Genomic DNA, 59,565 nt, shown 5'->3' with positions numbered 1-59,565 from the left:
TTAGGCTGCTGAAAATTACAAACCTATCTAGTTCATAACAGTTCTATATTCTATACACAAAAAAGAGAGACTATTTAAACATTTCAACTAGAGCTTGGGCATAGATTTAGCCTGTTTTTCCAATATAAGAGACTCAAAAAGCAATACTGTGTGGGCTTTTTCTTAATGACTTGACAGGATGTGAAATTAAGCAACAGTTTGGGAAATTCCATCATTTTGTCTTGTTCTCTTTGCCTTTACTTCAGATAATTTATCTCCAACTTCCCCTTACTGGATAAGTTTCCACACCTGTCAGTCAAGAGGTTTCTGTGAGGCTGTGAAATAAGTAATGATGTACAAAACAACCCACAGATTCAAAGAATGCTGTTCAGCAAAGCCACAATTTTCATATCACAAGAGGGTGACATGTATATAGATCACAGAATGGTTTTAGAAAGAGTGAGACAGATTCATTCAGACTGCAGTATAGATATCTGCATGAAGCATTTCTTCTCTGGCAGAACTATCCTTATTACAGTCTGTTGCTGATATTCAACTGCCCTTCAAAAAAATAGTTTTGCTTTGACCATGATTCATGTGCAGGGTATCAACATTTGCTATCTGAAGTGCTCTGGGGCCTAGCTCCACGTGAATAATAATTTAAATAATTTAATTTATATTATGTGAATTTGTTATATTTATAATTTAAAAAACTAAATCATTCAATAATCAGTTCAGAAAAGAGTCTATCTTAGGACTGTTAGTGTGTGGTACCATGGAATGAGACAACCATAAATTTACCCCCTTCATTGTGACGGCGGTCTGAACTTTGGAAGCCACTGCATCAACACGAGAAGCCATGCGCAGCCAGTTCAAACCCTCATTTTTCTTACGAATGGCGTTCTCTGCATATACCCTAGCACATTCCACATTCTTCTGCTGCAGTGCCTGGAGAGAGATAAAGCCTCTTAGTCACCAGTTAGATCACACACCTCACATGGTTCACACCCAGATCTGTCATGCATTTGTAAGACCCGAAAGCAGCACGAAAATAAAACTCCTGGCGATAACACAGACTGATATACAAAAAGAGTCTGCTGGCGCAATGTGAGCAGGGAACCAGTGAATGGCAGTAAACATATACCTGCTCACACGGTATATGTTTACTGCCACCTACTGGTTGGAAAGCAGCACTGCATCCCTCAACCTCACGTTATACGTACTTACATGACAACTCTCCGAACAAACAACACTAACAATAAATTTCCTGCCACTACCATGGAAAATTTGCAGATTTCCCCATTGGTAATATCAATAACATTGAAGCTGATCTCCCGAGGAAAGCCTTTAAACAAATCATAGACTAACTTCTGCAATATTTGCTCACGCCTTATTGTCTGGCTTCACTGGGACAACAAGAAGGCAAAGCAGACATCCACTGACTCACTCACCTTCTTCACTTTGGCCTGTTCAGCTTTGGAGTCCTTCTCTGCTTTCTTAGCCAGCTTTTCTAGCTGCTTTGATGTGAACTGAGGAACCCACCGATGTAGAATCAAGGAGAGAGTGAGAGAAGAGAGAAACATAGAGCAAACAGAACTCTGATGGACTAAAATCGGCTAAAATGATTGTGGCACATTGGTAAGAAGTGAAACAACAAAGATCAGGGTGAATACAGGGAAGATGTATTGGATCAGGACAATCAAAGTTCAACGAGTAAACATACTACATCACCACTTACCCTCAACTGGAAAAGTGTTTCTGAGGAAGTAATGGAGAGACACAGATTAAGAAGAGAAAAATATTATATTTAATTAATAAACCATATTGCCCACAATGAATGATCCAACAGTCATATACATGATTTATTAGAGTTTGTTCAACACTGACTAAAACAAGTCTTTTTACGTTAAGAAACCTGACGACAGCCAGATCACTGACAGGTCTCCAGTCAGATAAGCTCAATGTTCACTTCCTTATTATATTGGACAGGGACAAGACGACCAAACAACTTCGACGTTTAACTCCTAAACCAAAACACTCGCTTGATGAGACTGGAATCACTATTTTAGTGTCCAGTCATCCTAGGCTGCTGCTTCGCAAATGAACACAAAAAAAATAGTAGTTACAAACAAAGGAAGCTACACAGCCCAATTTATAATAACGACGAGAGGTGAACAACTACGATGTATTAAACTACCAAAAATATCAAATACTACTCGTACCATCCATTTTAGTAGACAAGGCAGCGAGTTTATCTGATATTTTGTCTGAAAATTCCTTTCCGTGGACAGCAGCTTCTTATTTGTATTTCCTGGTGGAGTTCTTTCCTATTCCGGTATCGGGGGCAAAACGGAAGTTACGTGTATGGGACGTTTCCGTTACCGGAGAAGCCCAAAGAAAGAGACAACATGACCCTTGTCACATGATGCGGGTTGTAGTCATGCGCTGCTGGAACCTGTTGTTCACACTGCTTGGCGGGTTTCATTGATCCAGTTTAAAAAGTTTGAAAATATTCGTTCGCATCATGTCAAATACGCTTATATTCTACTGTATCATCGACATCTAGCGTGGAATGAAACGTTTCGCTCCCTAAAATAGGACAGGGAACAATATGTTGTTATAATACACAATGGCAGACCTACTACTAGCAGAAATATTCCTCAAGTGGCATAAACAGAGATACACACACACACACACACACACACACACACACACACACACACACACACACACACATTTTCAGAACCGCTTGTCCCATACGGGGTTACGGGGAACCGGAGCCTACCCGGCAACACAGGGCGTAAGGCCGGAGGGGGAGGGGACACACCCAGGACGGGACGCCAGTCCGTCGCAAGGCACCCCAAGCGGGACTCGAACCCCAGACCCACTGGAGAGCAGGACCCGGTCCAACCCACTGCGCCACCGCGCCCCCTTCCTAAACAGAGATAGATAGATAGATAGATAGATTTTGATCCCGTACAAAATCAGACTCTTAACCTTATGGATTTGTTACTACTTTAATATTTAATATGGGTCTCCGAGGCGATACTACGAATGATTCTACTCTCAGTATCTGAATTTTCATGAACTATTATTTTATTGAACTAGACTCAAAGTGTCAACAAAATGATCCATGCATGCCTGTTAATCTGACGATACACTCTTAAGAGGCGCCACAGACCTGGTTCTAGCAACAATGTTCTATAATCTATAAAAATTGCATTTCGATTCTCCAAATAATCACATGATGTAGTAATTCTCAAGAGAAAAAGTTCCGTCTTTTGTACAGGACTTCCACTACATTTCTAACACTTATCTTGTGATTCCTGTACTCTCAAAGGACTATTATTATTTGACACGGCAAATAGGTTCTTCTTACTATTATTAATCATTCCAAACGATGCAAAGACAGTTTTGAATTGCTTTTACGCTTGTAATTACAACTGACACAGAGAGTGTATGTATTCCACTGATGTATGGATGAGTGACCCAGTGTAAGTAGTGTATCTAGCAGTGTAAATCACGTTGGTCATAAGGTGTGTGGGCTGGTAACACTACATAGAGTTCATTGAAAGTCGCTTTGGAGAAAAGCGTGCGCTAAATAAATAAATGTAAATGTAAACATGTAATGTAATTATCAAAAATCCGGTCGGCTGTCTCTGCTCTTTATTCTGCACTGGTTCGTAACACACACACAGAGAAAAAAACAGAAACTAAGTAAGTAAGTACATGTACGAGCCAAGCGCCGACAAAGAGGTTTAGAGGACAGTAATCCGGCGTCAGCGCGCCGAGCCGCAGCCCGCGTGGAAGGAAGGAAGGAAGGGATTCGAGCCGCCGAGCAGCTCCGGCTCACATGGGCTTTGCGGTGAGCAAACAGGCACAAAACGCTCAAAATGCAGGTAGGTGATCGGCGTCACGCGTGTACACTGTAGGCGCCGCTGGGCTCGTCCGCGTGTGTCTTCCATCCTCCCCTCCACCGGCACCGCTCACGTTGTGGGTACGGCCGCCGGCGGTGTGCGTCAACCCGCAGGAAAAGAAATCAACATGTTGTCGTCGGTCGGGCGGGTGTCAAATCATTGATCGCTCACTGTAGCGAGGGGATCTTCCCTAATTTACCCAATGCGAGAATCATGTGAAATCCGTTCATGAGACAGTGAGTGACGCATTAGATCCGGAAAAACGAATATTGTAAGGAATGTGCCGTGTTTCTCGACGATAGTAACAGGAGGAACCGTGAAGCGCGTTGTTTTTTTTTCCCGCCCGAATCGCGTCGCTGCGTGTCTCCCATTAACTCTTGGGAAATGAGAATAATCCAATTTAAAGATGCTCTGTCATTAACCTCCGAGACTGCGGCCACGTAAAAAAAGATCTCTCTTAGACTATTACAGCTGTGTTTTATCTCTCTGGAACTGTCACCCTTTCGCATTTTTATACATACATTTATAAATGCGTAAATTATAGATGTAATTATAAATTACATTTATAAATTCATGACAGTGGTTTCAGGCAGAGAGAGGGAGAGAAGGCGTCACCTTTTTTGCTCATACATGTTTGTGGTCATTCATATGTGGTATGCACAAAAGGGAAAGATACAGTAAATATTTAAAATACTGTTTAAATGTGTGAAATGTTGCGACTAAGTTCTTGGGCTTTTTGTGAGCTAATATTTTATTGTGTCATATCTGTGCCATCCATAATAAGAGGTTCAGATGGAATCAAGGGCGTCAGATTCCCCTGGCGAGGAGCCCTCTTCTTCCCAAGTGACTCCGGGTACCCCGGTGCTCCCCATCATCATCATCACGGCCCCCTCCCGCGAAGACCTCCTGGCCCCCGCCCCTGCCAGGACCATCGAAGCTGCAGCTAAGGAGCGCAGGCCGGGGGTCCCAATCTGCATTTCCCGCGAGCCTTTAAAAAGATGATAACTCAGGATTATTCAGGTACACGAACCTCCTTCAGCGTAATGAAACCTTTTAATCATCCTGTAGAAATTGCAGTCACGATTCATTCCGCGTTCTCAGGCAGTCACTGTCACTCCCCCAATTTTCAAATTCTTTTGTCGGCTTTTATCATTCGTTTTGTTCACTTTCTCTTGGCATAACTCAGCTTTCCACAGAATCCAGGTTCGAATTCAACCTCCAGCTGTAATACCTTTGAGCAAGGTACTTACTTGCTCCAGTAATATTACCCAGCTATAAAAAATGGTAAATAATTGTAAGGAGCTTAACATTGTAAGTCGCTTTGGAGAAAAGCGCCAGGTAAATAAATAAAATGCATTGATTTAGCTTTTGATTCCACCACCTCTTCCAGATCAGAAACCCTTCATCCAGCTTTAAAGCTGTCCAGCATCCAGCCGTTTCCATAGCGATTAGCCTCGCTTCCATATCTTTCAGTCGACGCTGATTTATCATACCCAGACAGCTTGCTTTCATCCACACTCCCAAGTCTACCTCCTAAGGCGAAGTGGTGCAAGTGGCAGAGGAAGGAGCGGCCAAGGCCTTCACCTCTTCTTGTGGGTGAAAAATGTCCAAGAGGAAGAGCGGCTATCGCGTTTGATCAAGACAATGGCTGATATTAGAAAATATGCAACTATGGAAAGTATATAAGTGAGTGTGGTGGAGCAGATATTGGTACAATGCACAGAATTTCAGTTTAAACTTCATTACTGATATGCTGGACATAAATATGTCTTTTTCTAGGTTGGGCAGGAATGCACATGACTACACAAACTTATTTGGATCTCATAAAGCTAAATTAAGCACAAATGTAATTACTAGGTCAAAGCCTGTATGAATTCAAGAAGCCCACAGCCCTCATCCATCCACCCAGTTTCAATAACCATTTGTCCCGAGCAGGGTCACGGTGATCTGGAGCCTATCCCAGAAGTATCGGATGGAAAGCTGAGGGGGAGTACATCCTGTACAGGATGCCAGTACAACCGTCATATTTAAAAAAAATTTTTGGCACCCGATCTTGTAGCATAATGTTATACCTGTACAATATGTAGCCTTTTTCTTAGCATATCAGCATTATAGTGGCTTTGAAGTCTTTGAGTCAGCCTGGTCAGCAAACAAACTGATGAGCTTTTCGTAGCTCCAGCATGTTGAGATGGTGGAAGCCCTGGTCATCACCGCCACAGTGACGTTGTTTATAGTCGTTCAATTAGTGGTGGCATTAGAGCCTAATCTTAGGGCTATTCCCTCTTAATTCTTTAAAGCTTATCCTTGAAACCATCAACCGGAAGAAGCCAACCAATGAGAACAAAGACTATTACACCTGTGTGGACCTTTCTTCTGGAGCTTGAAGAGGGTAAAACATTTACGGCTAACTTCCCCACTAGTACACTTACATAATATTAAGTAAAATAATAGCCTGATTTATTTTAACCATTAGTGGTGTTTAAATCTATTGATAAAGTGGTACTGTGGACCTTTTGGGAAAACCTGATGAAATATACTTAATGGAAACTGGTGTATACAGATGTACATCTAATCATTAAGTGTCCTGTGTTCTTACATTTCATTCCATGACATATGGTGCTCCTTGTCAAATGTTCAAATGTTGTAGTTTTTATTTTTGCGACAAATTGTGATGTGATTTGTCAGTGTAAGAAGTATTAACTTGTGCTTCTCCTCCAGGTGAAGTGTATTACCCTGCAGCCACAGAGTGGGCTGGTGTATGTGGAACATACAGGTTGGAAACATCTTAATTCACCCAGAATTTCTTGCTCATCCATTCAACTTTTGACTGATCAGACAGAACACTTGCAGTTTCCTTAGTTAGATGCTTTCCAGAATTTAGGTGAAAGTCTGAATAGTAAGTACCGTAGTCGGTAGTTTTTGAAAACTGTGAATATTAAGGAGGTTAACTTAGAACATCTTGACAAGGCGTTACACTACTGAACCCTGACTGTAAGATAAATTTTGCATGTGTTCTCTGTCAGATATCAGACATTTCTGCTGGGTTCCTCTGACACCCACGGCAACCGAGATGGATGTTGAGATGAGGCCACCTACTACTGGTCTGAAGTTTGTGAAGCAATGGCGTTCCCTAATGGGATGAAAGCTAATGAAGCTCTGTGCTACAGCTTCTGCTTCTGCTTCAAGGAACAACTGATGAAGGACTGTGGAAGGAGTTCATGATGAGGCCATCTTCCTGGGGTAAGGAGTGCATTTAGCTGGGGCATGAGGCGCAGAACTGGTGCCTGATCATCACAGCAGAATTACAGCAGTTCTACCACGTCTAGGAATGTGAGACACAGAGCGCAAGAGAACCTCATCTTCCTCATTTTTTTCCACACCTATCAGTGAGTTATTTACAAGTACTGACATTTTTTTTAAATCAGATGTATCTTATGCACTTTAAATGTTTTTATGTTTAGCCAAATATTCTCTCAATCCAATTCACATGAAGTACCTTTATGTATAAAATTAATATTACTTAACACTTCAGGGATACAAACATGGAACCGGTTTCTTGACCATTTTTCACCATTATTTTAAAAGTATTTAATGATTATGGGACTTTAAAAATACAGTTTTGCCTTGTCTACACTTACAGTTGCAAGAAAAGGTTTGTGAACCCTTTGAAATGATCAAAATATCTGCAGTAATTACTCATAAAATGTGGTCTGATCTTCAATTAAGTGACAGTGATAGGAATCAAAATCTGCTTGAAGTAATAACACAGTTGTTCTACTACTTGTTAACACTGAATACATCGTTTAAACATTCACCATCCAGGCTGGAAAAAGTATATCAACCTCTGTGCTACTGACTTCTCCAAAAGCTAATTGGAGTTATGTGTTCCAAGCAGTAAAATGAGATTGAAGGTTTGCGTTGGAAGTGCTCTGCCCTATAGTCTGTGTGGAGTTTGCATGTTCTCCCATGTGTGGTCTTCCTCTGGGAGCTTCAGTTTCCTCCCACAGTCCAAAGACAAGCTGGTGGATTGGTGACTCTAGAAGTCACCCATAGTGTGTGTGTGAGTGTCAGGGAGAAAGTGTGTTTCCCTGGTGTATGGATGAGTGTCTCATTGTAAGTATATATCAGTATATATCTACCATTATAAGTCACCTTTGGTGAATAAGGTATGGGCTGATATTACTACATTGCATTCACTGGAAAAATTCATTGCTAAATGAATAAATGTAAATGTAAAAAAGGCACACAAAGATTGGTTACTGACAGTCTGCTCTTGGCAAGAAAGATCTGTTCATGTGAATGACGCGCTGTTCAAAAGAAACTGCAAAAGACTTTAGAAGAACTGTAGCGGTGCATAAAGCTTGAAAAAGCGATAAAATTTCTAAAGATATGAGTGTTCATCAATTCACAGTATGACAAATTTAGAATTGTTGCTACTCTCCTGAGTAGTGGGCACCCTGCAAAGATCACAGCAAGAGCTCAATGTACAATGCTGAAGGAGGTGATGAAGAACCCTAGTGTAACAGCAAAGGACCTGCAGAAATTTCTTGAACTTGCCAAAGTTTCTGATCATATGTCAGATTTAACAAAAACACTTAAGAATGGTTTTCATGGAAGGGCATCATGGACAAAACCACTGCTCTCCAAAAAAAAAAAAATGCTGCACGTTTCAAATTTGTGAAAGGCAGCCTGAATGTTCCATAATGCTGGTGTAACAATTTTCTGTGGACTCTTTTATAGAAATGCACAACACTATGTTTGGAGGAAAAAACACTACACACCAACCCCAAAACCACATCCTAGCCGTGTAGCACGATGGCGGGAGCATCATGATTTGGGGCTGCTTTGTTGCCATATGGCCTGGAGAGCCTGCTATCACAGAGGAAACAATTTCTAAGTGTATTAAGAAATTTTACAGGTCAGTGTCAGGGTAACAGTCCATCACCTGAAGCTTAATAAAAGTCAGGTGTTGCAGCAAGACAAAGACCCAAAGAGTTGCACAACGTGAAGAGAGTTGTTCAGGCAAAGTTTTACTAATTCATTCATTCATTATTTAAAAAGGAGTAATGGTCTAAGATTCTTCCTAACCATTATGCAAATCAGATTAGCTCATATGGAAAATGACTGGTTGAGGGTACTGCAGCTAAAGGAAATTCTACCAGTTACTAAATACAATATTTCACATACTTTTTCCAGTCTGGACTGTGGATGTTTAAAGATGTATTTAATATTGACAAGATGTATAAATGTTTGTGTGTTATTAGTTTAAGTAGACTGACTATTGTTATTTAGCTGAAGATCGGACCACACTTTATATGCAATTAATCTAGAAATCTTTCAAAAGGTTCACAAACTTTCTCTTGCAACCGTATCTTATAGTGACCTATCCTTACACAAAGTGTGGAGTACTGAACAGTTAATGAAACCTGCAGGATATGCTGTTGTCTGTGTATGTGATCAGATTTACAAATAAGACATGCCAACACAATTTTGATTTTTATTTTGATTTTTGAGTTAATAGTCATAAGAGGTAATAGAAAGCTATTGATAATCCAGCAACGGTGAACTCAAATTACACTCTTTTCAACTTGAAAACACAAATGAGGCCAAAGGGCTGTTTGTAACTCTAAAGTCACTTTACTACTAAAGCATGAAGTTAAAAGCTTTATTACTATGAATATAGCTAATAACTAAGATTTCAATTTTTTTAAGTTACATTAAAACAGCTACAGAAAATACATGTTATGTCAAACAATAAGCAGTTCATCCCATAAGAATGTTCAATGTTTAATCTTCTTGCCATAACCAACTTTCTGTATTGTTTTCACTGTGGTCTCCATGGTGCACTATGATTGTTATTGGGGACATTACAATCCAAGACTCAGGAAAACCCAGACAAAAGCTGTAAACACTGTGAAAGAGTAGAATTAAGCTGCGACTATCCTGTCCTCTTTCAGTGCATTTCACTTTTATTTTCAGTGCATTTACTCTCTGCGGGTAAGCAGGCTGCATTAGTTCCATTTCAAACTGAAAATTTTGAAACAGCTAAATGAAGAAAAATGGATTTAAAAAAAAAATATTTTCACAAAATCCATAACTGGATGACTATTAACTCGAGCAGCCAGTATACAACCAGATCTTGGTTTTCAAAACATGCTAAGTGACAAATCATCTGCATTTATTCTTAACAAAAGACAGAGATGGTAAATGTGAAGTTCCTATTAGCACAAAGAAAAGTATAATAGTTCTTATAGGTTTTGGAGATGTAGCTAAACATTCACCGCATTGATTGAACACTGAATCTGGATAAATGAAGGAAATTCAGATATTTTTCCTTATGCATGAAACAGGTGAGTATTTTCATGTGTTTCAGTTACTTAACCATGTTGAACTGGTTACATAACTTAAGGTAGAAAATCCAAGTTTTTATAAATGTACAGAAGCACCTTAAAATCCTGTGCAGAAGTAAACACCTCCAAGTTTGCAGGTTACATTTACCTTGCAGCAAGTCAGTGGACTGGAACATATTACCAGACCCCCACCAAGCAGTCCATAAAGGGAGGGGGTGGAAAGTGGTTTAATGGCCAATTTGGTCTAATTTAAATCTAACTGAGCCTGCAATGTGCTGGCTGGAAGAAAAGAATGAACTTAGAACACCTAAATATCGGGATAAAAAAATTCATATAGAAACATTTTGAAACCAATGAGCTACAGCTAGCATATATTCATATAGGTGTAGTACGTAAACTTGGATTATATTACTGTACTCCCTTTGTGTGAAATTTAAAATGAAATGGGTAATAACTGCTAAAAAACTGAAAATTCAGTGTAATGTTCAAAATATCCTAGTGCGATTTGGACAATGACAAAAGAAAAAAAATGTAATGCTGAAAATGCTAGATTGTGTATTTGTTTTTTGTTACACTACAAAGACATTAAAATGCAATGCCTTACGTTGCAGTCAAAAATTTTGGGCTGCTTAGAGTGATGAGACATGAATAACAATTGATTTTAAGAACTAGAGGTATGGGAGCTTGTCATAAGTCTGTAGTTTTAAGCATTTCACTGACATTTACTTTGAAGATAATCATTAATAGAAAAAAATAGTAAAAAAAACATCCAAAAAAAATCATAAATGCATATCTGTGGATTGTTTTGAAATGTATGAGGTTTATTGAAATCATTCCAAACCGGATTTAACGACGACAGCTGAATGCAGAGCAACAGACGTTACAAGTGAATCTATTGTTAAGTTTCCATGTACAACGATACCAACCTGACAGAAATAGAGTGGTGAAACAAACCTGTACCTGTCAGTTTTAATGCAATTGTTCTATGGTGCAGTTTAATTTTTTGGCAGATTATTTGTTCCTATGCTACTACTCATCCATTGTCACAAGTCAGTCAGGGAACTCAGAAAAACTTAAAAATAAACTTGTCCAGTTGCTGTGGGTTTATCCAGCAACTGTAGCATATAGTCAAGAGTAGTCAAACTACAGACATTTCGGAGTCCTGTTTAAATAGAGTTCAAACAATCTTTTTGGTGATATGAAATAAGACCAAAATAATAAATATATAAATAAACAAAATACTGAATTACTGCTTGTGACAAAGGTGCAGGATTTCTAACAGTAACGAGTAAAGGATAATGAAAAGGACAGCAATTAGTAACAATCAGTAGTTAATCTATGGAGGTACATACAAGTCTGGGACTGGTGTGTGACTAAAATTGCTCTGATGGACACACACCGAAACAAATCTGCAAAACGCACATGCACAAACACACACTAAAATACACACTTCTGCATTTCATTCAGAACAAATCTTTAAAATAATACTTAATAGGTGGGGAAACTGTCCTTCATATATCCTTTATTCTCTTCTTTAGACACAGAAAATGGCCATTTAGTAGAAGGCTGCACATCTGCACTGAGTCAGTCTTGATAGTCCAAAATGGACCACAATACTCACTATGACAAGAAGTCCAAATTAGTGCTGCAAATTTTGCTATAACATGTAGTCCGGATAAGTTGCAAGTAGTTACCATGACAAATAGATGCAAGGGTTGAAGTTGGAGGTGGGGTTTAAAGAAGCAGGAAAGTTCCTCTTAATCCCCCCCTACTCAGCCTTCTTGTCCAAAGTCCTCTGTGAACTTCCTCACCTTCAGCAGGTCCTCCGTGTTCACAGTGGGACGTGTTGTAGCCAATGAGCGCAGCATATCCGACTGCGGGATGGACAACAGTACACACTGTGAGAATAACAGGCATACTGTGTGTTTGATATGACAGCAAGAGAGCATGGGCAAGGCACTCACCATACAAACAATGGGCTCAAGCAACTTGTCACTAGGCACATCCATCCAGGTCATTTCTATGGCATCTGGGTCACCAGGGGAGCAGGGGGTTAGGAGGTCATCCACCATCACAGCACTGTTATTCCTGGATGGTCCTCGAACCTAAATCATAGAAAACCAAAACTGGTAGGTAAATGGGACATGCATAACCATTATGTCATATGTATATATACCAAAGAAGGGAAATTATATCTTACTCTTGTAAATAGTATCAGCTGCACAAACAGCTTAAACCACTTTGGGAAAAAGTAAACCACTCGTGAAGTGCAACACCATTCAGAATAAAAATAGAAAACTAAGAGACGAGCATACAGCATGTGTGTTTGTGAGCAAAAGCGTTACAGGTAATGTCAAATTCATTCTCCTTCCGCCCGCTGTTGTGCTTTCCCGCCCTCCCTCCCCTCAATTCCAGATTTCTCCGACCTGACAGTGCCACTAGTCTTTTGTTACATTCCTTAATTCTTCTCTCTTGACCCTGTCTTCTCATCTCCAATTTTCTGCCTCCATCTTCTAAGACAGGTTCTGTCCCATCTGTCTGTAGAATGCCCTGTCTCACCTTAAAGAAACCATCTCTGGACTCAACACCGAACTACAGCCTTTTCCTTTCCAAAACCCTTGAGTGTGTCATTTACAATCAAATATTTGCATTCTTTGAAGAATGGCAGTTCTTTCTCTGCCTCTCAATCTCTTCCAACAGTTCTGCAGGGCTCACTGCTAAGTTCTTTAGTAGTTTCTATTTACACTGCTTCCTTTGGCTCAGTCATTACCTCTCACTGGTTCTACTGTCACAGCACACAATACACAGCTCTTCCTCTCTTTCTCTCCAGCTGATACAGATACATCCTCTGACAACTCCATCTTGACTGACCACTTACTGCATACAGCCCAAACTCTCCCTAGACTCAAACAAGACTAGAATTTTCCTGCTGATCCTTCCACTTGTTGAGTTTTATCACACTGGATGATTCACTTATCCACACAGTCAGTAAAAAGCCTTGGGAATAACACTTGACTCAAGTCTCTGTTTCACCCAGCACATTGCAGCAGTAACCCATGCAGGCATATCCTCTTCAGCATTTGTAGAATCTGCCACAACTTCACAACATGCTCTACTGAGCTCCTGGTCCAAGCTATGGAAACATCTCTCCTGGACTACTGCCAGCATGCTCCTGTCTGAGTTTTCCAACTTCTGCCACCAAGCCTCTTCAGCTGTCATAGAATACTATGACCCAGGCTGTGTTCAACCAGGCAAAACATTCCCTTACATCTGCCCTTGTGATCTTTTTCAGTTGGCTTTGTATAGCTGCCTATATTGAGTTCAAAGCTCTGGTTACAGCTTACAAGACAATCAAAGGGCCAGTAGTCCGATACCTTCAGTGCCCGATCACAAACTGTAGCACAGCAAGAGCGCTATGCACCTCCCCCGCTTACAAGCATCCCAAAATCAAAAGTTACCAGTCTTGGCACAACGTAGTGGAACAAAACTCGTATCGCTCAAAACGGCTGAATCCCTTTCAGAACTGAAGCAGGGTCTCAAAACTCCTCTCTTTTGAACCCATGTCCCTACTGAGAGCACTGTAAAATAGTCCTTTACCATCAGTCACTTTTATCCACATATTTTTCCATTCTTATGCCATTTCTATATGTAACAACTTGAATGTGTTGGGAAAATTGTGGTGCCTAACAACAAAAACAGTTTTAATCACCGTTTGTATCCAGTCACTTGTGTCTGCTGTGGAACACATTCTGTTTCATTGTGAGGTTTACATCACCTTACAAAAAAAGTCTACCAAATGCATAAACATAATGTAATTTAGATGCATGGGTTACCTTTTTGAAGTGTGTGGCTGACTGCACCTTCCTCACAGGCTGCATGAGGGCATCCCGTACAATGATGCTGATGTCGGCCCCCGAATAGCCATCAGTCTTTCGAGCGAGCTGCCGCAGGTCAGTCTCTGTCAGGTTGTGCGGCGTATTGCCCAGATGCAGCCGGAACATCTGTGCCCGGGCCGGCTCATCCGGCAGGGGAATGTAGATGCGCTTCTCAAACCTACCACCAACCAATGTGGCCAGAGAAGAGTCATATTCCAATCCCACGTCTTCTTAAATCTGCTGTCAGCTACTCGTGTCCTCATCAGTGAACATACTTTAATTTTAATGATCTGTCAGATACAGATATCACAGCCTGTGTTATAGGACTTTGGATTAATTTAATATTGCCATTTAGAAACATAATTTAATCAACAGCCACTGGTTGTGACAATTTTAAGACAGACAACGTTAAATTTAAGAATTTATTTAATGAACTGAACTTAAAGGTTGTGGTTTTTCTTTCTTTACCTTCTGCGAATAGCAGCATCAAGGACCCAGGGAATGTTGGTGGCCCCGAGAACCAATATCCCATCGTTGTTGTTGCCAACACCTATTAATCAGAAAATCAAAAAAGTGAAGCACAGACCACACTTTAGCATATAAGAACTCTAATAGCATCTGGTTGTCACATATGGTACAAAGGTAACAGACATCTAGACTAACTTTTAGACAGCTTGGGGTAAATTCAGTCCATCTTTGTGGGTGTGGGTGGGTGTGAAAGCAAGGTGCAAATAAAGGGGGAGACTTTTGGAATCTCCTTCTAAGCAAAAGGCACCGTTAGCTGACGTGTGCCAATGAGGCAGCGAAGCCTATTCACTGGAAAGGACAAGTGGACGGAGTCTCACCTTGCATCTGCACCAGAAACTCGGTCTTGATTCGACGGGCAGCCTCACTCTCGTTCTCGTTCCTTGAGCCACACAGAGAGTCCACCTCGTCAATGAAGATAATTGAAGGCTTGTGCTGACGAGCCAGTTCAAAAAGATTCTTCACCAGTCTGATTGATAATTGGAGTAGTAGGCAGTGTGAGATAAAAGCAAATGGTATGAATGTTAGCATTTCACACATGATGCAACCATTTAACAGCAATAGACTGAGGATCAGCTAAGCTCTCACTTCTCACTCTCCCCCAGCCACTTGGACATTAGGTCTGAAGAGGAGATGGAGAAGAAGGTTGAATTGTTGGCTTCTGTGGCAACCGCCTTAGCTAAGTATGATTTCCCAGTTCCGGGGGGTCCAAAAAGCAGAATCCCTCTCCATGGGGTACGCTTTCCTGTATGGAAAACCATGCAGAAGATACAAACTGAGAAACAAAGGTATGGACACACTATCTCACAGAAACATTCAATCATAGGCATCATCTGGCATTAAAGTGATGAAAGCATGCAAGATATCATTTGTCTATTGCACTCCTTGCCAGATCTAGTAAAACTAATTAGACAAGTCTCAAAAATATGACTGGCTTATCAGCAAAGTGGTGACAAATATAACTCCAGGATACAGTAGACAATTTTTCATGAATCTTCTGCAAACAAGCCATTTCAACAGTGAACAATGCAGAAATCCCATGTTCCGATATGTGTGTAGTCTAACCTTGGGGGGGGGTCACCTGTTTTTGTTTTTTTAGAGAAGGTGTACATGGGCATCTCTCACCTGTAAAGAGGTGTGGAAATTTGATGGGGAGAATAACTGCCTCTTTCAAGGCCTCCTTTGCACCCTCAAGGCCAGCCACATCACTCCATCTGACATTGGGCTTCTCCATCACTATGGCACCTGTGTGGTGGGGGGGGGGGGACAACAAATATGTCACCTTAGTTTCCAGTTAGGATTTCCAGACTTGTCATGACCGATCAGTTAAAGGTCAAATGCAAAAGGGAAACAAAGACAAACCATACCCATGAGCTGCTCCTGGAGTTTCTTTCTCTCTGGGTTTTCACCTTCACTATCACTGTCACTTCTACAGGACAAAAAAACATCCATAAATTTGTAAAAAGTCAGGTGTAATTCCCTCATATTTGCTCAGTCTTCCTGTCCTGGGGAATTATTACTATAACACTCCCAATTATCTCTGCCGTTTTATGTTTTTACATCATGTGGCTTGTGCTTTCCTTCAACTGCTTTAAAAAAAACACCTATACAGTCAATATGGAGTTCGTCATATCAGTTATACAGGATAAAACTAGGTAGTTTTAAACAGGCCTCCAGATCATTGGGGTATAGTCACTATGGACCTAAAAGCTATGTGTTTGGAACTCAGCGGTAAACCTAAGTATAAGTCACAGAACTTACGGCCAACACCATAGTGTTGCATGCTTTATGTGTTCTGGTAGCCTGAAAATGTATTCATACTACATGTTCTACATTATCAATGTGACTAGGAGGTTGTTAAATATCACAAAAAATTGAAAATAAGATCTCAGGGAACACCATTTACTAAATATAATTTTAGGTATTACACCAGAGGAAAATGGGTATGGGTCCTGGACATAACAGAGGAAGGTGCTACTTATAAAGCAACCATCTCACCTCATTTAATAAGAAAGGTCTTAAAACTTAAACCCTTAAAGTGCGTATGTCAGAGACAACAGCCGTACCCTTTGTCATTGCTCTGCGTTTCCTTCACAGGTTTCTTCCCCTGCTTGTCCTTATTCTTCAGATAGTCCTTGAGCTTCTCCGCCCGGTCCAAATACTGTACACACTTCGCTCGAATGCTTTCCTTTGCCTTGTCACTGTGTGCCTCATCTAACAAGGAGAGAGAATTGCACAGGCTACAGAGCAAATCCTCCAAAAAAGCCTCCTTGAGCACCACCATAATACCATGAAATACAACACTTACACTTGATGGCATGCAGGAAATACTCCACAGCATGTTGGTAGAGACGCAGTGCCTCTTCATAGTTCTTAGCCTTGTCTTCTTCGGTGGCTTTAGTCACAAGGTCAATAGCTTTCTGTACGAGAATAACAGGAGCTCATATTCGTTCACGTACATCCGAACATAATAAAGTACAACGATAAACAATGAGCAGTCAGGGTGTGTGACAAATCCAGAAGTGAACAATCCTATAATATTACAAGACAGAGTTGACATCACTCTTCCTGATTTAGCTGCAATTCACGATGACGCTTGGCAAAATGTCTCGATTCTATTATAGTTACCTCCTGGTTTTGCACTTGTAAATTAAACTTCCAGTTTAACACGCGGTCAGCAAAGTTTGGATACAAAATGTCAGGTATTCAGGACATGAACTTCACATCTGAAGGTTCCTGATCTAAATCCCACAAGTACTGCAGTGCCCTTGATCGGGGACTGACCCTGACTGAACCGATAACAGTAAAAACTGCCCTGTTGGATAAATGGAAAAAAAATAATTATAATCTAAGCATCCATCATTATCAATCAAGTTGCTCTTAAAGTAGATCACCACTTGTCTTGGGAAGTGTCCTGGAGTTCCAGAGGCTACCCCAGCAGCACAGGCCAAGTAATAACATAACACGCCAGTGGGGTACACCCCAGCAATGGCTGGCAATGCTCTCTCTCTCTCACTCACACACTCACACACACACACACACACACACACACACACACAGACCAAGATGCCCCAGAGTTTTTTTCAGAAACGGACTCTTCTTCTATCATGCCATGTAGCAGTAATGATGCCAAAGTCGTGTCAAAACGAAGAACTAACCTTAGGACCTAGTTCTGCGTTTTGACACGACCATTACCCTACTAGGCTTGAAAGCAAGCAGGGGCCACACATTTATTTACACTTCTGCACCAAGGAGACTCTCTGCATTCATTCAGCTGTAATAATTAACGAACCGTTCGACGACGTCCCACACTGACTGAGTGTGACGAATTAATATTAATAAGAGTGAAACGAATACGTATCGTGCCTGGCTTGTGCATTCGTGGTTATTATGATGAGCAAGAATTAGCATGGGAGCTAGTAGGACAAAATCCAGACATGTAGGAAGGAAGGAAAACGGAATAGCTGGCTGTGTATGTGTGCAGAGGCTCCGTCACGTTAAGCCGCTGTGTTTGTTGACGTGGGGCTGGCCCGTTAGCGTTAGCTCCTCCGTTAGCTCCGCGCTCCTACCTGCAAAGTTGACGTTGTCATTTCATCTCACGCTTCAGTCGTGGTTCTGCCGGGTTCGCTAACACACCGAGCACGCAAGGAACGGCCGGCCAAACGCCTTGTCTCGCGTATTTATTTTTCGCTCTGGAGGCGAGAAGCCCGGGCGATTCACGTTTGTACGGATGTAAATAGCTACCACAATAGCAGCAGCAGCAGCCGCTCAGAAGGGAGGAACGGACAAGACCTGAACGACGCAGCAAAATGGGCAGAATATGTGAACGATTACAAGCGTGCTGCCCCCTATCGACGGGGCGAAGAAGCGCAACTGTCAAACTGTTGCAGCTTTCGGTCTGTGACGCACAGCGCGGTCGCATCTTGGACACGTTTCTCTGACGTTGTATCAGCAGTCTTTTTTTTTAAAAAAATCCCACTTTTGAACAGCGCACGACACGCACATCTGAGGAAGCCCCTTGAACCCCCCCACCCGGCCACACGTGATACCACCGCACACAAAGGGGAGTGGAAAGGGTGTGTGTTATTACGTACGGAGTTATGTAAATCGTGTAGTGACTTGTTTTTTTAGAGAAATTTTATGTAAATTATGTATGTTTTACATTCACAACCATGATTATGTGCTGTTATTGTTCTGTGTATTATGACATATCTCAGATTCACATCAAAGCATCAGCTGCTGTGTTGATTGCAGGCCTTGTGTTTTCATTTATTCATAATCAACTTATCCAGTAGCTTACAGGGTCACAAGGTCCAGAACCTGTTACAGCAGCACAGGGTGTGAGAAAGGGCACAGCTTGGACAGCACCCATCCCTCACTGGACACTTCTACTTAAACTCAGTCACTCAATGCCAGTAATAGCCATGATGGAGAGAGAGACCAACTCACCTCACAAAGATCTTTGGAGTGTGTAGAAAAACCTGTGCACCAGATGAAGAAAACCCACACGACAAGAGGAACAACGCAAGAACTGAACAACTGTGAGCTGAATTTGAACCCATAGGATCGACAAGACCCGAAATACGCACATTTCCAGCCTATGCATTCAATGAGCACACAGTGCAAAGAAAAGTGATATTTTATTCATATTTACAGTTTTAGAATATAACATTGCAATAGTGCCATATATTTCGTATATCTTGAAAGAGTGCAGATTTAAAGTAATGCAAAAAGTTTTAAAGGAGTGTGCTGCAGCGCATCCTTTCCGAGTGCGGTACACGATTGCAAAGGGTGCAAACTGCTGAGAATCTTTGGTTTCGAAAGCTTCCCATTAAATGTCAAAACTTCTTTGCCAAAATAAGTTACAGAAAGAACAAAACACTGCAATAACTGTAGTAATATACTAAAAGCATAACAGAAGGCAAAACTATGCAAGCACCTGTATAGTTGAAATGGTGTGGCACAGTTAAATAGCTTTTTCAGTATACACTACTCGGATAAGAACTGAGCAGACCCACTATGATTATGTATTAATACACTAATTAGTTGCTTTTGCCTGAGGATTTATATTACCAGTATGCTCATATTAGGTTTTTTTTTTTTTTTTTTTACATTTTAATAGATTATCTGGATTTAGTGTGAAGGAACATAAATGGATCACTTATGTTGCACAGCAAAACATTTAGTTCCTAGTGACCTAAATAAAGATATACTGTATGTACTAAAACAGGACAAAAAAAAAAAAATACTGCCAGGATTGGGCCCTGCCTAAAACCCAGGTGAACATAAAATGCAATACTTATAAAGGAACAAAGCTGAAGAATAACACTTGGTAACATTACACAACACAAAAATATACATTTACCTCAGACTAAATTTAATGGTATGGATGTTTCCTTCAGTTATGACCCTTTTGAAAAAGCTTGTAGAAGTAACTGCTGTGCCATTAAGACATTTCTACTGCTTAATGCCTCCAGTGAAAATCTGGACAGGATTTTTTTTTTTTTTTTTTGTCTGTAGAATTGTGGTATAAAGGCACACACCCCCACAGTTAAACCACATCTTAAAGGTATTGCATAGAAACTCCTTGATTTTTATCTTTTTAAAGCAAAGAATCTGGGAGATGTATAACAGTGGATTCCAATCACACCTTTGCCAAAAGGGAGGGGGACACATGCCCCCCCGTATTTGTATACAACTCCTCCCAGTGCAATTGGTTATATTCTTGCACCCCCATCCCCCCCAAAATACCTTACAAGTTATTACGCTACTGGTTCAGTCACCCTAAAATCAGAATTTCTTGTTTTCACATAGGAAGCAAAAAGCACCCCCAATCCTGCTCGGTTTTATAAAAACCCTTACAGGATGCAATACAATCAAGTAGTATGAAACATTCAACAGAAACAACTGCTTCAATTAGAAATACATCTTTTGTCGTTAAAAATAAATGAAATAAAGTTGGTTTACATCATAATCAGCTAGAGTGTGAACAGTTTCCAACACTTGTATTTTATGCCACAATGCAGCCTGCTGCTGAAACACAAACTACAACCAGTGACCACTAGGGGCAGTGTTGTCTACATAAAATACCACAGGCCTGAAGGGTAATTAGTGGCTTATAACTAGATCCAGTGTTCAAGCGCGAGTTTACATGCTTTCAGGTGCTTAAATTCGGGACAGTTCAAGACAGGACATGACAGAGAAGTGGTTTGGCAGACAATGCTTAAAACGGCATTGAGAAACTATGCATACAGAGGAAGAGGCTCTAATACATCCAAGGGATTATGGGTATAACACTGTAGACACTTCAGGAATGGGCTGAGATTGTAGGTCAGCTGGGCATCTTAACCTTTTCAGTCAGAAATCCACAATAATGGTGGTTCCTATTTTTAAGCTTTTCAATTAATACAAGCTTGCAGAAAATGTAGTCTTTAATCATGCAAAGCATAAAAAATGGAAATATAAAAATATATGTATCTTAATATTCCTGTGCATATTATCCAAATCTTACTGTTTAATACTATGGCCTCTTAATACAGCAAACATGGCACATTTTAAAAAGCATTTTTCTTGTTCTTTTAGATAAAGGCACATTTGGTGACTATATACACACAACCCAAAATTTGGGTTAATGTTAAAAAGCAGGAATCAATTCAAAAAGTCACATTCATGTCCTCTCTCACTCAAACACACACACAGAGAAAGGGTCACATAGCCATATCGCATAGAAAAAGTTTGTAATTCATGGTCCAGGGCAACAGAGAATATCCGTGTTCACCCCTGACCTCCTGCTCACGTCAGCAGCCCCAGACGCGTCAGTTTGGCTGACAGGAAGGAATGAAGCACAAACACCACCGGTTTGGGGCACGAGTGCAAGTCAAAGGCCTAATGGATGGGGAGAGAGAGAGAGGGAAAAGTTTACATGAAACTAGGAAGCAAGCAAGTTACTGTTTAACTAAGTGCAAAAAGTCTTTAGGCCCAATGGGGGCAGCAGCAGGAGAATAAGCACCGTACCAGTTCCCCTTCCGGTCCCCCAAAATCCAAGTAGAGGTTGCGGATCCCATCATCGGCTGACATTTTGAGCTTCTCGAAGGGGTAGCGGAAGAGCACGGTGCCAGCCAGAGGCTCGTCCACCTCGCGGGTCACAATGAAACCCTTTTCATAGTGCAGCGTCAGACGGACATCCTGTCTGTTTAGGACGCAGCCTGTAGGTTCGGGGAGGGGGAACACCGTGAAAGAGGCATAGCACAGAGCACCAAATCACTGTGCGCGTGCATATCTCTGTGCAAGGGGTGTGTCAACTAAGAACAGGAAAGGAAAAAGAAAACATTTCCAGTTCATTCTTGTAGCCAGCTATTGTTCTGCATTGAACAGGGAAATTAACCCCCCCCTAAACTCACAAGAGCCATTTGTCCTGCTCCCCCCACCATTCTTGCAGACATACACCTCTTTCGGTCTCTTATTTTGTTACAAATATGCACATACAGTGCCCTACTATACTCACCAATAGAGACCTCCTTGATGAGCTCAGCAGCAGCATTGCTCCCCTGTACCAGTGCCCGGGTCCAGGAGGACAGGTCCCAGTGGGTCTCCACCCGGAACACATGAGACTCTATGCCACGTGATGTCCCCGAGCGAATGGCAAATACCAGTTCTGCCCCTAACGCTGGAGAGCTACGGGCACTGCCCGAGTGAACCAGCCTGGGGTGGCGGGTTACACAAGAACATTATAGGCGTCTTATTCTGGGAGGACGGCATCGCTCATGTCATCCACTAAATTTCACACAGTATATTTTTAGCAGCCTGCAATGGTCACAGTCAAATGATCATTTCACATAATTAACACAGTTATTGTATAAACTGAACAAAATTATCATAACTGTAATACCAGAAAAAAGGTATTAACTATAACAAGACCATTCACTACTAAGTTCCCTGTGGAAAAACTGCAGCTCTGTTTTTATTCCATTCATCTCTATTGAACCAGTGCTTCACATTTTTCCAATCCGAGAGAGACAGAGATATTGCACTGCTATGAGTCTCACCTGGTTGCTAGAAGCGGGTGTGTAAGTAGAGGTGTGGCCCAGGCTTCATGTGTCCAGGGAACAGATTCAAACAGCATGATGTCTTTCTCTGTCAGTGCCATGACAACGGGTCTATACTGGTGTCGTCCGCCATCCAACTGGATCTGTGCAGAGGAAAGGACACCTCATGAAGGCAACTGTGCACTGCTAAATGTGTGCATGTGTGAGGTTGTGAACTCATGAATACCTGTTCTGCCAGCCAGCCAATGTGTTTGAGCTGCCGATGAGAGCCGAGAATGGTGTTGATGTGAGCCAGCGTCTGAGGGAGCAGTGCTGCCACGTTGGTGTGGATGGCTGTGAACCAGGAGTGAGCGGTGGAACCATCCTTGCAGCGCAGTACCACTGTGTGCAGTCCATCTGGAGAATGGAGCTCCAGGAGCCTGCAGAACACCATAGACCCACAACCATCATTCACAATACTGATACAGACGGACAGAAATCGGTGCAGTTGCCATGGATATCTGCATGTGCTTTGAAGGCTGCTACTTTAAAAAAGCTCCTCCTGGGTTTTGAAGTGTTTCAAGTAGTACAAATGGTGTGAAATATTTCTGACATGCTGCCCAAAAACAATACACATTTACCAAGCAGGAGAGGCGCTTAAGAAAGCAGCAAATTCAGACCCTGAACAACGTTAACCTTACAAAAAAAGACCATATGAATGTGAATAACTGCTCTGATCCAAACTAATCTCTAACCAGTACTTAAATGTGTGCAATGACAAGGTCTTCCACAATTCCAATCAGAGCACACGCATACGGAGTCCTACCTATTCTCCAGGTCAGGCATGGTCAGGTTGCGACAGATGAAGCACATCTTCAAAGGTATGACTTTTCTGTCTTTGGCCACACCTGCTCGGTGTGTTGGTGAACCAGATTCCTCACTACTGCCCAAGGTGGGGGACTGTACCCGCACCCCATCCCGAACTCCATCCCAGGGCAGGTCCGCTACCAGGGAGGGCTTCTTAAAGAGTGGAGACACCTCACGGATGTACTTCACTGAGGACAGAGAGGGGTGGGTCAATTAGAACCTCTAAGATAATGTCATCCAAAAAAAAAAAAATAAATAAATAAACTAAGGCAATTCATTTCAGGAATTTCAATCGAGTGACATTTCCCAGTCAATTTCTCTGTGGGTTTGATTTTCCCTGTTGTATTTAAAAACTCAGTTTTGGTTACCTACTCTTAACATTTCTGTCGAAGTACAAAATGGCCTGGTCAAAGATTTCAAAGAACCTCAGAAGGGCTGTTGAACCTCATAAGACTGGAAATGATTACAAAAGACTTTATAAGGACTTGGGTCTTTAATAGTCCACAATCATGTATATTGTTTACAAATAGAAATTCTGCAGTGTTGCTACTCTCCCTAGGAGTAGACATCCTACAAAGATCAGTGCAAGGGTATTTCATATAATCCTCAATCAAGAGACAAAAAACCCTAGGGCAACAATTAAGGATCTGGAGCCATCTCTTGGACTTGATTATTTCTTGTGTTGATAAGTCTACCGCAACAAAAATACCGAATGGTGATTAAAGAAGGTTACCACTGAGGAAACCACTGCTCTCCAACTCAAGTTTACTAAACCACCTGCACTTTTTGTTCCAGCACTACTGGAACAAACTTCTGTGTATAGATGGAACAAAAGTTCTGGGTAAACTTTTGTTAATGAAAACAGCATTATGCTTGGAGAAAACAAAATACTGCCTCCCAACACAAAAACCCTCATCCCAACTTTGAAATATGGCAGAGGGAGCATAATTCTGTGGGGCTGCTTTGCTGCCTCATCTGAACGACTTGCAGTCATTGAGGGACCAGTGAGTTCCAAGTTGTCAGGAAATTCTACAGCAGCAGCATGTCAGCGTATCTGCCTTTCATCTAAAACTCAAAAGAAATTGGGTCATGTAACATAATAGCAATCCAAAACACAGGAGTAAATCAATAACAGAATGGGAAGACATTGCAAAAATACACACGAATTGAAACAGTAGAAAAAAATGGGTGAAAATACACCCTAAACACACAGGTTTGATCAGCAGATACAGAAAGTATCCATTTCCAACAAGGAGGTTCTAAGGGTTCACAAACTTCCCCCATCAATGCCCTTGATTTTTCAATAAAGATATGACCATATAAAATGTATATGGTTTGTTAACCATTGTCAAGATGTCTTTGCCACTGTTTGCATATTTAATGCTCATTTGAAATGATAAAAATGAGCAGAAGGCAAAGGAACAGCAATCCCACCATATTGTGCAGTATACTGCATTATATTTTATTATTAAAAAAAAAACATTTCTTGGGCGTGTCATTTGAAGCAAGACACCAACAACATGCACAACAAAAGCAGATAATGTAGGGCATGCACCATCTAAGAAAGGCATGGTAATGAAGTACATTCCATGTTTACTATATTTGGTAACTTTGTGCTTAATCCTATTTATTTTACTGATAAGTCTATTTAAGAGTGTAAATACATAGTTTTAGCAAAAAAATTTAAAGGGAGCAGTAACAGAATACAAAAACAACTCACTGCTGCAGGAAACACTACTATTAAAGATATGTAAACGTAATATCAAAAATGTCTAAACTTCTGAAAAGGTAGTGTGGTAAATTCTGAAGTAATCTTGCTCTTATTAAATTTGCTATTAAGTGTGTTATGTTACACATTTGTACTCACTCTCATTTGGAGGGTGGGAATTGTGTCTGCTAGGGTGTATACCAGCATAGTATACAAAACACCGTTATGTTGTAAACTTTTGATTTCGAATTGAAATGCATCTGTGGGGATAGCTTTATATCAAAAAATTGTCATAAGGAGCGATACATCAATGAATTATGCCATATTACCATCCAGCAGTAACCTTCTGTAGTAAGTACTGTCTTGCAAGTGTAAACTATACCATGAATTTGAACTACAGCATATGGAGTGGATGTAGATCTACACAGAAAATCCAGATAAAGTACTTATAAGCGATGAACCAACCCATGGGACCTCCACAACGGAAACTGACAGGACCTACTGACAATGTGATTGGCAGAGCTGTTGCTACTGCTACAAGAGAAACACACTCAGAGGAAGACCTGATCTCACTGAGAAGTTCCACAGCAAATACTCTTCCTCAAAAACTGCTGCTCTGCATTTTATGCATGTTCTCATCTATCCTAATCATGCCCCAGAGCACCCTCTGTCTGCCTTTATTTCCTTTTCATTCTTTGTCTGTGTGACATGAAGCAGGAGATACTAATCTGTGCACCTAACTCACAGTGCACAACATGTTCTGACCTTCCTGGGTGTGCCAAGATACACCTGGAATGAGACCCCATAAAAGTTTCATTACCCCAAGAGGCACCAGCTACAATCTGGGCTTCAGAGCTGCTTGGAATGACCCTTTTGTGTTAAAGGTCAAAGGTCACTTCACAGCTGCCACCTTTAAAGGACAAGCCGTCACTGCTCTGATGGAGAAGCAGGCAGTGGGAACTCCAGCACTGAAGGCCACACTCATGCACCGTTTAATCTGAGGTCAGAGGGCACAGAATGAGAGAAAACAGATCCAAGAGACAACTGAAGCAGAGCTTTGAGGGTTCTTGAGTGCTTTTGGCTAACGGAAGCAGGTCCTTGCTTTCACGCTGCGTTAAACAGACACAAAGAAACTTTAAGCAGTACAAAAGCCAAAATATGTCTCCAGCTACCCGGTCCATCTCCCAGCTCTGATTAAAAAGCTCATTAGGGCCATCTGATTTGTCGTTCAGTTCCATTTCTGTGCTTAATTAGAGCAACACACAAAGGACTGGGAGATGAGGGGAAGCGTCCTGAGAGAACTGCTTGTTCCAGCACAAGACTCTCCCCACACCCACAATGCTCTTCTCCATCCCTCAGAGCCAGACCAGAGAGGGGAACAAAAGATAAGAGATTGGAGACTTTGGTAATCTGTTGGCACAATTGTGGTGTACAAACTCTTTCACTCACACACACACAGAGACAAACTGCCCAGGCTCTCCCAGCAGCAAAAGTGCATGTGTACCTCATTCCTGTCCTCCCCTCAGTAGAACCACACGTCTCGAACAGAACCTCAGACACCCAGCCCCCTTCCCCCAATCCCAGTGCAGTTTCCCCCAGCTCAGCATACTGGCAGCCTAGCGCTAAGCTGTGGCCAGGCCTTAATGAGAACAGTGTGTGGGCTGTACAACACTGGGGGCTCTCTGGACGAGAAAGAGAGGAGTGGGACTGTTAACACACTGTTCCTCTCACAAACCTGATGCCGTGCAGTTGCCTCCCAGGCAACAATGAGCATCAATTTTTACCTGAAAACGTGGAGCTGCGTGGCATTAGGATAACAAGTTGTGCCAAAATCGAAAACAGCAGCCAAGCCTTGCCCCACCCACATCCATACAGACACTGGCATTCCTTGCTATGATTTTAGACATACCATTTCTCCAGTCAAGACTTAGAATATCAATGTGCCATTCAGAAATCTGTCCGTGATCCAGATGAAATTTGTCCTGGAGACATCTGAAAAACTGTTAATGCAGTTTCATTTTTACACTTACATTAGGGAATCAGAGTGGGAAAGAACTTATGCCAACGAGGCAAGATATGTTTCAGAAATGCTTAAAACCTGCTACCACAGAAATTTTATGAAGAATTCCAAACCTCCAGAAATATTCACTCATAAACATGTAGTACCCCCTCAATCAACAGTTATTAGAAAACCTGACAAAGTAATGTCTGACAAACACCTGATATTAAACTGTATAAACTGATAAAACTAAGTTACTTTGCATAAAAACAGCTAAGTGAAGGCTGTAAGAAAATAGGAAAATTAACAAATCTCATGAGTTCAGCTGGCATGGCACCAGGTTCATGTAGCATGTAAAAAATAAGACATCATTAGAGTGAAATCCAGGCAGAAAACTCCATCTAAGCACCCAAATTTGGAAGAATACTTGGTCTTCCTAGTTCTTACTTAACCAATATACACAAATCATCAAGAGAAATATTTACTTTGTTGTGGAATTCATGCAAGCAGTTTCTGGGAATGCTCTTTGTAGCATCAAAAAAAGCACAAAGTTAATCTTTCCTAACAAGCACTAAAGTTTTCCTGCAAGTACCTAATATTCATGCTACATTTGCACGCTACACAACCCACTAAACAGAAACTGAATCAACTTTTCATGTTTTGCTACATTTACAAATACATAATTCTTTTAAAATTGCATGTTGTAACTACTGAATAATAATCTGAAGTGTATCATATGGGAATAATTAAAGCTATGCCCTTTGGAATAGTGGGAAAGAAGGAGAGGGGAGAAAAAAAAAAACAGATGTGCCTCTTCTTCATACAGAGGACATTTTTGGACTGCAGACTGAATCAAACATGGTTTGAGATTAATGGGACAGCAGTGCAGCTGGAATACCCTACAGCCCTTGGTGTTATTCTGTACAATGTGAAAGGTAAGCTGCTGTTCCTGTACAAAGATCTAGTTCTTGCAACTGGTTGATAATCCACATCGATTCTGCATGGTTTGTTCACTGGGGCATCTCAGGCCAAGCAAATCCAGAACCTCATTCCTAAAGGGCCTTCCCAGTCAAATCACTCTAAAGTGCAGTAATCCACTAACATACAGCACATGCTGAGGTCAGGCAGAGTATACTTATCGTAAATTACAGAAAAACTAATCATGACGTTAAAAAATGTCTCTCTTGCAGAATACATAAAACAGACTCAATAACAGGGATTTGCTGACTGCAGCAGATAAGCATAGAGCGCCTGACACAAACCAAGACAAGACTGCCTATGTGGTCTACGTGAAAGAGACGAGGTAAAACAGCAATGTGGTTCGCTTCTCAAATGAAAACAATCCCAAGGAGGTGGAGTCATTTATTTCCCAGTAATAACATGGTTTCATCCAATGTTCCTTGACCTCCAGGACATGGAAACACCATCTGCCAACAAATGGGAAGAAACAGTGTGTTGCAGCAGCAATTAGGTATTGCTTCAAAAAGAGCATCTTCTAAAGAAACACAGTGCTTCACAATTTCTAAATATTTTGATTCCTTTAGTCCATCTCAAAGAAATCATTCTGAAGCTAAGATTGCTTAGATTTGCTTTTAACAGGCTCCTATAAAGAGTCGCCATACAGCTTACACTTCAACTTTTTATACAGCTGGGTATTTATAGAAAAAACTTCAGTAAGATAAGCATCTTAGTCACATGGAGAGCCATTCCAGTACAAGAGCAGTGGTTCTCCAAAGATCTAAACTTAAAGTCCTCTGGACAAAGATCCAGTTACAGGCAATGTTCCGGGACCACAACTCCACACAGCCCCTCCGAAGAGCTGCATTCAGGAGATAGTGTGTGCGTACAACTCACGTGCATCAATCTGTCTGAGAAACAAGAAAGCTGTCACCGAGCGTGTCCCATGTGTTTTGCCTGCGAGGTACAGTACCATCGTGGGGGACATCTCTAAATCTAATGGATCTCAGAAAAAAATAACACTGACCAGGCCTTCTTCCACAGAAACGAAAAAAGGTCTAAAAGCCCTCTGTGAATGCCTATTTATACTCCAGAGATAAGAGACAGCCGAAGTTCCTTCTTGTGACCTCTTCGACACTTACAAATGTGTCACTTATGACCTGTTACAGTATATCTGAAGCATATGCAGTCTTTTGGAACTCATTAAAACATCCCGTGTTCAAATAAATGTTGAATAACCTTTGAGACTTCTGCCCTTTGTTTATTATTTATTTATCTGCTTCAGCAAGGGAAAAACAACACGTGCCCCACTGCACAAATAACAATGCGCACCATCCTCACCATCGCTCCAGCGGGACAAAACAGGAACAAAAAGGACATGACCTCACAAGAATAACGGTACGGAAACCAAATGCACAGGAGGACCAACATATTATGCTGAGCACCTCCACTGATGATGCCAAGGTCCCCAGAGATGGACTTCAGTCTGACCTGTTCTGACCGGCATTTGAATGTGAATAAATATGGTACATACTCTGACCTCTGCATTTCCTCTGTGCCCACCACTTAATCAGTTTCTACAGGAGCCTGCATTTGTTTCGTCTCACATATGCGGTTGCGGAAATCGACTTGCACTTCTAGACAACAAAAGAACAATGATATTATGCTGAAACATTTGTCTAAAGTGACTCACAGTGTTAGACAATCAACTTTATAATATTTTCCCATTTATACAATAGGGTATTCTAACTATCAGTTCAGGACAAGAATCTGTATCAAAAGGTACTAGGAGTATGATTCAAACCAACAACCTTCAGATTAGAAGGTGGCAGTTAACCAGGAGACTGCTTTCTACCTTTACATTTTACAACGGCTAGAAATGGACAGAGATGGTGGCGTATCAATAAAGGGACAATGCAGCGAGTGTCCGACCGCCAAATCAGCGGAACGTCACCGGGACGAAAAGCAGCGCGTTGCCGGACCAGGATGCACTTGGCTGGACATGGTGGGACCAACGGAGCAGGTAGTGCGTAGAGCTGCTGCCTTCAACTAGAAGGACTGGGGTTCAAATCTCACCTCCTGCTGTTGTACACCTGAGCGAGGTACTCACCCTGACTTGCTACAGTAAAAACAACGAAGCTGTATAAACAGGAAAATAAGTATTTTAACATCCTAAGTCACTCTGAAGAAAAGAATCAGCAAAAATGAATAAAATTTCATAAGCTGGGGGTAAAAGCGACCTGGATAACAGACTGAGTTCAGTACTGCTGACACGTCTCTGAAGAGAAAGACAGCAAAATCATTATTAGATTAAGTATATTTAATAATACAAATCGCAAATTGTATTTAGTCTTATGATGCAAAATGTCAGACTAGGTTCTCCGTCAGTAAAACGTTGAAAGGACAGTGAAAAGGGGTACTCCTCAGCGCTCGTGTCAGCATGTTTGCCGAGAGTGACACATGTCATGGCCATTTCCATTTCCTCCCCCTCACTCTCTCACACACACACACACACACACACACACACAGGTGAGGTGTATGCTCTCTCTTTCCACACCTCAGGGCGTGGGCTGAGCTGTAACGGCTCGAGTCCGTCTCCTCCTCAGTGGTACCCGCGCGTGCCAAGAGAGTCTGCGCAAAACGCGCGCGCGCGTACACACACACACACGAGACCACGCCAAGTGTAACCTCAGAAAACTAACCTAAATCAAAAAGTCTCGCTGTAATTACGAAAGCTGGGAAACTGAGTGATCCAGTCAGACTTCGCAGTACAACACACTGACTGACTGAGTAGAATGGATGGATCTGCGAAAAATCAATAATAAAACAGAACCGAGTGAAACTTTCCTGTTTCTCCCTTGTTACGAAAGACACCGCGTTTACTAAAGACTTAAAGTTACAACCGATCTCTGACTTTGCAGGCAGTGTTTCCCTGCAGTGCGACCGTCTCTGTGTCGAGCCGGACCGGCGCGCAGGAACTCGAACTGTCCCCGGCCGGTTTCCCCGGCCTGCTCCGTTCCCAGTCCCCGACCGTCGCGTTACCTCTTACCCTCGAGCGTCACCTCTTTGCCGGCCTTCTTGAGCGCCTGCACCGCCGCGTCGTGCGTGGCGTCCCGCAGGTCGCTGCCGTTCACGGACAGGATGGCGTCCCCTACGCGGAGCGCGCGGCTCTGGTCTGCTGCCAGTCCGGGGAAGATTTTGGAGATGAGGATGGGCATGCGGTTCTCCCGGCCGCCCTTAATGCTGATGCCCAGCCCGCCGGACTCCTGCTTCACGACCCGCACTCTTCTCACCCCATGATCCGGTCCGCCGCCCTCCAGGGTCGGCTCTCCGTGCCTGGAGCTGAAGCTGGAGCCGGGGCTGCCGTAGCTCGAACTTGGGCTGCCCACATCCGAGTTCGTGCCGTTGTCCACTGGTAGCTTACCGGATCCCGGGGTGCCGAAGCCGTAACCGCCGTCATAGTGGCCCCGGGCGACGCCCCCGCGGGCCGGACTGCCGCTCCGCCTCAGGGCGCCGTGGTTCGGTTGCGGGGAGCTCGCGTTCTGGCCGCGGTTAGAGTTCTCCGGAGACGCTCCGAGCTGGTTCCCGTTGGACACAGCACCCCGCAGGCCCGCCGGAGAGCTGTGGTCCGCGGCGCCCCCGGGTCCACCGAGCTCCGCCTCGGCCGTTAGAGTCAAAGTGTCCCGCGTGAGTTCGGCGGAAACGCGGACCCAGCGGTCCCGCAGCAGGAGGTCCAGCTGCCCACTTCGCTCCGCGCGGGTCCACACGGCCATCCTGGAGCTCCGGACCCGATTTCAGACTAAACTCATACTCAACTTTTCCGCTCTTTCCCCCGACTCTGCACAAGAACCGCGCTTTGCTGACACACCCACTTAGGAACAGAAGCCCAGATGCCGGATTACGAGAATGAAGACTAAAGAAGAGAAGAGGAACTTTCCGAAAGAGGGAGTGAAAAGTCTGCACGAACTACTTCATTTATTCATGAAGGGGAAACCGAGGAGGGCCTCAAAGAAGAAACTAAAAGAAAAGTCGGGACAAAGAGGCGGGATTATAGACACAGCCAATCAAAGTTTACTTATTACGTATTCATATCGAAGGCGGTATTACAGACCCAGCCAATCAGGGAGTTTTCATATTAAACTTTCATGTCGGAGGAAGGATGGCAGGCACAGCCAGTGTAATGGTTTTTCAGTATTTGTAACAGAGGCAGGATTAATAGTTACACGTAATGTGAGGGTTTTTAAATTGAGAATTCGTAAAGGAAATGGCGTTAACGGGTACAAAGAATTTATACGATATATTAAGAGGCTGGATTAATGTGCACAGCCAATGAAAGCGTATTGATTTAAATATTCATGAGGAGGGCGGGGAATTCCAGACGGAATGCACCTGGTTGACTGTACGCTTGTTTCAGCATCATCAGCTTAAGTAGCGGGCCGCACATTCAGGCCATGTGGGGTTTAGCCGTAGATCTACGGAAGGTGTTCAGGAACCTACCGAGGAGGAGAGCCGCGCAAGTACTGCAGTAGTACCGAACTTTAATGTGTTCAGTATTGTAGTATACACCTTTTTGTCACTATAATATCACAAAGATCTTTTAGCCTCTTGACAACAACATGTCAAGTGTATTCTGCATAACTGTCGTTGGTTATATCATTAGTTAATTCAAGTCTTAACATCGTGTATTAGAAGTATCTAAAAGTATTTCCATGTTTCAGGTAAAATTTTCTGTGAATTATGTAATTATATGATAAGTAACATAATATTGTAAGTATGTTATTTTATGCAAGTGAGCCAATAGGTTATTGTACCATGGCATGGAATTAGAAATGCTGATGACCCACCCATGTCGGCATCCAGTATGAGTCCATAAAGCCTCCAGACAGAGTATGTTAAAGACACACACGCAGAAGGTTGTCAGGCAAAGTTCCTGGAAGAGTTGTCATTTATACTAAATTCTTTAACCTGTATTTATCCAGAAAATTCCTAGCGGCATAAAATAAAGGTATCACGTAAACACATTTACATCAGGTAATAGTAATTTCACTTTTGTTACTCTGTTGCAAAGATTTTTTAAATAGTATCCATGGTATTATACATATTATAATAGCAGGTATCTTAGCGGTTAGAACATTGGTGTTACAGTAGAAAGACCCCAGGTTCGGTTTTGCCCACTTGATCAAGGTACTTACTCTGAATTGCTTGTGTGAAAATTATCCTGCTGTATAAAGGGGAAAATAATTGTGAGTAGCTTAGTATATAAATCTAACCTTGTAAGTTGCTCTGGAGAAAAGTGTTAAATGATTTAATTAAAACTTTTGTTTCAAGGATACCACAGAAGGGACTGTTCCGAAATGATGGAAATACCACTTGTAAACCAATAAATCCTGTGCAGATATGAACATGTTTAGCATATACCAGCAAACCCATTAATTCCGTAACACAGGTTTCCTTTATTGCAGCTGAGCTTTACTGAGTGTTAACAGTGAAATGAGACCCCACAAGGGATGGCAGACAGCAGGTGACCCCCCATGCAGGCACCCTGGATGACTCTAGGACCACTGAGCGCTCCGTCTTGCTCGGAGTTGGATACTAGACGACGCATAAGTCAGTTCCCTGGGCCATAGAAATATTCAAGAAAGCAGTACCACCACATGCCACAGCCGTGAGCGAAACATTCATACAGCTCACTGTGTCCACCGCAGATCTGCCGTGTAAAGCAAATCCTTGTGGAAACAATGGCAAGAGCGTGAAGGGCAGAGGAACACGCTGGGGTGCTCCCATTGCCGTCACTGCCATGACCCCAGGCACGGTTCTCCTCGGTTGCAGCTTCCCTGCATGCGGCCTTGGCTGCCCAGCGGCCTCCGGTCTCTGTCCACAGCTGCAGTGATGATATGACAGGATGTGTGGGAGGAGTGTGCAGGAGGTCAGAGGAGGTGTAGTGACAGCTTCTGTGCAGCAGAAGCGCTTGTTTCTGAAACCCATCCTGGCATCCTCCCCACTCCCAGCACTCACTTCCTGTTTGTGAAACTCCCTTGTGGTTTCCATAGTAGCAGTGCATTATGCCGTGACAGCAGCTTGTGCTTTTGCTGTGGAACAACGGGAAGTCTCTGCAGGAGAGGCGTTTTACAGATTTTAGGTTTTTGGTTCTTGAAGAAAGCTACATTCATGACAAAAGCATGACAAACGTAGGGAGAAAACTTTTTCCTCCCCTTCCTCTCTTGTCCTTCTGTCGGTCTTAGGTCTGCAGTCAGCAGCGATGAACCCCTAGGGTGTGTTCAGCATTCGAAACTTCTTTTTAAATACTTACATAATGCAAATAGAATCCTTTTAACCATATGGCAAAGAGGGCTGCACTCTAATGAAAATACATGTTTCTCTACAGGGTATACGATTATGTTCTTTGTGTTAAACTGCAATGCAGCAGTGATATCTCATATCACATCTTATATACATTTATTGACCATTTACATTTCACAGATAATGAACCGAGTGCAAATTACAGACAAATCCAGAGGCCATGTCACTGAAGCATACGTTTTTTTTATCCTGACATCCTGTAATCTGGCAGGCTAAAATAAGTAGCAGAGACCCTCATCACGCAAATGGCCACCCTACGGGTACCAATTCCCTTCTGCATCTAGACACACCCACTGATTTGCCTGTAGTGCAAAAAATGCTGAATGCCGCAGTTCATTTTAAGCAAACGGTCTGTTCAGCAGTAGCATGTTCATAACATTGCATGTTTTAAATGCACCCTGGGGTTTCCTTGGGTCATACCCTCCTCCCTTGCTCTTCTGGGATAGGGGTAGAAGCAGGATCACCCAAGCAGTCCTGCTGGGAAGGATGTGGGGTGTTGTTGTGATCGGGTGGGGGGCAAACCATAGGTATGGGTTATTGTCTCAAGATTTCCCCCTTACTTGCAATTTCTTCCTGTGACGTGCGGGTAAGTGTATGGACGTGGCGTAGGCATGGCCCTCTCCTTTTTGGGCGTGTTGTTGTGTATGTCCAGGCTACGGCGACTGGAGGAGATGACGTCTGCCACGAACTTGGTGCATTCGGAGCAGACATCACGTAGGCTGCAGCCATGGGCGTAGAGGTGGGGAAACTCCTCCTCCACAGAGTGACGTGAGAGGCTCCGCAGCGACCTGCGTGGTGGAGTGATTGTTAGCCAGGGCGGACCAGAGCCATTAAACCCAGGCACTTCACAACTTGAGTGTAATCTAGACAACCCACTCATACCAGATAGCAAATCAGACCTAAATATGCACCATGGATTTCAGCAGCATCATTAAATACGCCAAACAAGCTTTGAGTCACATTATGGTACATTCATTTAAAATAATGAAAAATGATTAATATATGAACTGTATTACATTACCGTTTGTTGAACTTGAAAGATTCTGTAAAAACATACTTCAAGGCAAACATGTGGTCTGGAATTTCATCCAGAATTTTGTGTTTTTCTTTTCAGTATGTATGTTTACATTTATCCATTTAGCAAATGCTTTTCTCCAAAGGGGCACACATACAGTGATTACTATATAGCTGACATGCTTATCCCTGCTTACAGGGAGAGCTGGTAGCATAGTGGTTATAGCTGTGGCCTCTGGACCCAAAGGTCCCAAGTTTGATCCTACCTCTGCATGTAGGACCCCTAAGCAAGGTGCTTGCCCTAAATTGCTCTAGTAACATTACCCAGCTGTATAAATGGGTAAATAATTGTAGGTGAACTAATACTGTAAGTTGCTTTGGACAAAAGCATCATGTAAAGTAAATTACTACAATGCTTGATAGACTAAACTCCCTACAATCATTTAGCCTTTTGTACGCTAGAGTAATGTGAAGCACACATTATACAGACAATGTAGAGTCTTCAGTTCACCTGAAACACATCTTTGGACAATGGAAGGAAACTTAAGCACCTGGAGGAAACCCATGTGAATATGAGGAGAATATGCAGACTTCACGTAGACTAAGTGAGGCTCAAACCTACATCTACACCAGCACTACCTGCTGTGCCAACATGCACAGTATCAGACTTGTGTGTAATGCCCTCCTTCTTTCTATATAACAAAGTTGTACAGCATCTTGGAGGATGCACAGTGCCAACTGTAGGACTGGTGCATCTCTTACTGCTCTCAGCCCACAGGCCCCTGCCCTGTCTGTAGGTCCCCCCTCAGCACAGCACTGGATACTGTGTTATGACTCTGCAGAAATCCTAGACACAATCTGCAGATGAAGACGTTCTCAGTTTAGGCCTGAACTGTAGACCCTACACTCAGTAGAGATCTACATGTGCATACTGTGGGCTTATAGCTAAGAAGAAGCCACTTTTAACACTTTTCAAGCTGGCATTTTACTTGCCTTTCCTAGTGTGAGAGAATGAGCTGAATAAAACTTTTACTTTTATTCCCTGAATGGTGTTGTGTTAATAGAAATCCCAGACACTAGAATGGTGTGTTCTTCCAACAGAACCGTCAATGGAGATTTAGCGAAATGCGCTCTCTATGCTATGAATCCGGGAATCACTGAGTTTCTGAGCAAGTAATAAAAGCTCTAATTTACAGCTCTATCATGATTACAGCAATTTTGAAAAAGCATACATATGTTGTTTTATATGAAAAAAGCATAGCTTGCTCAGTTATACCAGTTTCTTCTACATAAAAGGAAGATCCAAAAGTTTCACAAACAAAATGAAACACAAAGGAATGGACCCTGCGATGGATTGGCATCCCACCCAGAGAGTGCCCCTCCTAGGCTTACGCCAACTGCTTTCAAGGCACCAGACCACCACAACCCTGACCAGAACAAACGTTTGCCGAGAGTGAGTGAGTGGTGAACACCTGCTATTTGTGTGGCTATGCAGAACAGATCTCAATCCAAGAGGCCTGGAAGAATTTTGGATCCAATAGTCCTGGCAGTATGCACTCTGAACAGGACACCAATCCATTGCAGGGTAGGAAGAGTATTTACAGACAGAATCTACTTCCCAAAAGAGGAAGCTGATTAACAGACTGACAGGTTGGACAAGAGACAAAAACTTACTTGAAGACTTCACTTTTTCTTGAGTGACCGCTGAGACTGCTCTCGAACCCCACCGTGTACACTGGAATGTGTGCCATCTTCTTGGAGGGAATCTTCATCTACAGTAACGGGGTCAAGAGCAGCAGAGCAAGGATGGGTGAGACAAGACACCTGAACATCTTACACATCTCAAAATACCAAACACACCCACCATGGAACCCTTACCATAATAATAATAATAAGTTCAATAAAATACTGGAGTCATTTTGTTGCGTACATGTCCAATGAACCCAACCACGAACGAGGAACACAGATGAACTCAGAACCACAAACCCCCATAGCCCAGAAACACAAACACACAGTGACCTACAATCACAAACACATTCAACATAAAACCACAATCATATGCTGCATCCTCCAACACTGGCGATGTGGTGTTGAGTGGAAAAGACAAAACACAGAACATAACTTACATGAGAAACACATCGTCATATCGAACACGTTACCTACATGAGAAACATATTAACATACTGAGCATACAACAGAGGTGCAAAATATGCCTAAATTCAGATGCAGAATGAACTGTACCTTGGCACTGCAGGATCCACAGACAGACCTGGAAAGAGAAAACAGCACTGATTGAGAGTCACCTCCAAGGCACTTACGTATATGAAACCATTTATACACGTAACCCTTGGCAAGAATATAGTCTTGCACTACAATTCCACCTTCAGATTAAACACACAAATAGGCATGCTCTTCTGGGTGGACTATGAGAATTCAGCCAAAACATGTCTATGCACATCACAGTTATGAGTGATAGTACAGCCTGCACACACACCCATATATACTGTACACACCCAGACGTGAGTGCTCACCTTTTACACAGAAGACACGTGGATGGCCAAGAGAAGAGAGGAAATTTAACTTTACAGCAGCAGCAAACCTGCAAGACACATACACCTTCACTCAAAACATAAGAATGCGCACCCTAGGCTAAACAGCAAGAAAAACAACATTTTGGAAAGGGAATATTTTGTAAGCCAGCGTTTGCACGGGAAGTGAGCTCAACGACAATACCTTGCCCTTCCGAAGGTTACTGTAGAGATCTTTATTCGGTAGGAACTTCTCCATTTCGGCCTTTACCAGTACCCTACGCACGTTGATGACTTCATCCACTGTCAGAGCCAGGCTTTCCACAGGGTGACTGAACTCCTCCTCCAAAGAGAAAGCGAGAGAGAGGTCCTGAGGGCCGCAGACCCTATGGCGGTTCAAGAGCTGAACACCGGAGCGAGAGCAGCACAGCAAACTAGAACAGACTGGAGCAGCGGTGAGCAACGAAACTGAGAAAAAAGTTCCGTAAAATTTTTACATTTACTTTTTGCATTGTGCATCTTTGGCACACACGGGCGTGCCGGATTCAGGGAGTGACCAGGCCAAAAAATGTGGCAGGTGACTTTGTGGGAATTTTTATTTTTTCTTCCTATCTTTATGCAATTACCCGAAGGAAACTTTGCTTAACAGAAAAGAAACTGCCTTTCTTGGTTCTGTACCAATTAAACTGTGCAAAGTGATAAGAAGGGACTGACATTAAAAAGGAAAGGAAAGTGGCCAACAAGTCAGGACCACACCAGCTCAGTACTCTAAAACCACAGTCAGGTCTAATAATTAGTATTTAAACTGCATCCCACCCCTTCCCTTAAACCTTTTGCAATCTCAGCCAGGACTCCAACATATACTCTTCACCAAAATCCTCCACTCTCTCTCAAGTTTTTGACTTTTAAAGTGTCCCTTAGTCTTTCTGAAGTGATCACACCTGGTGTTTGATTCTTTGTGACATGCCCACACCAGACGCAGCTGCAAGTACAGGTGGGGAGTGGGTATTGTCAGGATCCTGAACGTTAGTTACACTGTTTACGTAGAGAGCACAGGTTGCAATACATGGGACGAACTGGACAGAAGAGTCAATTTCTGACTTGCCCTTTGCAAAAATCTTAGCATGTATTGTTGAGATTCAGTTCAATGATCACCAAATTGCAAATAACCCTGTTTAACTCTTCCACTCTGGCTTTAGACAATGACACAGTAAAGACACTACCTCTAGTAATAGTTACTATTGACCTCTTAATAGCAGATGATTCTGGTTCTGGTCCGTGCTAATTCTTGTGGACATCAGCGCTATACTTCTGAGACTTCTAATAATGACATTTACTATCTTGTCTTGAAAGTTTCTTTGCAATGTCCAGTACTGCTCTTCAATGGTTTGAGTCCTGTCTCACTCACCACTACTTTCTTGTCTACTGTTCCTCAGGACTTGATACTAGGCTCTCTTGTATTTAATATGCACATTTTTATGTTCATGATACTCAAATCTACATTGATAGTAAACGTGACAACTGAAGAAGCCATCTCTGCACTCTTCAACTACATTTCTGTTATTAAATCCCAGATGGCTCAAAATGTCCAACATCTCAGAAGTGACAAGACTGAGGTCATACTTCCTGGTATACCCCATCCCGTACACAACAAAAATACTTGATTACATATGCACAGTACTTATGCTTCAATCTAAATTAAACCTAATTTTTTAAACATTGCTAGATTGCATTTCATGCTGTCCAAAAAGCTATTTAATGCATTTTATAATCTTCACCGGAATTAATCACTGTAACGTTTTCCTTGCTGGGGCCTCGAATCTACCCTAAACAACCTCCAGTATGTTCAGAATTCAACACGGAGAATCCTGACTAGGTCCTGTGCTTGTGACCACTTGTGACCGCATCACACCTGTGTTAGAATCCCTCTACTGGATTCCTGGAAGGTTTCACGTTGACGTCAAAATCCTCATGCATACCTGTAAAGATTTACGGGGTTTGGCACTGCTGTATATCTCTGACCTTCTCTATTTTCCACTTCACAGTCTTTGTTCATCCGACTCTGGCCAAGCTGTGGAATTCCATCCCGCCAAAATATCAGGGAATTTCCTACCCTGGACACCTTCAAAGCAAGGCTTAGCAGCCACATGTTCAGAATCACTGTAAAATGAAGCATTTGTGTGCTTCCTGTCTTGTACTTTTTCCCATTTGCTTTAGTACATGTATAATAATTTCTTTATATTAGATCACTGTTTATTGATGGTTTTTTTTTTTGCTGATGCATTCTAAAATTTTTTCTCATTACTTTATTCTTGTATTTTTTTTATTATTGTATATTGTTGTATTATTTATCTGTGTTCTCACAGTAAAGCCCTTTGAAATGCTGCACTTATGGGTGCAATATCAAAGTTGTATTATTAGTATTATTATTATTATTATTATTATTATTATTAGCAAAGCAACCCACAAGCACCCTACATCTCTGGAAATTGCTGCAGAGAAAATTGAAGAAATATTGGCTGATTTCCTTCTGAAACTTGTTACGTGAATGCCTTGTGGAAAAAAAAAAAGTGTATTCAAACTTTTGACTGGTACTGTGTGTCACGTAGGGGCGCGGTGGCGCAGTGGCGCAGTGGGTTGGACCATGGTCGTGCTCTCTGGTGGGTCTGGGGTTCGAGTCCCGCTTGGGGTGCCTTGCGATGGACTGGCGTCCCATCCTGGGTGTGTCCCCTCCTCCTCTGGCCTTACGCCCTGTGTTGCCGGGTAGGCTCCGGTTCCCCGTGACCCCGTATGGGACAAGCGGTTCTGAAAATGTGTGTGTGTGTGTCACGTAGACTTTTGCTAGACTTTCTATAGTAGCAAAACATGCAACATGCAAAGCAGAAGTAGTTTCTTGGCCTTTAATATTCCGCTGTGCATCTTTGTCAGGTATGACGGACCAGGCAGAAATATGCACTGGTTGTCCAGACAGCAGTGAACGTGGCAGTGATGTGGAGCAGAGCGCCGGTGCACTGGTATAGAATCTCAGTGTACAATAATAGGCAATGAAGAATGATATTAATCTGAAGTAGCTTGGAAAAGTGGATGATCTGCAGTAGATGGGTTGAATAGGGTTGAACAGATCTAGAATAGCACTCAGTGTGGAACAGGAGGAGTTGTGGAGAGCAGATAATCTGGAATAGCATTCGGAGTAGGACAGTGATAAACAGCAATCACGCTTACCATCCACTGAGGCTTGTGGTCTTCTTGCGTTGGTGATGTACTCTCCGCCCCCTCCATCCTCTCATCTACAGAGCTAAGTGAACTTCGGGCCGGGGAGAAAGGCCCCGGGGAGGGAGGTCGCCATCCTTGCACTGGGAACGAGGCTGTGGGAGAGCAGGGTGTTGGGTTACAATCTGTGTCCATTTTCTTTTTACAGCATCTCATCCTTCACAAAGCACCATTTCAGCAGGACATGGTAATACAGCACTGGACCTCAGACCCCAAAGAACTCAACGCCATTGCAGTCTCACAGATTCCCAAAGGCTTTTGTTTACCGCTTTGTCTAAGGCAGTCAATGGAGTTTAGAAAATTGAGAGAAAAAAGGAGTTTGCGCTCAACATTCCCAGATAAAAACACTTCCTTTTTTAATGCGGTTTTACTGAAACAGCAGCATTATTACAGTTCAGATGAGAAGCTATTAATAATAAATACAAACACACTCTACAGGAGAATATGAAGCCATTAATGTAAACCTATTTTCACATAATCACTCATATTTTGATATCAACAACTCTGCCTGCTCACATTTTTCAAATTACTATTACATTCTCAATATTAGAAATTTTAATGAACATTTTATAGTAAACTTCGATATGTAACTACCCTTTGGTTCGTAATGTATATTTGCATTTATAGAATATGGACTGCTGTTTTTGTTAAAAATTAATAATGCACTAAGACAATCGAGCAGCTTTATTTCAATGAAAGCTGCATAAAATAAAGCATCAATAGGAGGAGACGGAATCATGACTGAACAGAAGCAGTATGAGAGGAAGGTGAAGAACCATTTAGAATCAGAATCAGAACGAGCTTTATTGTCAAGTATGTTCACACATATAAGGAATTTGTCTTGGTGACAGAAACTTCCACAGCACAGACAGAATGACAGTGACAGGATGCAGATGAGAAGATAGAACATGTGAATAAAGGATAAAAAATATATAAAAAATATAAAGTACACAATATACAAAAAATAGTCACTAGACATTATATGTATGTACAGGTATGTTCTATACAAATGCAAGGGAATGTGAGTAAGACATATGATGTGATAAATAGATATAATTATAAAAATAAATAGCGTTGTGTATTGCACTGGTTTACTCTCTAGGGGGGATTTATAATACAAAATGATAAGTGCTGACATTAAATCTTACCTGTAAACAATGACGTGATTGAAATAACAAATATTGCTGCCTGTAAGCCAAAGTACAACCCTCTCCATGGTCCCATTTACTTTCAGCGTGTCAGAATACACCCCCATTTCCAGAGTGAATCTGTCTTTCCTTTTCTACCGTTTATCCTTGAGAAAATTCTGCAGTAGCTAGCAAAACCTTTGAAATGTCACATTGGTAGACAGCTTATTTTCTTAGCAGTTTATTTTTCTTCAGTAGCAGGGAATAACCAAAATATTGCTGTAATATACTGAATTATGTTAGAATACTAAAAACTAAGCAACAATCATTATGGCAGGTATTGTATAACACCCATATCTGCAGATCTGCTTGCCTTTATTTACATTGTAGAAAGAGAGAAAGAGAGAGAGCCCTTTCCATAATTCACAAGGCTGTGCAGCGAAGCTTTGATAACGAGGATGGAAAGGAGTCGAAAATCTTGAATCCCCAATTTTCCCCGGGGCGGGCTCCGGGCTTTGACCTGTGCTCAGCGTTTCCACCAGATCTACGGCGAAGGGCGCTTTGACATATGACTGGTTCATTTTGGTTGAGGCTTCGAGTCTTTTTCAAAATGTTATCAGACTTCAAAATGTTTTCTGGACGGGATTTGCCCAGTGCCGGCCCTTTGGTGCTGACATTTACGCAGCTCTGCCCTTTGCCGGACAGCCGAATGACTAGAACAAAAATACGTGGCACACTCTGATGCCAAGTGATATTTTTTGATGGATATACCTTTACCGAAAGGCACGCGTTCTTGCTATAATTCAACATTTAGCTTTTTACTTTTATTGACCCTAATACATGCCAGTTTATTATTTATTAATGTAGCCTTTCCCCAGAGCAACTCACATTCTGATGTTTGTACATTAAAAATGATTACAGCGGGTTACCCCTTCACGACAGCAATGTAATTTTTTTGCCGAAGCAGATCAGGGTAAGTATGCTTACGTGCTGCTCCAACACTTACTAAAATTAAATCAAATACACTGCACTTATATTAACAATAAAGTTCATTTTGCAGGAATATACTGAAAATAACCTCTTGGTGGGTCGGTGCCACATATCATATATAATTTATGATTTGCTTCATCGTTACCATACAGTATACTTCCATGAATTGCTTTTTGTAAGGGTATCCTGTGAATTTTTTACTCCATCCTCAAATAACTGATAGCATTCTCCCTCCGCACACAGCAGTGTGGTAGCAGCTCTGCGTGATGTGATAATGCGCCGAACGCACTGACCTCGGTGCACTGGGGGCGCACCCGCTCCTCCCAGGGTGCGTGCCCTCGGTCGCTCCGCCCTCAGGACCACTGTCCCCCCCAGCTGGGTGGAGTCGGAGAGCGAGGGAAGCATCCCGCCATCCCGGAGACAGGCCAGGTCGTGTTCGGAGAAGGAGCGGTCCCGCTTTAGAGGCGTGGGCGAACTTTCGGTCCTGCGGAGCTCCCCGCTGCCTGGAGACTCCTCATCCTGCAGTGGTCGCCACGGCGAGGGTGACAAGATCAGGAGAAAAAAATCCAAAGCACACTCTTACCCTCTTCTATCAAGCCACCTTTGTGCTGTACAAGTCTTCAAGAGTCAGCAGAACATGACTTACATTGAAAAGTGTGAACAATCTCATTCTCGTTCTCTCTGTTCACCCCTCACCTCAAAAATATTCATCTCCTCCATCTCTGCCAGGGTGGGGGCTTTGAGCAGCACACGTGGGCGAGGGAGGGGGCGGGTCCCAGCATCGGTTACCGAGAGATCGATGCAGGAGGTGGATTTCACATCATGAGGACAGGCGTGGAGCAGGCAAGGCAAAGAGCCGAACGCTGCGGGCACAAATGCAGAACAGGCTGTGAAGACCACGGCGCTGCAAAGCTGCACGCGCCTTGCCGGGGACTCACACCTCAAACTACGGTGACGATCTCTAGCTGCATCAAGAGGACGGAGGCCGTGACTGTGCTGCGCTGACTGTTCTGTTGAGGCGCACATGATTATGACACTGCGTAATGCGAAGAAGACAATCCTCACGAACGAGTTTGGTCTTCACAACAGCATATGTTAATTTAAGATTAATAACGTAACACAGTTCATCTGCACGGTCTCCTTGCGCTCTTTCATGCACCTGTAGACAGAGGTGTGCAAATACACGACAGAGAGAGTCACAAATAGACATACGCCTCCTAGGAGCGGGGGTGTCCACTGGCTTCAGTTTGCGCTCCTGCTTGATCTCAGCTAGTATCTTTTCATGAAGGGACTGCTGCTCTTGTGGAGGAGGTGGCAAACTTCGCTCTGACACCTGGCGGGGGGGGGGGGGGGGGGGGGGGGGGGAGGAGGAGAGGTACCCTGACACACTTTACATTACATTTATTTAGCTGAAGATATTCAAGGGGACCCTTACAACAAACCAATTTCCATACAGTTGGAATATATTTATTTTTCCCCTATTTTACATTTATTTATTTAGCACATGCTTTTCTCCAAAGCAACTTCCAATGAACTCTGTGTAGTTTTATCCTTGTATCTAGCAGTGTAAGTCATCTTGGTGAATAAGGTGTGTGGCCTGGACTGTGGGAGGAAACCAGAGCACTCAGAGGAAACCCACACAGACATGGAAAGAACATGCAAACTCCACACAGACTGAGTGGGGATCGAACCCATGTACACTGGAACCACCCAGCTGCTGTGAGACAGCAGAGCTACTCGCCGTGCTACCGTGTTGCTCCATTTTCTTATTATTTGCTCCTTATTGTTTCATTCACTTATGTGGTATTCATGTATGTCTTTTTTTTAACTATATTATATAATCTTATTCATTACCAACCAACGTCTACAACTGCTTGTCCCGAGTTGGGTTGCAGCGAACTGGAGCCTACCCGGACACACAGGGCACAAGGCTGAAGGGGGAGGGGACACACGCAGGACGGGATGCCAGTCCATCGCAAGGCACCCGAAGCAGGGATCGAACCCCCCCACTCTCCCGCCAACCCATTACTGAAGTCCAAACAACTTGGAATTGTCTAAAACATATCAATTCCAACAAAACTGTATGGTAATGATAATGCAAATCATAAAATATAATGAAATATACAAAAACAGGATGCATATATGTTCAATATCATTCATTCATTCATTCATTCATTCATCAATAACTGTTTGTTATAGTGCAGGTTCGCAGTGGTCAAAAGTGCATCGCAAAGCTATTCTCAGTCAGTTCCTGCAAAAATGACTGCCCTTCCTTCCCTGATTATTTGATTATTGATGCATTTTAATAACATTATGGCCTGCAATTTTCTCACAAAGACAACTTAGAGCTGAGTGTGAGAGGGCGCCGGTGATTGATACTCACAGGCTTCAGCGGAGGTCGAGACCTGATAAAGTCAAGAATGAGTTCATGTGCGTCCCTTTTCACTCGTGTGGGGATGTCACCATCAACCTGGAAGAGGGTTAAAAAGAAGGATGTCTGAATTTTGCCCTCCAGCCCTACTGGGGCAAGGACTCTCATGGGTCCTTGACTCTCTGACTCCAGTGCTTAGACAGTACAGTGCCCCACTAACCAGTGAATCACCTCTAGACGCTGTGAAACATGTAGGCCTTCTGAGAGATTGCTGTGATTTGAGCACTTTTGACAGGATTGCCTGGCACATGGACTTACCATGACCTTGCGCAGCTGGTACTTGCGGGCCCGGATGTCCTGCATCAGCATCTCAAATGGAGTGAGGCGAAACTCAGTGGGTAGTGGGTCGAACTGTTGCTCCTGAACCTTCTTCAGTTTCACCCCCTGCCGGAGCTCCTTCATGAGCTGCACCCAAAGGCGTGCCTGCAGCAGGACCCATGCATGCAGGAGCTTCCGTTACATGTGAACACACCAAGACACAACGGAGAGACAGACACGCCGCCCTGCAGTATATGTAAACATAAACAGACAATTACAAACACACATCCCCATGCAATGATTCACAGAGCCCTGTTATACACACAGGCACCATTCATGTATTTCCTTCTCTTCAAGCCAGTGCCCCTATAACACTTCTCCCATGCTCCCAGCATCCTACCCAGTCCCTGTGTTTGAGTGCATCGAGCTCTGCCCCGGAGCGATCCTCCTCTGGTTCCTCGGTTCGAATTTTCTTCAGCATCTGCAGGAGAGTATCACAGATTAACAATAGGTAATGATACTAAAACTGATAATTAACAGTTTCCCCCAAAATTAACACAGTAGTTGTATAGGACAGGGGGCACAGTGGGTTTGGCCAGGTCCTTCACTCTCCTGGATCTGGGGTTCAAGTCCTGCTTGGGGTGCCTTGTGATGGACTGGCATCCCATCCTGGGTGTGTCCCCTCCCCTCCAGCCTTGCACCCTGTGTTGCCAGGTTAGGCTCCATCTTACCGCAAGCTAACTCAGGACAAGCAGTTTCTGAAGACACGCCTTGTTGAACTCACACTGCATGGAGCTCCATGTTTGCCTTTTCTTTACTGCCTGCAGAGTTTACATTTATTCACTTAGCAGACACTTTTGTCCAAAGTGACTTACAACGGATACTATGTAGTGTTATCAGCCCACACCTTATTCACCAAGGTGACTATACACTAGATACACTACTTACAAGGGGTTACTCATCCCTGCATCAGTGAAACGCACTCACACACTATGGGGGAACCTGAACAGCATGTCTTTGCTGGGAGGAAACCAGAGCACCTGGAGGAAACCCACGCAGACACGGGGAGAACACGCAAACTCCACACGGACTGAGCGGGGATCGAACCCATGTTCTCTCGCACCACGGATGCCACCATGCCGCCCAAGTTCAGGGTTTATCCAGAAAGCATTAATCTTATATAATGTTTAGTGTAATTTATTATGAAGGTGAAATCTTACGCAACCTGACAAAAATGTAACGTCAAAGCATTGGGACGCCTCGTAAAAAAAGACACGGTCTGTGTAAAGTATAGCTCATTCCAACACAAACAGCTAGAGGTGAGGACATGGTTGAGAAGTGCATGTCATACACTCCCTCCTACAATACAGCGCTCCTCAGTTTGGACACCAAACAAAGGGAAAGGGATATTCTGCACCCCCTCTTTCTTAACAGAACCGGAGTTTGTTACTGGAAGCATCTAGGTTTGAATCCTATCCCTTGCTGCAGTACCCTTGAGCAAGAAACTTACCCTAAATTGCTCCAGTAAAAAACATTACCCAGCTGTATAAATGGGTAAATAACTGTAGGCGACTTAACATTGTAAGTGGCTTTGGAGAAAAGCATCAGCTAAATAAACAAATGTACATGTAATGACTGCACACATGAAAACATGTGGGCCCTTCTATATATTACACCAAATAAAGTGTATCTACAAAGGATGTATGAAACAGTGATTCAATGGGACAAGTGAATGAATCATAAAATAAGTATAATGTATGCCAAACGGGGTTTTCTAATGAACCAACCGAAAAACACACAACAGTTCCCTCCGCACAGGCTTGGGCTGACGTGCATGGCTGGTGTGCCAGGCTGTGGAGCACCTACAACAATCCAGAAGGAACATCTTTCTCACTGCAAGTCCTGCGTACAGCTCACCTGTTCTCTTTCCTGTGTCTCGAGGCACGGCGACGCCTCTCGGGTGTCAGGTCATCTGATCCTATCTGGAGTCCCCCCCTCCCTAGGCCCCCCTGAGCCTGGGAAAGCTTATCCCTACCCGCTTCGCCTCACCAGTCTCCAAGCGTGAGAAAGCTCCACATCAGCCCCCCTGTCCAACGCCTTCATGGGAACACTGCCACCCTGTTCCGACTGACCCAGAAGTGTTTCTCTGGCCGCTTTTTATGGTGAGATACTGTAACGATAGCACCGCGCGCTCTCATTTTAATGTCTTTGTGGAGAGCCTGAGCCTCTTCTAAGCCATTGTAGTAAGATTATGCCATACAGAATACCTTCTGGTGCATAAGCTCTCGTGTCATATGAGATGCAACACTAGGACTCGTATGGGGACAGCCAGCGTGTGGAGGGTTAGCGAGCATGTGAGTATTTGCAAATACCGAGCATGTAACACAGTTACGCCGTGCTTGTGGTACACAAAATGCAAATAGGGGAGGGTTATTTGGTGCATACAGACTGTGCAGTCACCTAATATCTTAATGATTCCGATATCTCATCCTAATAGCTGTCTCTGTGCGGAGATTTGGCCTCCAGCCACGCTGCCGGGGAGTTGGTTCCAGACTCCTATTACCCTGTGAGGAAAGCAGTGTTGGCACGCTTTCTTCTTGGGAAAAAAACCCATCTCGTGGCCCTTGGTCCCCTTTCAAAAGTTTTTTTTTTTTTTGCATTTAGGATTTCAGATAGCTAGTCTAGCTTTCTGGAAACTGAAATGTCTGAAGACCGAGGCGCTATGGTGCTATGTCCACTTAGTGGAGTAACTGCACAACTTGGGTTTTTAATATCTGCCTGTTCCCCCCCCACCCCCCCCCAACCTCTTTGGCATCTCGAATCCTGACGAGGAAGGTTTGCAGCTCCAGCGTCTCCAAGAAGAGGGCGCGACACACCGCTGGGTAGTGCTCCGGGGCCAGGCTGGGGCTCGCCAGGCGTGAAGCGCACAGTGCCATCACATGGCGAAAAAAGCACACCGGGCGCAGCGTCCCATCCTCTTCCTCTTCCTCCCAGTCCTCCTCCTCCTGACCACTATAACCCTCATCGGCCATGCCACCGGCCCCACCACCAGCCCCTGAGTTGCCGTCATCATCCCCTCCGATCATGCGCTCAATGAGACGCTCCAGCTGTGGGCTCAGCTCCCGCTCCTCGCTGTCATCCAGTCCCCAGTCGAGAGCACGGTAAATAGCCACACCCAAGGACTGGACCAGCTACGGAGAAAGGAACAAGTAATAGAAAAATGTCAGGGAGCATAGAGTCCATCCTTCTCTCATCCTGGCGCAGACCACACACTCACCTGGCGCTGTGGCGTAGTCTTGAGGGGGGGTTTGCTGCCATCTGGGACAGAGACAGAGAAGACCAGTCACCGTAAGCACCTTAAACAAGATCCCAGTGTGTACAATCCAGATTTCTTGGTTTCCCATGTACAAGGCTGAAACCCATAAGTGGTCCTGCAAAGGTTACATCAATTTCCTGAGACTTTTAAGCTCCACAATTGGGTGGCGTAATTAGGATATTAGAGTCTTCAAGTCTAGCCACTAAAACCTCAGTATTGGTGAAAGTCGGAAATTTGGTACAGTTTATCCTTTTCTGACCAGACGACCAGACTGATTGGCGGAAGGAAGGGTTCAGTCATGCAATTAACTGGTCATTTTGATATATCAAATATTTGATTTTCATCATTCTGAGAGAACAGTGACCTTGTTATACACAAAAAAAGTATTTTTTCACAATTTTTTAAAACACATTTTAATAACATTACTGATGTATGATGTATTTAGAGCTGAGGGGGTGTGGTGGTGCAGCAGGCTTGGCTTGGTCCTGCTCTCCGGTGGGTCTGGGGTTCGAGTCCTGCTTGGTGTGTCCTGAAATGGACTGGCGTCCCCTCCCGGGTGTGTCCCCTCCTCTTCCAGCCTTGCGCCCTGTGCTGCCGAGTTAGGCTCTGGCTCACTGCGACCCTGCTCAGGACAAGCGGCTTCCGACTGTGTGTGCGGTGTATTTAGAGTTCTAGGCTTGCAAATCATTTGCATTATTGACATAATGTCATGAGTCCCTCCAGGAAGTGGGTCATCAGACCCAAGTGCAGCGCAGAGGCGCACAGGATGAGGGGATGATCCAAGAGTCGTGGTCAGGAAACTAGCGAAGGTCGCCGAGGAGCAGACGTCGTTACGAGGAGAATCCGGAAACCATGAGTCGAAGATCAGGCGATGGGTTGAGGGAGACAAAGAGGGTGAGGAGAGTCAGGAGAAGGGGGGTCGAGGGACAGGGACAGGGACGAGGTAAGCAAAGAATCCAATAAGCAAGCACAAAGAGTAAGACTGAAGAAGGTTCCACGTCTTCCTGCGCTCCAGGCTGTCCTTCAATGTTCCCGGACCTTAGTCAGCCGTAGGTGTTGCTCATTGCCGAGATGGAGGGCATGACACATGAAGTTATTTTTTAACAAAAGGTGTTTCATTTTGTTGGGGTGCGGTGGCGCAGTGGGTTGGACCGGGTCCTGCTCTCCGGGGGGTCTGGGGTTCGAGTCCCACTTGGGGTGCCTTGTGATGGACTGGTGTCCCATCCTGGGTGTGCCCCCTCCAGCCTTGTGCCCTGAGTTGCTGGGTTAGGCTCTGGTACCCTGTGTGTGTGTGTGTGTGTGTGTGTGTGTGTGTGTGTGTGTGTGTGTGTGTGTGTGTGTGTTTCATTTTGTCCAGTGTCCTACACACCTGGGAGAAAAATCACAGACAATCGTAATGAGAGGGAGGAGGCTGGTCTAAATAATTTTGATTCCTTAGCATTCTTTCTTTCCAAAAATACATTTTCAGGACTTGGGAGCTGTAAAATTGAAAATCACTTCAAATATTTAAGTAATTTTTTATATCTATTTGGGTTTCATTTTGCCAATTACCTGGCCGCTGCATCAGATTGTATTCTTGAAAATTCTTTAAAATATATTTAAAGAAAATGTTGCGACACACTGGGCTATCTGGTAACTCCATCATCCACACATGAATGAACTACGTCATCATACAATAAACACACAGACACACACACCGTCTGAAACCGCTTGTCCCATACAGGGTCGCGGGAAGCCGGAGCCTAAGCCAGCAACACAGGGCGAAAGGCTGGAGAGGACACACCCTAGACGGGATGCCAGTCCATTGCAAGGCACCCCAAGTGGAACTCGAACCCCAAACCCCCCGCCCGAGAAGAGGATCTAGACCAACCCAATGCACCACCGCGGCCCTCCCACAATAAAGATATTCACAAAATGATACTTAGTACTGAGAAAACAGCTCCTCACATCATTGTTCCAGAAGCCAAACAGGAGCTAAGGACCAAACAAAAAGGAATGGGCTCGAGAGGAAAACGAATGAGTCTCCCTGTAACAGGAGAGTCCACTAACCCTTGACCCTGACCATAACCCTAACCGTACACCTAGATGCGTGAGGTTAGGGGCCATAGTTAGCGTTCCACGATGAGTATCTGCTCACGCACAGTGCGAAGGTAGAACTGCAAGGTTTATGTTGCAGCCCCTTTTCTCTCCTGCGATGAACAAGAATAAAAGGAGAAGGATGTTCCCGAGAGGATCGGGGCACGCGCACAAAGTGCGAGGGAGAGAGAAAGCACAACTTGTCATGCATATAAAATATTACATTTTTTCCCGAGAGGGACACGTAGAGAAGGAGAGGCGAAGGGCAACAGGAGGATGGTTATTTGAAAGGTATTATGCGCATTGTGGTTGCTTGTTTTAATATGCCTGTTTTTTCCTCATATTTTTCACATTTTCTAACAAAACGAAGCTCTGTCTGCTGGTTGCCGTGGGACCCGACGCCTCTTTGGGAAGTCAGGTTTGCTGGTGTTGGATTCAGTGGTCAGGCTACGACTGCTGAACCTGCACTTGGTCAAGGTGGTTCTTTTAGGTAGTTGCGGTGGTCAGACATGCTGCTGTCGTGTACGGTCTTTTAGGGCCACACAAAATTGCGGTTTGCTTTGAGTTCGTGTGTGTTTTTTGCCAATAAGCGATGTACTTGCTCATCAGAAACTGCTTGTCCTAGGCAGGGTCACAGTGGTCCAGAGCCTATTCTGGAAGCATAGAGCACTAGGCTAGGAAGGGTACACCCCAGATGGGACACCAGTTTGTCACAATATTTACTGTTCATTTATTTAGCTGATGCTTTTTTTTTCAAATAAACTTACAATCTGAACTACCTACAATTATTTATTAATTTATACAGCTGGGTAATTTTTACTAGAGCAATTTAGGGTTAAGTACCTTGCTCAAGGGTACTGCAGCAGAAAGTGGAATTTGAACCTTGGTCTTCCCATTGCAAAGCAGTGGTTTTAACTACTGTGCTCCCTGTCGCTCATTAATGCTACAGAGATAAGTGATTTTATTCATGTTGCTGTGTTTTTGTAATTCAGTGGATCATAGCCGAATTAACGTTGATGATCTGATCCTGAAGCTGTGAGGTGTTAGCGCTATCTTAGGAAGATACTGTTTTCTGTACTTTCTATTTGCCATTGAAAGCCACGAAAATATCGGTATAAGTAACTACTCCTTACTTCCAAAATTTAATTGCTGTTTTTACTGTAATTATTAATCAGCAATTTCCCGATTCACCATTCTCTCACAAAAATCTATATTCCTTAGTGAGACACCTACTAATATTTGTCCTGGAGAAAATTAATGATGAGAATCATAATGTGACAGAAAGGAGAGCAGTGACACAAGCAAAGCAAGCCTGCATCAAAATGTACTGTTAGTTGCACACACACACACACACACACACACTTGCCCCAAGTGGGGTTGCGGTGAGCCAGAGCCTAACCCAGCAACACAGGGTGCAAGGCTGGAGGGGGAGGGGACACACCCAGGATGGGGCACCAGTCCATCACAAGGCACTCCAAGCAGGACTTGAACCTCAGACCCCCCAGAGAGCAGGACCCAGCCAAACCTGCTGCGCCACTACAACCCCCTGCTAATTATGATAGAAATTAAAATAAAATTATGTGCAGACACATTTTGTAGCAGGATCAGCAGCGTAATTCTTACAGGCAGGAGGCTTGTTCATTATAGCAGTATCACTGAAGAAAGATCAAGCCCCGCTGTGATTTTCTGTACAATCCTTTATGTACCCGCTGGCTTTTGCTGTTGATCAAATACTGGACTTCCACTTTGCAGTGCCGCCATCCCCCATACAGTCACCCACCCGACTACAGGGCAGGTACCGTGGCTGTTCATTAACATCAGAAAAATGCAGCCACGCTACCTGCCCTGTAGTCGGGAGGGTGACTGTATGGGGGATGGCGGCACAGCAAAGTGCAGCGTAAATGATGTGTCTCAACACTGAATGTGGAGAATTCTGAAGAATCTTTTTAAGAGCAAGCGAGGAAAGAGGCATCGTGCTATCGACCAGCTGACACAGGATTTGGAGAGCTTCCATGAGATCATTTTTATTAGATCAATTTTTAATTGATGGAGGACAAGTTAGTGATTTTATTGTATACAGAAGAGGTAAAAAGTCTTTATTGATCATGAGAAAATATAAATAGTGTTCTCATGCTGACACAAACTGATGATAAAGATAATGTGCTCAGGTGAATACTGATACTATATGCCCTTCAGACCTGTCTGTTTCTGTACTGGTGTGGCAAACCCCTAAGAGCTCTGCCATGCACGTGCATGACACAGGGTTCAAAATCTCTTAAAGATAATGCCAGGCCTCAAAGTCGAAAAAGGGTGGTTTCTGATCAAGGACAGATAGGAGTGCAATTATCACAGCTCCGTCACTTGAACACAGCAGCTCATACAGACAAATGGAAAAGTGTGTTACATGGACCAAAACGTGCCTCATGTAAATCATTATGTACAGTCCATTATGAAATCGGAAAAGTTCACTTTATTCAAAAGTAATGTTGCCTGGGAATAATAAGGATTACAATTATCTAAAATTTTAACAACCCATTCTGAGTGCCTTACAACAAAAATAAAGTAATGTAAAATCACTACATCTCACTCTTCCGGTACACACATTCTTGCACGATTGCCTAACAACTTTTCACCTTTAAATTAAAAATTTCCTTTAAGAACCACCTTAAGCAAAAGCCTGTGATCCGTCTAAACCAGGAAAGAGTATGGATGGATTAAATAATAGGAATGCAAAACCAGCTTTTGCCCTCTGCTGAGGTGCACAGACTGTTAAACCTTACACCTTCAGTGTGTTCCTGACTTTTTTCCAGCCATTCAGGTCGTCTGTCCTTAATATACCCCTCAAGGTGAAAGCTGAAAGGTAGGCACAGACTACAGCATAAGTAACACTTCAATGACACTTGAATAACACTGTCCTACTCCATCCAAAAAATATACCGTCCACGTCATTAAATATGACCTCATGGTATAATTTTCTAAATATAGCTAACAGGTATCCACTTTCTCGCAGACTGGCCTTCCTGTAATCTATATCCACTATACAGTAAGCCATAAGGAAAGTAAACCACTCCTATACCGCACAGATAATAAAATATGCCCTCAGCAAAGTACATGTGAACTGGACTAGTGCTGCAATAAACCACACACACACACACACACACACTATCTGAACCGCTTGTCCCATACAGGGTCACAGGGAGCCCGAGCCTAACCCGGCAACACAGGGCGTAAGGCCGGAGGGGGAGGGGACACACCCAGGATGGGACGCCACTCCATCACAAGGCACCCCAAGGGGGGACTCGAACCCCAGACCCATCAGAGAGCAGGACCCGGTCCAACCCACTGCTCCACCATGCCCCCTGCAATAAACCATAATTCCTGTAAAAACATTTCTGAGTTCAGCTTTTACTGCATTATGAATCTGGCACACACTTTGTATGAGGAAGTACTGCATGAAGGTGTATTGCACAGTAACCAGGAAGAGTCTAGGCTCAAATAGTTTGGGGAAACTTGAGCCTAGACTATTCACTGGATGGTGAGTTACCAAGGATACAGAAATCACTTCATACACAACTGGTACATGTGCTTCTACTGAATACATGTGAACTTGCTTGGTTTATTATGGGGGCAAGGCATCTTACATGACAATAAAGATTCTCAGCAAATGCCCATTCAGCGTTAAGTAAATTCCCTATGAAACAGTACCGTGATCACTTTGAAAAACATGGCATGGGAATGAAGTGCAGTGACATTATACCTTCAACGCAATAAGTGCACGCCTGAAGCATGTATATAATTATTGTTTAAACTGATACATAAAATCAGGGGTACGTGCTCAGCAGTTATTTCAAACAATGACTCACAACTACGTGTTGTGCGTTGCTTTGGAAACAAGGTCTAAAGTCAGCCTTTAAAAGCAAGTGGGAACACGCACACACACGGTCCGAGGCTGCTTGTCCCAAGCGGGAGCCTAGCCTGGCAGCAGAGGGCATGGGGACACACCCAGGACAGGATGCCAATCTGTCACAGGGCATCCCAAGCAAGACTTGAACCCCAGTCCCCTCAGAGAGCAGGCACAGGCCAAACCCGCTGCGCCACCATGCCAGAGTGTATTTTAACTTCCTGGCACATATATACTATTGAATATCGACTTCACATCAGTTCATACACTGCAGTTTCTTCAGTCCTACAATAAGTACCTCTCTTTGTATATCGTAAAGAAAAGTGTAAATCAGTATGACAGCCCTAGACTCTGCTGCGAAAATAACTATTACGACATCACCATAACACTTTTTCTTAGACGGTGCATACGCAGTTAAAACATGATGCGTGCACGTGTCAAGCAATCGCTGTCCATGACAAATAAAAGCAATGCTCTAAAAGCTTCCCAAAGTTTCCGAAGCAGCTTCGTGAGATTCGGATATTTGTTTTCATCGTGGTGCACGGCGGTACGATTCTGTAAACGGCGATCTTCCGGAACGAACCAAGGCAGAGCTAGCAGCCCCGGAGAACCGCTGCAAAGGGGGGCCTACGGGATGCGTCCGCTGGCAAGTGGCCGAACCAGGGGCCCGCAGTCTCAGTCTGCCTCACATCTCACTCATACACACATGTCACTGAGTAATTCTGTAAACATTCCCAACTGAGCGCAGTGTGTGTGTGTGTGTGTGTGTGTGTATCATGATGACAGACTTATGAGAGGTTGAAGACCTGAATGCACCAAGTCAGCCTGAAGCCCAGCTGCCACACAGGATTAACATATATGAATAATTGATCATTTACCGGCATCTTCCAGACCTGTCGGCGGACAGGGATGCTGCACCCACCTCACACTGCAACCGGCACGCGCGGCATACAGCTCATCACACTTCATCATTCTGTTTATAAATTCGCCGATGCAGAGCAAAAATATGGCTGGACACGTGACGTGACATGATGAGGGTCCGCATTAGTTAGAGACGGGGCGAATTTGCGCCGGGCGATGCTTAGCGAATCGAATGGGAAGAACAAGAAGGCGGGAGCGCCGCGTTACCGACCGTACCGCGGCTGTCGCAGCAGGGTTCGAGCTGCAGGGACACGGTTCCGTCCCTGTGCAGCAGGATGGAGGACGGGTCCCGGACTCGGCTCGCCCCCCTCACGCTGGCCCACGCCGGAGGTTCGCGGAGCCCGCTGCAGCACTGGTAACACACGGCCCACGCCTGCTCTTCGTTGATGGGCTGCTCGTAGGACTTCAGCACCTCCTCCAGAGACAGTTCCCGCGCGTCGGCCAGCTCTCGAACCTCGGGCCGCTCCTGCGGTGCCGACACCCTGGAGTCCTCGTCCCCGGCGCCGACGTGTGCTGATCTGGCCATGGCTGCGGTATCGGCGGCGCTGCCATTCCCTCAGGGCGATCGGAGCCCCGGGGCCATGGTGTGTGTGCCGGTGAATCTGTCTATGTGTGTGTGTGTGTGTGTGCGCGCGCGCGCGCGCGATAAGAAAACGCTGGGCGACACGGAGTGCGCGATCCCTTCGCCCGGAGTTTTTTCACAACGCCGCACGAGCGCGACTGCGGCAGCTGCCGGTTTCCATGGTCGCAAATGAAGGCGATCTCTGATGCGCGGCCGTCTCGGTGAGCGAGGGGCGTGGACAGGGGGCGCGTCCTCGGCCACAAAGGCGCGGCCGTGGGCTGGAGGAACTTAGGCCGGGCGGGGGGGGGGGGTGCCCACTCCGTGTGTCCTGCTTCCGAACGGTGAGCGAAGGACGCGAAAACGGTCGCAGTCACACAGCAGCGGGACCCGATGCGTGTGCGCGCTCCGCACTGCCTCGCGCTGCTGCGTCCGCGACGCGATCGACGCGACTCGCGCGGCGCCTTATTCGCTCGAGATCTTCGCACGTCTCACGCAGGGGCCATCGTGTGTGTTCCGTGGAAGAAAAGCGACAAAACGCGGCCAGTTCTGTTTTTCACTCTCATTCACACATTGCTTTGTTTGTCTGTCGCTCCACGTTTGAATTTTTAATCGAACTCATCTTCAGAGCGCTGCTTAACAGGATCTTCATTCAAAACCCTACGTACCTACACCCTGAATAAAAACTTGTGTCTACAGACAGCAGTCGGGCTACCATTTGTTAACTGAAGTAAGAAAAACACGTTTCATTAACAATAATAAGAAACAGAGAACTGCAAGACTCAAGTCACTTCGGTGGACCGCTTGTCCTGGTCAGGGTCGCGGTGGTCCGGAGCCTATCCTGAAATCACAGACTGCAAGGCTAGAGAGAGGACACCCTGGCCCGGTCACCAGTGCATCGCGGGGTAGCGGCGCACACACACACATTACAGGCAATTCAGCATCACCAATTCACTTGAACTGCACATCTTTGGACTGTGGGAGGAAACCGGAGCACCCGTAGAAAAAACCGCGCAGACATGGGGGAACATGTAAATTCCACATAGACGTAGTTGGATTACAGCTGAAGAGTCCAGGCCCTACAAAGCGGCAGTGTTACCTGCTGTGCTCCTGTGCCGCTCCAAAATTCTCAACAACTTAATGAGAATATATGAATATAATTCTCATATATTATTATTATATCCTCATGTTATTAACAATAAATTCTCATACATTAACAAAAAATTACATTGCTGGTTAAGTGTATACATGCTTACTTCTGATAAGTAAAGAACAGAAATTAAAGTTAAATACTTGAATTTAACACTGTTTTGCTAACACCCTTCTCTATCGCCGTTTTGTTGCATTCTAGTGTTATGCTGCACGTAACACATAAACACATTTGTGCAGAACCCTGTGAAGATCACAAAGTTCTATAAAGAAAACATTTCAAAATTCAACATGATTTTGTAAGATTACTGCAAGAGACCCTACAAAACATTATCCTTGTTACACCCCACCTCAACCAGCAGCATCCGACTTCAGCTGGAACACTTGGCTGTAAAAACCATCACTCGACCACTTCCCAGTCGTGGAATCTGTTGAGAAAATTGGCCTCTCCGTGCTCTCCAACTTACCTCACCTTACCTTACCTTATGTGTCCCATGTCGTGTTACCCCGTCCTGCTCCGCAACCGCTTGCCTTGTTCCTCGGCTCCTTGCTCCTGTTCCGCTCGCCAACTGACCAACCACGAGAACAAGTCTGATCCCTGACTACATGATCCTGCGCTTGGGCCCAACCTCCTCTGTTCTGCATGACGGTCCTTATATGTTTTACATTCCCATTAACAGCCCTTGCGTGTATTATCTTTCAGATTTTTGATCTCACACATCAAGAACTAACTTTCTACTGTGGAAGTAATATAATAGCTCCTCGAGTTAAAAAATACTAAAGAATATAGAAAGATTTTTTCAGTTAATTTTATTAAAATTTATTTCATTTTTTCCCCACAAGATATTTCCTAAATATTTGAAGCAGGGCAAACCTGACCATTATCTACTTGCCTGGTCTTAAAAGGTATTTTTAAATTATTATAGCTATATCTGAGGTTTATACAGAACCTGACCCACTATTAGATCAAGGAAAATCAGTATAAATAAGATTTTTTTGACCATGACCATGGAGTTAGAAACAAATGACGAACAGAAACACTGAGAGTAATACTTGCCAACACACAGGCTATAGAAATTGATTGACTTTTGATCGATTTGAACCGATTATGGGCAAAATCTGTCAAAATATCAAATTTAGACAAGGCTTAATCAACTGATAGCTACTTTAAAGAAAAATTTGCTGCATAATTTCAGCAGAATGCACTTGCACTCCTTATGATCAATAGGAAAACCACATCCTGGTGTGAAAATGGAAAGTATCTGTAATACGTTTTAAAGCAGAACAGGGTTGTTGGTTTGGAATGACAGAAAACAGCCGCGACAATGTCAGGTTACTCAGTAATATTGACGGGAGACTGATGGACTTCATACGTCACTGCAGGATCCTTCCTTAGAGAGGCAGTGTGAGCTGGTCATGTTTTAGCGCAGTGGCTATAGACACTGGACACTAAACGAGTCGTGG

At 43.7% G+C, this 59,565-nt stretch overlaps 4 protein-coding genes across 5 annotated transcripts in view; all 4 read right to left on the bottom strand.

Moving 5' to 3' along the window:
- Positions 1-2,308, bottom strand: part of chmp1a (charged multivesicular body protein 1A) — a 4,715-nt gene extending 2,407 nt beyond the window's left edge. Inside the window, exons 1-4 of the mRNA XM_018739246.2 lie at positions 2,202-2,308; positions 1,718-1,737; positions 1,431-1,508; positions 781-927 (exon numbers count right to left, since the gene is read on the bottom strand). Coding sequence (XP_018594762.1) covers positions 781-927; positions 1,431-1,508; positions 1,718-1,737; positions 2,202-2,208 — 252 coding nt within the window. The 5' untranslated portion in view covers positions 2,209-2,308. The remainder of the gene's footprint in view (positions 1-780; positions 928-1,430; positions 1,509-1,717; positions 1,738-2,201) is intronic.
- Positions 2,309-9,584: 7,276 nt separating this feature from the next.
- vps4a (vacuolar protein sorting 4 homolog A) lies at positions 9,585-18,402 on the bottom strand. The gene is made up of 11 exons (XM_018739419.2): positions 18,216-18,402; positions 16,955-17,066; positions 16,713-16,860; positions 16,014-16,075; positions 15,772-15,891; positions 15,235-15,391; positions 14,967-15,115; positions 14,590-14,671; positions 14,080-14,299; positions 12,211-12,351; positions 9,585-12,120 (listed from the first exon to the last, which is right to left on the bottom strand). The coding sequence occupies exons 1-11, from the start codon at positions 18,234-18,236 to the stop codon at positions 12,019-12,021; spliced, it is 1,314 nt and encodes a 437-aa protein (XP_018594935.1). The 5' UTR covers positions 18,237-18,402; the 3' UTR covers positions 9,585-12,018.
- Positions 18,403-19,267: 865 nt separating this feature from the next.
- Positions 19,268-32,219, bottom strand: sntb2 (syntrophin, beta 2). The gene is made up of 7 exons (XM_018739418.2): positions 31,251-32,219; positions 23,497-23,725; positions 22,918-23,110; positions 22,692-22,834; positions 22,151-22,347; positions 21,661-21,851; positions 19,268-21,531 (listed from the first exon to the last, which is right to left on the bottom strand). Exons 1-7 carry the CDS (start codon positions 31,972-31,974, stop codon positions 21,439-21,441), a joined length of 1,770 nt encoding a protein of 589 aa, XP_018594934.2. The 5' UTR covers positions 31,975-32,219; the 3' UTR covers positions 19,268-21,438.
- A 1,450-nt stretch (positions 32,220-33,669) lies between these two features.
- Positions 33,670-57,177, bottom strand: spire2 (spire-type actin nucleation factor 2). 2 transcript variants are annotated; one of them, XM_029253629.1, is made up of 15 exons: positions 56,610-57,177; positions 49,457-49,497; positions 48,984-49,370; positions 46,580-46,660; positions 46,180-46,344; positions 45,874-45,960; positions 44,703-44,823; positions 44,187-44,353; positions 43,784-44,009; positions 41,326-41,468; positions 38,309-38,446; positions 38,107-38,174; positions 37,817-37,844; positions 37,250-37,347; positions 33,670-35,349 (listed from the first exon to the last, which is right to left on the bottom strand). In XM_029253629.1, the coding sequence occupies exons 1-15, from the start codon at positions 56,917-56,919 to the stop codon at positions 35,118-35,120; spliced, it is 2,292 nt and encodes a 763-aa protein (XP_029109462.1). In that variant the 5' UTR covers positions 56,920-57,177; the 3' UTR covers positions 33,670-35,117. The 2 variants fall into 2 exon arrangements, with proteins under 2 accessions (XP_029109462.1, XP_029109463.1); XM_029253630.1 differs by lacking the exon at positions 33,670-35,349 and adding an exon at positions 37,702-37,734 and having other exon boundaries at positions 37,333-37,347.
- Positions 57,178-59,565: the final 2,388 nt, after the last annotated feature.

The sequence above is a fragment of the Scleropages formosus genome, chromosome 7 (genome assembly GCF_900964775.1).
Source record: "Scleropages formosus chromosome 7, fSclFor1.1, whole genome shotgun sequence".
NCBI classification, from domain to species: domain Eukaryota; kingdom Metazoa; phylum Chordata; class Actinopteri; order Osteoglossiformes; family Osteoglossidae; genus Scleropages; species Scleropages formosus.
Note: the sequence above shows the minus strand (reverse complement) of the source record. Positions and strands in the feature narration are given on the sequence as shown.

Coding starts and splice junctions, on each gene's coding strand:
- spire2 (XM_029253629.1), bottom strand. CDS start 56,919: ATGGCCAGATCAGCACACGTCGGCGCCGGGGACGAGGACTCCAGGGTG. Junction 38,447..41,325: donor ACCACAAGCCTCAGTGGATG/GTAAGCGTGATT, acceptor TTCTCTTTGGAG/GAGGAGTTCAGTCACCCTGT. Junction 37,845..38,106: donor ACGTGTCTTCTGTGTAAAAG/GTGAGCACTCAC, acceptor TTCTCTTTCCAG/GTCTGTCTGTGGATCCTGCA.
- sntb2 (XM_018739418.2), bottom strand. CDS start 31,974: ATGGCCGTGTGGACCCGCGCGGAGCGAAGTGGGCAGCTGGACCTCCTG. Junction 22,835..22,917: donor TTGGCTGGCTGGCAGAACAG/GTATTCATGAGT, acceptor TCCTCTGCACAG/ATCCAGTTGGATGGCGGACG. Junction 21,852..22,150: donor CATCAAGGAGGTCTCTATTG/GTGAGTATAGTA, acceptor CCGAACCTACAG/GCTGCGTCCTAAACAGACAG.
- vps4a (XM_018739419.2), bottom strand. CDS start 18,236: ATGACAACGTCAACTTTGCAG. Junction 17,067..18,215: donor TGACAACGTCAACTTTGCAG/GTAGGAGCGCGG, acceptor ATTCTCGTACAG/AAAGCTATTGACCTTGTGAC. Junction 15,892..16,013: donor ACTCCAGGAGCAGCTCATGG/GTATGGTTTGTC, acceptor CCCACCACACAG/GTGCCATAGTGATGGAGAAG.